Genomic DNA, 72,089 nt, shown 5'->3' on the forward strand with positions numbered 1-72,089 from the left:
ACAAAGTATCTGAAATCCAATAATATTACAACCCCTTCGCACAAGAAGATATTAGGCATATAATTTTAAGAGTGAAAAAGAAAAAAAATTCCAGGCCTGGAAGAGATCCCTGCCGAAATAATACAAGTCTTCTGTGACCAATTAGATATTGTGCTATTTGTACAATGAGTGTCTCTTGCAAGGACGGGTCCCTGCACCCTGGAGGAACGCCGAAGTGGTAATAATTAGGAAAGGGCAAGATGAGGATCAGTGATACCCAAGTCATACAGACCAATTTGTCTTTTGAATGTTCTCGGCAAGATACCTGAAAAACTATTATGCAAAAGATTACAAGATCACAGACTGCTACATTGAATGTGCCCTCACCAGTACGGGTTTATAAGAGGCTAATCCAAATTTTCAAATGTGTGTGAAATCTTATGGGACTTAACTGATAAGGTCATCAGTCCCTAAGCTTACACACTACTTAACCTAAATTACCTAAGGACAAACACACACACCCATGCCCGAGAGAGGGCTCGAACCTCCACCAGGACCAGCCGCACAGCCCAAGACTGCAGCGCCCTAGACCGCTCGACTAATCCCACGCGGCTAGAGGCTAATCAGCAGAAGACGCAGTGAATAAGGTGATTTCCACAGTGACAGATACTCATTCTGCGTACGCTCTAGCGACGATGATTGATATTGCTGCCGGTTTCGAAAGCCTATGGTGGCCGTCATTCATTTGTCGCCTTAGGGATTTGGAGTGTCAAGAAGCGCTGTATAATTGCCTGAGAGATTACTGCCACGGGCTACATGCTTCTTTAACATTCCCAGGAAAGAAAACGACGCAGACAATAACAAAATGCCGTCCGCAGAGATCAGTGTGTGGTTCCTGAGTTTTCGGATGCAGTACTGAAATCCATACTATACAGACGTAACATAAGCTGCCTGGTGGGTGGGATTTGCAGATGGCGTGCTGTTAATTGTAAGCGGTGGCTCAAGAAGAGATATAGAAGACAAATGTAATGCTGCCCTCCGCGAACTTGAGCACTGGTTTCGAAGTGTTACCCTGTCACTACCACCTCACAAAACAACGTACCTCCTGCTGAAAAGGAACCTAAGAAGAAACCCTAAAATAAAATTAAATGATGTAACGACTAAGAGAAGCATAGTAACGAAACATATAGGGATATTTCTGGACGAACGACGTAACTTTGCACATCATGTAGACGAAGCACGCAGAAAAGATAGCAACGTAATGAAGAAAATTATAAATATTGTAAATAGGACATTTTGACTTCCCTTGAAGACAATCAAAGTATACTATCAATCTCTATTAGCATCAGTCATAGGATATGGTGCGAGCGTCTGAGCTCATAGACTGCAACTCTTGAAGCCAGCCTCAGTCGTGAGTAGAGTTCAACGAGGCGTGGTACTAAGTTCATAGGGCGGCTACCGCACTACCCCGAATGATGCTCTGTTGGTATTTCTGGGAATATGCCCACTCTACCTGGAAATTAGGAAAATGGGAGACTTTTATTGGTTAAAGAAAGGAAATCAAATGGAAATACGAAGGATGCTTGAAACTGAGGCCAATTCGAAAAGGTACACTACTGGCCATTAAAATTGCTACACCACGACGATGACGTGCTACGTGCTACAGACGCGAAATTTAACCGACAGGAGGAAGATGCAGTGATATGCAAATGATTAGCTTTTCAGAGAATTCACACAAGGTTGGTGCCGGTAGCGACACCTACAACGTGCTGACATGAGGAAAGTTCCCAACCGATTTCTAATACACAAACAACAGTTGACGGGCGTTGCCTGGTGAAACGTTGTTGTGATGCCTCGTGTAAGGAGGAGAAATGCGTACCATCACGTTTCCGACTTTGATAACTGTCGGATCGTAGCCTATCGCGATTGCGGTTTATCGTATCGCGACATTGCTGCTCGCGTTGGTCGAGATCCAATGACTGTTAGCAGAATATGGAATCGGTGGTTTCAGGAGGGTAATACGGAACGCCGTGCTGAATCCCAACGGCCTCGTATCATTAGCAGTCGAAATGACAGGCATCTTATCCGCATGGCTGTATCGGATCGTGCAGCCACGTCTCGATCCCTGAGTCAACGTTTGCAAGACAACAACCATCTGCACAAACAGTTCGACGACGTTCGCAGCAGCATGGACTGTCAGCTCGGAGACCATGGCTGCGGTTATCCTTGACGATGCATCACAGACGGGAGTGCCTGAGATGGTGTAATCAACGACGAACCTGGGTGTACGAATGGCAAAACGTCGTTTTTTAGGATGAATCCAGGTTCTATTTACAGCATTATGATGGTCGCATCCGTGTTTGGTGACATCGACGTGAACGCACATTGGAAGCGTGTATTCGTCATCCCACACTGACGTATCACCCGGCGTAATGGTATGGGGTGCCATTGGTTACACGTCTCGGTCACCTCTTGTTCGTGGACGTTACATTTCAGATGTGTTACGACCCGTGGCTCTACCCTTCATCGATCCCTGCGAAACCCTACATTTCGGCAGGATAATGCACGGCCGCATGTTGCAGGTCCTGTACGGGCCTTTCTGGATACAGAAAATGTTCGACTGTTGCCCTGGCCAGCACATTCTCCAGATATCTCACCAATTGGAAATTTCTGATCAATGGTGGCCGAGCAACTGGCTCGTCACAATACGCCAGTCACTCCTCTTGATGAACTGTGGTATCGTGTTGAAGCTGCATGGGCAGCTGTACCTGTACACGCCATCCAAACTCTGTTTGACTCAACGCCCAGGCATATCAAGGCCGTTATTACGGCCAGAGGTGGTTGTTCTGGGTACTGATTTCTCTGGATTTATGCACCCAAATTGCGTGAAAATGTAATCACATGTCAGTTCTAGAATAATATAATTGTCCAATGAATTCCCGTTTATCATCCGCATTTCTTCTTGGTGTATCAATTTTAATGGCCAGTAGTGTAATAAAAGATTGCATGTTACAACTGTGGCAATACGTGTGGGACACTTTAGGCACTGGCAGGAGAACATACGAATTTCTCTGCAACTTCAGAGAGAGATAGAAAATGAGATTTCTTAACCCATCGAGTGGGCTGATACGTTACCTGACTGGCCTTGGCCCTTATGCCACGTATCTACACTCCTGGAAATGGAAAAAAGAACACATTGACACCGGTGTGTCAGACCCACCATACTTGCTCCGGACACTGCGAGAGGGCTGTACAAGCAATGATCACACGCACGGCACAGCGGACACACCAGGAACCGCGGTGTTGGCCGTCGAATGGCGCTAGCTGCGCAGCATTTGTGCACCGCCGCCGTCAGTGTCAGCCAGTTTGCCGTGGCATACGGAGCTCCATCGCAGTCTTTAACACTGGTAGCATGCCGCGACAGCGTGGACGTGAACCGTATGTGCAGTTGACGGACTTTGAGCGAGGGCGTATAGTGGGCATGCGGGAGGCCGGGTGGACGTACCGCCGAATTGCTCAACACGTGGGGCGTGAGGTCTCCACAGTACATCGATGTTGTCGCCAGTGGTCGGCGGAAGGTGCACGTGCCCGTCGACCTGGGACCGGACCGCAGCGACGCACGGATGCACGCCAAGACCGTAGGATCCTACGCAGTGCCGTAGGGGACCGCACCGCCACTTCCCAGCAAATTAGGGACACTGTTGCTCCTGGGGTATCGGCGAGGACCATTCGCAACCGTCTCCATGAAGCTGGGCTACGGTCCCGCACACCGTTAGGCCGTCTTCCGCTCACGCCCCAACATCGTGCAGCCCGCCTCCAGTGGTGTCGCGACAGGCGTAAATGGAGGGACGAATGGAGACATGTCGTCTTCAGCGATGAGAGTCGCTTCTGCCTTGGTGCCAATGATGGTCGTATGCGTGTTTGGCGCCGTGCAGGTGAGCGCCACAATCAGGACTGCATACGACCGAGGCACACAGGGCCAACACGCGGCATCATGGTGTGGGTAGCGATCTCCTACACTGGCCGTACACCACTGGTGATCGTCGATGGGACACTGAATAGTGCACGGTACATCCAAACCGTCGTCGAACCCATCGTTCTACCATTCCTAGACTGGCAAGGGAACTTGCTGTTCCAACAGTACAATGCACGTCCGCATGTATCCCGTGCCACCCAACGTGCTCTAGAAGGTGTAAGTCAACTACCCTGGCCAGCAAGATCTCCGGATCTGTCCCCCATTGAGCATGTTTGGGACTGGATGAAGCGTCGTCTCACGCGGTCCGCACGTCCAGCACGAACGCTGGTCCAACTGAGGTGCCAGGTGGAAATGGCATGGCAAGCTGTTCCACAGGACTACATCCAGCATCTCTACGATCGTCTCCATGGGAGAATAGCAGCCTGCATTGCTGCGAAAGGTGGATATACACTGTACTAGTGGCGACATTGTGCATGCTCTGTTGCCTGTGTCTATGTGCCTGTGGTTCTGTCAGTGTGATCATGTGATGTATCTGACCCCAGGAATGTGTCAATAAAGTTTCCCCTTCCTGGGACAATGAATTCACGGTGTTCTTATTTCAATTTCCAGGAGTGTATAAAAAATCAGGTCGATGATAGTTGCGCTTGGGCCAGTGTGGGCACGCCAGGACACACATTGCGGCACTGTGCGCTCTATGAAAATGCAAATGGACGTCAGGTATTTAGAATGTGGGATCCTAAAGCAGCACTAAGGAGCGAGTCGACCTGGCGCATCTTGGACAATACTGCAGCCACAGTATCCAGGAAGGCCAAGGAAGACTTCACGAGGCATTCAAGCATGAGTCATCATGCTTCCGCCCGGGCTAGACAACATAAACTGCAAATGGAGAGAAGATGACAGAGGTCGGCGACTACCAAATTAAATAGTTTTCTAAGTATCTATATTGCTTTGGTGCAAGTGATCATGGAAGTGTGGACTTCAAGATGTAACAGTGGTGGGTGGAACTACTCGCTACAGTGAGAACGCTGGTGACGTGCTGCCCGACGCCCAAGGAATCCAGCAGACTATGGCTGTTGACAGGGGTACCATGAGCGCGGGTCCGGTAGCGGAAACATCCACGTACAAGTTAAATGCACGAAAATAAATGAACGAGCAAAAAACAAAGTCTGTAGTCTTTCTAGTAGATTAGTAGCGGGGCAATTGGTTAAGGGTTTAAAGTAGCTTTGTAGTAGTAGAAGTAGTTGCAGTTTTTTTTTCAAATCTCTCTCTTAATTTTGAAAAACCTCTCTATTTTTTTTTTAAAGTATTAGAAATCAATACACAACTATCCAAGGAAATGTGATTTGTGTAGTCTATTTTAGCCTTTTACATAATAGGCTGTAATTATGAAGAATAAACAAATAAATAACTTACACACTTGATCACTGCAGGATGAGACAGATTTGTCTTCATATCTTCACGGAAATGCTGTGTCATTACATAAAAGAATAGAAACCGACATTTTTAGGAAAGAGGAAAAGCAGTATTTTCCGGAAGTAATCAATAGACAACAAAATACTGTTGCTGGGGAGGATGCTATCCGTTTTGCATAGCCAGACATTATAATAAAGCTATAGTGTGTATAATCGTATGGAAAGATTGTTTATTTTCATATCTCACTGGAGAAGCACTTTCTCGTCTCTAATATTGTGTTGTAGAACTGGACAGTACAGTGTTAAGTAATGAACAAACGTAATTCTCAGGATTCTAATATTTGCAATTTTTTTCCTACCTTCACGTATCTTGTAGCTCTACTGTATGATACTGTAGCTACCGCAAGCGTGCTGGACATCACAAAATTTCTGGCAAAGCAAATGTTTATAACGAAGTACGGAGACAAATCGATGTACAGTGAACGGGGTTATGTATTTTTCTCTGGAATTAATTTTGTAAAACCGTATCCAGTCGTTTGAAGCCGTTCTGTTGGCACCTTAGCCAGAAAATGACTTTGTTCGCTTGCCGGTTGAGAGTTGCGTGTCAGCTGCTACGTTTCGTCTCCATATTGCTGTCAAATGTAGGGTGCAATGCATCGCAATCTTCTCTCTCTGCACAGGTTGATGCATACAAAGGACTGAAAGCCTCATCTTTCTTTCATGTAGTCCACACCACAGAAAAGTAGAAGAAAGCAGACATGTGCTGATGAAATGCTGGTGCGACTTCGGCGCACCGTCACGCATATTCATTATATGTAAATACAAACTCTCACCGGCCGATTGGACCCAGCTTCTGAAACGCCCCCTGTTATTCATCTGAATAAAACAGTAATGAAAACGGAAGCGTTGCTGTTATTTTAAAGAAGAAATATTGATACTTCTTAGCTATAGAACGTAGCAAATCTTCCTTCAGTTCATGAAGAATCTACTTTTAATAACTTCCCCTCACTCTAGGTTTTTGAAGTAACAATATTTTTTATGAGACTGACATGTACTTCATTTAATTAGGGCTTGTGGATGACTTTTCGTTGTAGTTGTAGCTTCCAGTGTTTGCGAATGTCCATGATCACTCTGCAGTTCACAATTAAGTGCTTAGCAGAGGGTTCATCGAACCACCTTGAAGCTATTTCTCTACCGTTCCACTCTCGAACAGCACGCTGGAAAAACAAACACTTAAATCTTTCTGTGCGGGCTCTGATTTCTGTTATTTTGTTATGACGTTCATACATCCCTGTGTAGGTGGGCACCCACAAAATGTTTTGGCACTCTGAGGATAAAGCTGGTGATTGAAATTTCATAAGAAGACCCTGCCGCACCGAAAAACGTCTTTGTTTTAATGATTGCCACACCAATTCAATTACCATATCAGTGGCGCTCTCTTCCCTATTTCACGACACTACAAAACGAGCTGCGCTTCTTGAACTTTTTCGATGTCCTCTGTCGATCCTCTCTGATGCGGATCCCACGCCGCACGGCAATGCACCAGAAAAGGACGTAGGCCGTCTCTTTAGTAGGTGTGTTGCATTTTCTCAGTATTCTGCCAATACACCGTAGTCTCTGTTTTGCTTTACCCACAACATTATCTATGTGACGGTTCCAACTTACGTTATTCGTAAATGTAATCCCCAAGCATGTAGCTCAATTTACTGTCTTTAGATTTGTGTGATTTATTGTGTAACCGAAATTTATCGTATTCCTTTTCGTACTCATGTGGATGACCACATTTTTCATTATTTAGAATCATTTTCCATTTTTCGCACCATACAGGCATCATGTTTAAATCGTACTGCAGATTTTTTTATCATCTGATGACTTTATAAGGAGGTAAATGACAGCATCATCTGCAAGCAATCTAAGAGTGCTACTGTCCTAAGTCGTTTATGTATATTGGGAACAGCAGAGGGCCTATAATGCTTATTTGCGGAACGCCAGATACTACTTCCGTTTTATTCGATGACTTCCCATCAGTTACTACGAAGCGTGACCTTTCTTACAGAAAATCACAAATCCGGCCGCGCAACTGGGAATTTGATTAACAGTTGCTTGTTCAGTACGGGATCAAAAGTCTCGAAATCTAAAAATGTGGAGTCAATTTGACGCCCCCTGTCAGTAACACTCATTAGTTGGTGAGAATAAATCAGTGATCACAGTTTTCAGTACATGCTTCAAAATATGTGCATTTTCTCTTTGTCCTACACTGCAAATAACATTTTTTACACATTTTTTCCGCTACAAGATAGCTCACTCGGTTTCACTGGGATTTCAACGATCACCTATGAATTTTGCTATTGACGGAAAGATTTACTTACAGAAGGAGTCATTCGAGTGCACAATATTGCATCGTTTTTCCTTGCAGAAACGGTCTGCTGCGTGATGAAGCCAGGGAGTCAGTTTTACTTCTTTCAAGAAAATCCTAAAGTTCCTATTTCACTATGACAACAATCTAGGCATTATTATTTCGATATTCTTATCTCCGATCGAGTAGAAAGCTTCAGTTTATTATTTTATTTTATTTACACGTCTGGTAATAAGAGATAAAATAAAATGTTTATGAACCCAAGAAAATTCAAACCATAATTTTAATCTCAATCAACAATATAGCAAAGCAATCAGCTTAATTTTTCAAGGAATTCCTTAAAAGAGTAGAAGGTGTGAGCCATGAGGAAACTCTTCAGTTTCAATTTGAAAGCACGTGGATTACTGCTAAGATTTTTTAATTCTTTTGGTAGCTTATTGAAAGTCGATGTGATATATACTGCATACGTTTCTGAGCAAGAGTTAAAGAAGTGCGATCCGAATGGAGATCGGATTTCTGCTGAGTATTAAATGAGTGGATGCTGCCAATTCTTGGGAATAGGCTGATATTGTTAACAAGAAACGACAGTAAAGAGTATATACAGGGTGTCCCATTTATCTTGACCACCCTAAATAACTGTTTGTCCAGAAGCGAATTACAAAAGGTTTCAAGCAAATATTTTTTTAACCGTCAGGGGTACATCAATGAGCATGATTGCCTTAGCTTTGTTTTTACAAAGATATGAAGAGCGGTATGACTTTTTTAAATCGCACCTTGCATTTTTTACTCGGTAATTCATTTCCTCTCCTAAAGACCTATTCAAAGATGTAGCACACTGTACCACTCACTGAAACACAACGTTATTAATTACATTGACTTTGAACCCGGGATCACAAACTCGTCCACTTGCTGCAATTGCCATAAAACAAATGAAAACCAAGTAAAAACATGACACAAAATTGACTTTGATTCTCCTGTACCACTGCCAAGGAGTAGAACATTCAAAGGCGCTCAAAGCGGTGACGCTGGACACCGATACACTGGTGCACTCGTTCAATGAAAGAATTATTTACTGCTTCCAGTGTTGCCTGCTGAAGAGAATTACAAGCAAGCCCGATACGTTCCTGCATGTCCTCTGGTGTTGTTTGAATATCGAGACAGACAACGTCTTCAATGCATCCCCAAAGAAAAACGTCCAGAGGATTTAAATCAGGAGACCTAGCAGGCCAAGTAACTCTTCGTCATCGACCAATCCATCTGGCAGAATTCCTTAGGTTCAGAACAAGACGCGCAAGCAAGGCATTATGTGTTGGACATCCATCGTGTTGATATCACATAAGCACTCTGGTTCTTAGCAGCACTTCATCCAGAAGAGGAGGAAGAATTCGTCTGAGGAAGTTGGCATCCGCTGTGCCGTCTAGACTACCACTGATGAAATAACAGCCAATAGTTGTAGTACCAAGCATTCTACACCAGACGTTAACTCTCCATTAACGCTAATGTTCCACCTGTCTGAGCCATCGTGCGTTGTCGCTGGGCCAGTGATGCATGTTCCTTGTATTTACCTGTGCTTTGCTTGAGAAGGAACATTCATCGGTAAACAGAACATCGGAGAAGAAGTTCGGGTTGGCGAGGATTTGCTGCTGTGGCCAGTGACACGATTATGGAAATCATTCCCATACAATTCTTGATGTAGGTGTACATGGTAATGGTGGAACCAGTGACGTGTAAGAATACGATGTACACGGGTTTTAGGAATACCAATCTCGTGTTCAAGTTGACCTGTGCTCACATGTGGATTCATAGCAACGGAAGCGAGAACAGTAACTTCGGCAGCTTCGTCTGTGCAAGTGCTACGACAATTGTGTTGTCGTGGCTTGAAACTTCCCCTTTCCTGAAGCGTCGTAACAAGACAAGAAAACATCCGTCGGGAAGGTGCGTTCTTGTCAGGATATCGCTCTCTGTACAGTTCCGCTGCCTGCGTAGCATTTCGCCTACCTTCAACAAGAAAAATAAAAGAAACGTTACGTCGATGCAGTTAGTGGGAAGGACAGCCTTTTCTGTATACATGATCCACAAAAAATGTTTAAAAGGACTAAACTACTGTACTAAACGTACCCGTATATAAGAAAACAGTATTGCAATTACTGTTCTGCTAACTTACATTCCCCATAGACAGGTAGCATTTCTACCTTCCCTTCGTTGGCGTACATTCTACTCACACAACTCTTTAACTGACGATGGTTGATGGAATGACGTGTGTGCATTCTACTTATGTTTACATTTGTCCTCTATCGACGTCAGCACGTGGATGTGTTCCACTACCCCGAGTAAATGGACTAAGCTCTGAGAGCGTCAACGTCAACGTTGTGTTATGTAACTAATAAAGTTGTGTTTCAGTGAATGGTACACTGTGATAAATTTTTGAATAGGCCTTTAGGAGAGGAAATGAATTAACGAATAAGAAATACAGGGTGCCATTTAAAAAAGTCATACCCAGACTGCTGGACAGGGGTCGACAAGGAGTTCGCGAACTTACACCACTCACTGCCCGAACTGCCCGCTTCTGAGCTAAAAATATCATTTTAGAATGGAAAGAGTTACCTCAAATGATGATACCATACGACATAAGCGAATGAAAATAAGCAAAGTAGAGGTCAAGTCACCAATATTGACATATTGATACGTTGCTCCACTTCATTTTACAAGATCAGAGGATGCATTTAGTATCTTGCTACATAGATCTCATTACATTTAGAAGAAGACATCCTGAGGCAAGAATGAAGGACATACTGAAACAAGGCAGGAAATTGTCTAAACTTGCGTAGGAATTGGCAAAATTTGTTCACAAAATATCGTAGACTTGTAACTATGGATAAACTGCAATTGAAAGGGTAGGTAAATGCGACCCACACTTAGTCCCCCACCCTTTTCCCATAATGAAGCTAAAGACGCAGATAGAATCCAGTACTGAGCTTGGCAGCCCAATGGTTAGCACACTGGACTCGCATTCGGGAGGACGACGGTTCAAATCAGCGTCCAGCCAACCTGATTTAGATTTTCCGTGATTTGTCTTAATCGCTTAATGCAAATTCCGGGAGGATTCCTTCGAAAGGACACGACCGCTGCCCTTCTCCATCCTTCCCTATTCGAAGCTTGTCGACAGGATGCGAAACAATAATGTCATCATCTCAGAAAAAACTGCTTGCTGCATTAGAAAGACTGCAAACGCCTCAAAACAAATTTTTAGGAATATCTAACATTTTAGGTTAATACCTTTCAAAAATTAGATGATTGAGCAATATGCCAGGTGTTTATAATCACAGTGCAGCTACTCACAGGAGGTCCAGTGTGGACTGTAATTATCGTACGGCAGCGTAACGTGTTAGAGATGATAATGCGCAATTGCAGAACCGATTTGCACCCGAAAAAATTAGTTCCGGTTTTAGCCACAATGGTCAAATCTAGCGCTGTGCAGCATCTCGTCTACGTCTCCGGTGACCATAACTGCCCCTTACAATGTTTGCTCAACCGGCAGTTAATAATGAAATCAAAATTATGCCTTTCATAGTTTTTTGGCCTTTCCTTCCCATGACCCGTTCCTAATTCCTTACTTATGGAAGCATTTCTATTCGTCTTTCTTGTATTTACAGCGCCAGATTTGAACCTGGTACTCAAAATTAAAACTAAATTTTCCACCCTAAATTGATCCGTACCAGTGCATTAGAATATCTACAAAGTGTCGCTGCCATGGGATAATTACAGCTAACACTGGACCCCCGGGACCAGTTGCACTGAAATTGTAACCACCTGGTATGGTCAACAAAAAGAGTGTTACTATTGATAAATTGAAAATCCCACAGAGTAAAGTACTAAGTCTAATAAGAAGAAACTAACTTCGCCACCAAATAAAGTTTTCTTTGGTAAATGTTCAATAAACTGTATGTATTAATTATTAACTGCTAAGTACACCGAAGTGCCAGAGAAACTGCGTATTCAAATACAGAGATATGTAAACAGGGAGAGTACGGCGATGCCGTCGGCAACGCCTATATAAGACAACAAATGCTGGCGCATTTGTTAGATCGGTTGCTGCTGCTATAATAGCAGATTATCTAGTTTTAAGTAAGTTTGAACATGGTGTTATAGTTGGCGCACGAGCGATGGAACACAGCATCTCCGAGGTAGCGATGAAGTGGGGATTTTTCCATATGACCATTTCATGAGTGTACAGTGAATATCAGGAACCGATAAAACATCAAATCTCCGACGTCTCTGCGCCCGGAAAAAGATCCTGCAAGAACGGGACCAACGACGACTGAAGAGAATCATTCAATGTGACTGAAGTGAGACCCTTCCGCAAATTGCTCCAGGTTTCAATGCTCGGCCATCAACAGGTGTCAGCGTGCGAACAATTCAATGAAACATCATCGATATGGTCTTTCGGAGCCGAAGCACCACTCCTGTAGATGACCACACGACACAAGGCTTTACGCCTCGCCTGGGCCCGTGAACACCGACATTGGGCTGTTGATGTCTGGAAACATGTTGCCTGGTCGGACGAGTCTCGCTTCAAATTATATCGAGCCGATGGACGTGTATGGGTATGGAGACAACGTCATGAATCCATGGACACTTCGTGTCAGCAGAAGACTGTTCAACTTGGTGGACGCTCTTTAATGGTGTGGGGAGTGTGCAGTTGGAGTGATATGGTGACAGGTGACATGTACGTAAGCATCCTGTCTGATCCCCTGCATCCATTCATGTCCATTATGGATTCCGACTTGGTACAGCGGGCCAGTGCGACACCACACACGCTACAGGGTGTTCCCAGGAACACTCTTCTGGGTTTAAACGCTTCCGCTGTCCACCAAATTCCCGAGACAGGAACATTATTGGGGCATATCTGGGACGCCCTGCAACGTGCTGTTTAGAAGAGATCTCCACCCTCTCTTACTCTTATGGGTTTATGGACAGCCCTGCAGGATTCATGGTGTCAGTTCCCTCCAGCACTACTTCAGACATTAGTTGAGTCCATGCCACGTTGTGTTGCGGCCCTTCCGTGTGCTCGCTGGTGCCCTACACGGTATTAGGCAGGTGTACCTTTTCTTTAGCTCTTCACTGTACGTTTAGTTGAGCTAACTTAAGTAACACAGTGAAGCGAAGTAACCTATAGTATTCTGTTATAATCTGTTATATTTCGTTACGTACTTGACAAATATTCCGCCTGTCCCTCCTGCTAAGTTTCTCCCGCACTTGGAATATTGTACTTCCCTTTCATTTCGTGTCCTGGAATGGGCGCTGAAACAACACTCCACGACACAAAGGCGCTTAAATAATACAGAAAGCACCTGATATGCATTCAGTGATGGAGCAAAGGAGAGGTACTGGTGGCAGCATGGTTTCTCACGTACTCTGTATATTTAAGGAAACTGTTATAAAACTCTTAATCGTGTACGGTAATTAATTAACGTAATTTGATGATCGCCTTGGTAGCGGAGTGGCCAGCGGGACGAAATGTCGTACCTCATGGCCCGGGTTCGATTCCCGGCTGGGTCGGAGATTTTCTCCACTCAGGGACTGGGTGTTGTGTTGTCCTTATCATCATCATTTCATCCCCATCGACAGGCAAGTCGCCAAAGTGGCGTCAACTCCAAATACTTGCACCGGGCGAACGGTCTACCCGATGGGAGCCCCTTGCCACGCGGAATTTCCATTTTCAAACTGAAAATCCCACAGAGTGAAGTACTAAGTCTAATAAGAAGAAACTAACTTCACCACCAAATAAAGTTTTCTTTGATAAATGTTCAATAAAATGTATGTATTAATTGTTAACTGTTAAGTATACAGAAGTGCTAGAGAAACTGGTGTAGGTTTGCGTATTCAAATACAGAAATATGTAAACAGGCGGAGTACGGTGCTGCCGTCGGCAACGCCTATATGAGACAAAAGTGCTGCCGAATTTTTAGAGCGGTTGCTGCTGCTACAATGGTAGATTATCAAGTTTTAAGTAAGTTTGAACGTGGTGTTATAGTCGGCACAACGAGCGACGGGACGCAGCATCTCCAAGGTAGCCATGAAGTTGGGATTTTCCCATATGACCATTTCATTGTCTTTTAGATACAGGTGTAGTGTGTGGTAAGGACGGAGTTATACATTAGATATTCAGTCCAACGCCCAATAGCGAAAATGTTTGAGTTATATTGCACGTGTAAGTAATATCTGTTGCTTGAACCAAAACTTGTCACTCTGTTATTCTGAATCATTTGCTAAAACCACATAAACATCTTCTTTACACCGGAATAAAATTTCAGTGCAGTGCAGTCTTTATCCACAGCAAGAATATTTTCCTCCGTGTTTTTATAGCTTTTCACCACATTGTTTCACATTCTATAATCAGCTCGATAGCTATGAGCTTCTAGCTTCATGTGGTTTTCGCATGCTTTGATTAAGCTAAGATTAAAGTTACTTTGACCATGTGAAAGGAATAATTCAATACATCGATTGCATTTAACAGCCTTCGTCAATTTGCGAAGATGAATAACTGACGCTAGGCGCAATAAATTATGTTCCTTCCTTTTAATAGTAGTGTAAATCAGTGTCCACCTAGGAGCCGCGGCAAGCTGTTTCAATCGAGAAAGTTGTTGTTCAGCCTGAAGATCGCAGGTAGATGTTACGCATTGAACACAAAGAAAAAAGATAAAGAACTCAAAAACGTCACGAAGTGAAAAGAAATTGTTTTCAAGCATAGTTGTTAGTGTTTACGCCGACCGGTGAATCTGTGCGACTTCTCCCAGTATTTTGTGACACTTGATTCACCGAATTCAAACGGAATGCCGTGGGATTGGAGGGAGATTGATGGGATTGACGGGAGCAGTTTGGTGTGCCAAATAAATATGCAACGGGCGTACATCGACTAATGAACGCCAACCAATATTGCATTCTGCATACGGACTGCACGTGGACTACTTAACGCGAAAGCGACTGTGTACATGCGTAGACTCCCAACGAGGTTAGATGAACGAAGCACCATACATTCACCCTAAACTTCTACCGTTTTAGCCGGCCGTGGTAACCGAGCGGTTCTAGGCGCTTCAGTCCGGAACCGCGCGACTGCTACGGTCGCAGGTTCGAATCCTGCCTCGGGCATGGATGTGTGTGATCTCTGTAGGTTAGTTGTGTTTACGTAGTTCTAAGTTATAGCGGAGTGATGACCTCAGATGTTAAGTCCCATAGTGCTCAGAGCCATTTGAACCATTTTCTACCGTTGTGTGTTTTGCAGTGGGGAAATCACGAGTTTCGAGAAAAAAAGCATCATCAATGAGAATAAATGAGTAATATGCAAAAATGTTTTTAACCTTATGTCTGATACTACTGCGAAGTTTAAGTTCTTCCTACGAAGATCTCTTAACACAGACATAAGAGAACGGTCGTGGAGACTACAAATAAGCTGAGACATTTTTGTCAACGTAGAGCATAAACGTTGTTTGCGTCTGAATATTGGAAAAATGTAGGAAAGTCTTTCTTTGAAGCTATGAAAGGTTGTATAGAGTGCATAAAAATATTGTCCAACCGTTTACTCGTTTATTAGCTCTGCAAACACTTCATATTAAAATCACTGACGAGAAACCTCATTGAATAGGTGCAATTGAAACTGATATCCTTGACCACAAATAATTTACAACAAAGGTTACAGAAATACAGGGAGCACCTAAAATAATTAAAAAGAAGTACATTTGCAAGAAGCTACGTAAAGAGGCAGTTTTCTTCTATCTAAAAGAAGAATACAAAACATACACCAGTAGCATCAGCACATCGGGGAACTGTGGGGAAAGATTAAAAGACAGATATGTAGGTAGTAAAACAGTTCAAGATGGGAGGTCCACACTATGGAATATAATCACGGTAAAGACACTTCTAAGGAAACAAAGGATACGGCACAATATAGCTGTAATGAAAAGCATTGGGTTAAAGATAGAGCAGAGGTTCGCAATCTGGGGTAATTACTCCCTCAGGAGTAAAACGAAATTTTCTAAGGGGTAAAAACTAAACGATGAGATTCTGTTTCAGTCACGAAACTAAATTATTTTCAAAAGATAATTACTATTATCACTATTTTGTAAGACTCTAATATCATTAGCTAAGTTATCAATAATTACTTTTCCTTAATTAGTAGCATTAATGCGGTGGAGGTCCAGTTTCCTCACATAGTCAACCCAATACACACAAATGTTGTGCTTTCTCTCGTACGTTAGTGATGATAAAAGTGAGACATATACGCAACAAATGCTAAATATCTCAAGAAAATGTCTTCTCCAGGTTGTAGGTATCTTCATCTAAATGGATGTAGTTCTCTACAACCTACAGAAGACATTATAGCAGACAATACCTGTAGACAGTAGATGGTATAGGAAATAGTATCTGCAGAAGTCCAGAAACTGCTTCATTGCTTCAAAATAGATAAATAAGTTAACTGACAGCACGACACAGCAGTAACTACAGCCAGCCGGTGTGGCCGTGCGGTTCTAGGAGCTTCAGTCTGGAACCGCGTGACCGCTACGGTCGCAGGTTCGAATCCTGCCTCGGGCATGGATGTATGTGATGTCCACAGGTTAGTTAGGTCCCATAATGCTCAGAGCCATTTGAAGCAGTAACTACATATGGGCTACTACAGTGCTTTATACAGTTTTATCATTATTATTATTATTAGAGTGGGTAAACACAAAGTACTAACAGACTGAATGCATCCAACTTCTGCAGAACAGAAGTAAAGAGTGCTGCAGTGAAGTGATTTACAATCATTAAGTACAGTGTACAAATCCGAACTTGTTTGATTTTAAATGAGATTGCAGTGTGCAGGTCATGCAAGTGCTGTAGTGGAGAGGAATAATGCAGAGGAAGCACGTTCTGTAACAGGTGTGTACCTTCACTCTGGGTAGTTAGCTCTCTGTTCTGAGGAGCTGTGGGTAACACCTGCGATACACCACAAATTCCATTGTCATTTATTCTAAAGCACATGCACACACACAAACACACATACTAAATATCAATCATTTTTCACCATTTCAAAAACAAAAGGGCTCTGGGGAAAGTCTTTCATTCTACAATTCTGTTAGGTGCTAGTGTTGTCGGTAATATGGGGGAAGGGGACGGGGCAAGGGGAATAGATGGTGGAGGGGGGAGGGAGGGGTACTGGCTAATGTCTGATTGCACTCAGGGGTAATTGTGCTGATGTAAGCTGTCGCCAGCACGCCAGGCGGCAAAGAGGCTGTGAGAAGATCGATAGTCGGCATCTAAACAAGCGAGCCTATCGGGAGAGAGGCCAACGACAGACTCTCAAGAAACACCCCGCCAACGCCCTCTCGACCGCCAGTATTTAGATCGCCGCCGCGGCCCAGGGGCCACTCGGTCATCCAGTGAGTCAACGAGTCGACTCACTACCATTGACAGCCCAGTGGGAGCGACAGTCACAATTAGCTCAGCCTCTAGCTCAGAGTCAGTCAGTACCCAGCAACCAGAACAGTGTACATAGCGGAACTTTGTACTTCACCGGCAGTGAGGCTAACGTGGACTATTATGGAAGAGCTTGTACCACAACACCTGGATAATCTGACGTTAAGTAACCTCTTGTTCTTACAAATAAAGATCCCTGTTAATACGTATGACAGACGACCTGAATCTGAGGGTTGGAAAGCAAAAGCAGAAATGCTGAACGTCGTTTTCAAATGTTCCTTTACTAATGAAACAACTAAAACCAAACAATGCTCGAGGACCGACGGAACCTCTGTCACATTGTATACAGAGTTTAGAACAAAGTCAGATTCAATTATACCCAGAAAATACCTGTTACCAGTGACTCATAATAGAAAGCACAGGTCACAACCGTCTACAAGAAGAATAGCTGAAGTGATTCACAAACCATTGTCCATCGCTATCAACTTCCATTTGTTGTACTGTGATCACCCAAAACATAATGACCACTGCACAACGCGGGGTTTATCCCTCCTGGCGGTGCTGCAGGCATGTGACGCAGGAGGGGTAGAACATAAGCGGAACACAGACGGAAGAGTAGTCATTTTAGCGAAGACACCGGCGGCAAATTCAAGAATCCACTGATATAAGCGCTTTTGACAAAGGGCACATTGTTGTGACACTGCGGCTGGAAACCAGAATAACTGAAACGCCGGAGCTGGTCGGCTTTCCGCATAGTACCGTCTTCAACACCTATGCAATATGATTGAAGGATGGTGAAATAATGAGTAGGACCTATAGTATTGGACGTCGACGTCTCATCACAAAACGTAGAAGTCGGAAAATCGCCCACTGTGTAATCCAAAATCTGTGGCAGATCTGACACCAGAATACAATGCTGGTGCAAGCACAAGTGTTTTGGAGACCACAGTTGAGTGGCCGTTGGTGAATATGGAGCTCCAAAGCACACGATCCCTATATGTTCCCGTGCTGACTCAATGTCATAGTCAATTACGGATGCAGTGGGCAGAGCGTTACGAGTTCTCACAGTGGATCGATAGAAACTTGTCGCCTGTCGAATAAATCGCATTTCTTGTTACTCAAGGTCGATCGTTGTGTCTTTACACGCTGTCACCCACGCGTATGGCTCCTCGAAACGCGTACCGGCAGCTGAGGGCAAAATTATGCTATAGGGTACATTGAGTTGGGCTTCTATGGGACGTGTGGTACGACTCGAAGACGCCATGACAGCAGAGAACTACGTGAACATTATTGCGGAACACCTTCATCCTTTCATGGCTGAAGTCGTGTCTGATGGCAATGGCATCTTCCAGCAGGATAACTCTCCGCAACCCAAGGCCAGAGTCGTTTTCTCGTTTTCCAGTGTTTTCTGGAGAATGACAGTGAACTCAATGGTGTCTTAACCAGCAAATGCTGTACCCATGGGAACACTTATCGGGCGCTAGCTGCAGCCCACAAATCACTGACCTGTAGTTTACGGAAATTTTGTGACTTGTGAATAGATATCTGCTCCCACTTACTCCTGGAAAATATTAAGGAGTTGTAAAATCCATGACAAACAAAATAGGTGGCGCAGTGTTTGAAAAGTGGACCAACACGCCATTAAACAGGTGATCATTATGTTTCACCTCATCGACGTGAATCCGTTGAGTACCTGACATTGCCGGAGTATGTATTTGTCCAAATCTTCTGTTAATCCATCACCTCTGTCCCCTTCTCTCCGTCCATCTCCTCTTCCCCTCTTCTTGTCCATCTCCTCTTCCCCCCTTCATCTCCTCCTCTCCTTCTCTCTGTCCATCTCTCCCACCCCTATTTCCCCCACTCCCTTTTCATCTGCTCCTTCCTCTCTCTCTTTCTCTCTCTCTCTCTCTCTCTCTCTCTCTCTCTCTCTCTCTCTCTCTCTCTCTCTGTTTATGTGCTCTTATCCCACTTCTCTCTCCATCTCCTCCTCTTACCTTCCTCTGACCGTTTCCCCTTCCCCCTCTCTATCCATTTCCTCCTCTCCCCTATCTTTCTGTCCATCTCCTTCTTCCTTCTTTCTGTCTGTACATCTCCTCATTCCGCCGGCCGGTGTGACTGAGCGGTTCTAGGCGCTTCAGTCTGGAACCGTGCGACCGCTACGGTCGCAGGTTCGAATCTTGTCTCGGGCATGGATGTGTGTGATGTCGTTAGGTTAGTTAGGTTTAAGTAGTTCTAAGTTCTAGGGGACTTATGACCACAGCAGTTGAGTCCCATAGAGCTCAGAGCCATTTGAACCATTTCTCCTCATTCCTCCTTCTCTCTTCAAGTTATCACTCCCACCCTAGTAGGATGTTGCTGGTTCTTAGACCCACAGTATTCGCTTCAAAATATTGAGTAATACATGCACCACGTTTTGTTGCAATGGATCCGAGGGTTTAGGAGGAGCTTTTCACCATTGCCTTTGCCCACATACACATGTGACACATATGAAAAACCGATATGTTTAACATATTTCGCATATTTTTACACACATTTGCCATCTCTGTCTCCATCTAAATTTCCCCTGAAGTTTCGTCTTCACGCAGCTCAATACTTGTGACGTCATATTTCCTGAAACACACATTGTACAATGATATGAATTTGCAGGTATAACCAATGGTATATGTGATTAGTGTCTACGACATGTGTTGCAGATGGAGTAGTAGGAAGGAGTTAATACGTCATGTATGATGTGGCATTTGTTCACGCATCTAAGTGTTTATAAGTTCATACCTCCTGAACTACGTGTCGAAGATGCTATAATTTTGCTGTTACATTCAGCGGCATATGTAAATGCTGTCCCAGAAATGTGTGGCACATGCAGTTAGTGCTAAAAGAGTAATAAATTAAAAACTCTTGACTGTTGCGAACTTTTACTGCATGAGTAGCGAAAATGCAAAGTTGCGTAGATGCGTCATGTTGTTGAAACATAAGACTTCTGTTCCCTAAGTCCTCATACATTGTGATCATTTATGTCTCTAGCATCTCAGTGAACATGTTAGAGTTCATTCTAGTGTTCAGCCAAGCAATGTGTGATTTCTCTCTAGCGCAGATGGCTGCACAAATCATAACACTTCTACCACCACAATTTTTCTGCTCATTCTTACGTGCTGCCATTTTCTCAGATCAAGCCAATAATATCGAAATTCATCCGGCCCACCTGAATTAAACTACTTCACATTACTGAAGATCAGATCATCCCATTCTAAAATCCATAACATATATTTATCAGCAAACTCCGTTCTAATCTGTTTATGTTTGGGTGTTAGAGCAGTTTTCTACAGCTGTTACTCGAATGCAAGACGTTTGCAATTTGACAAAATTTGTTGTACACGTCTGGCAGTTACTGAGAACTGTAAATCAGCAACAAGTTGGAAAGAATAATGATTTGTACCATTAGCTTTCCAGAAAAGGAACCGTTTCGATGCCTCGAATAATTTTCTACTTAACCCATATCTTCCTTTCTTTCCATGTCGTTCTCCCAATCTAACGAAATTATCAATCACTGTACATGAGTGTTTCAACTTCTTGGCTATTTGACGATTAGAGGGTCGAGACTTTCTTGTGTGCACTGATTTTGGCTTTTTCATCTCATGAGAACTGTTTTCTACGTGGCATTGTCACAATCGTGGTTTACATACACAACGCGCACTGTTATAATGGCGTCAGTTTCCTGTATACGGTGGAAGCATATACGCGCACACTAACATCGCACAGAGCCAACTGCCTTTATAGGAAGTTCCAACTCTCTACCATCTGAATCGTTGGTGCATTGTTGTATACCGTAGTACTAACGACAAATGCGATACCATTTGACAGTATTTCCAATATACTGGATATGATACTATTGAATATACACTGTGCACAGTTATTCCAACTGACAATGTTAATTTTCCTACAAATATCCAGGCGCTTTATGCTGATTTCCACTACTATGCATACAGTCATTTTTATAATATGAATGGAGTCAACGCCTATAACAAAGTCTTTGATTTCCAGGATTAAGGTGTCTGCCTTACATTAATTCCTTCTCTTTACTAGTGGTACACAGGGTGTTTCCCAAAGTGTGTGCAAAAATGTAACAGGTCATAGAGATGCTCCACTGAACAATTTGAGGATGGGAACCGGGGTCGGAGAAGCCAGCTTAAGGAGAAAATGGGAATAAAAGAGCTGTACTGTGTACTTTTTTATTTGCATTAGTTACAGTTAACTGCAGATACAATCACTGATACAATGAACGTACTGTATCTTAGAAACTGCACTGAAACTTCGAACAGGATTATGAAGCACCCTGACAAATATCCCGGGTGTGTTTGGAATCACATCACAGGCAGCTACAATTCTGGCAAATAATTCCATCTCCGTATCCACTGTGTCTCATATGCAAGTGACTTTAGATTCCCCCATAGGAAATAATCAAGGGGACTCAGGTCAGGTGACCTCGCAGGCCATGGAACAGCACCTCCCCATCCAATTTAGCGACCAGGAAGTACAGTATTGAGATAGGTGCGGACATCGACACTGAAATTAGGTGGTGCACCGTCATCCTCTCAGGAACACCCAAGGGTACGGTCTGCAACAAGTCAGATAGAATTCTGTGCAGGAATCTCATGTACATGTGGCCAGTCAGACGGCCAGATAGAAAAAATGGTCAAATGAGATTGTTGCTTACAATGCCTGCCCAGATATTCAAACAAAACGTTCTTGATGGTGTGACTCTACTATAGCGTGAGGGTTTTCCCCATCCCACACATGGCTACTCGCGCTGCTCGAAATACCATCAGGATAAAATGGGGCCTCGTCAGTGGACAGCACAATTTGGAGGAAATCTTGTAGATGGTTCCATTGTTGGAGAAACCACTGACATAATGCGACCCTTGGTGCAAAGTCAGTCGCAAGCACTGCGTGAACTCGTCGTGGGTGATATGGGTGTAATTGTTGTTCTCGCCACACGCTAGTATTTCACGTATAGTACGACGAGTACTTATAGTGAGGTCCAGTGCAGCACGTTCCAGCACCTCCTCTTCAAAATCGGCTGTGCGAGTGTTCCTTATGCTGTCAGGTTCCTCGTTTCTTCTTTCCAACGAAGCAGTCTGCCTGCATTCGTCGATCAAGAGAAATAAACACTGTCGTGACAGATGATGCTTGTTCGTAAATCGTTCTCTGTATGGCCTTTCAGCAGCGAGAGCATTGCAAAGTACTTTCCATACAAAAGGTGCAAGTCAGTGAGTTCTGCGAAACTATACCGGTACTGCTCCATCGAATTGTAATGTACGTCTATTAATAACACTGAGTAATGAATGGGTCTGTCGTTGATTCGTAGCACGTTCCGCAAAGTACTATGCAACAGAGCCACCCTATTGACAAATAAAGTAAACAAAACCTGCATCATGAGTTAATACACTACTGGCCATTACAATTGCTACACTACAAAGATGACGTGCTACAGACGCGAAATTTAACCGACAGGAAGAAGATGCTGTGACATGCAAATGATTAGCTTTTCAGAGCATTCACACAAGGTTGGCGCCGGTGGCGACACCTACAACGTGCTGACATGAGGAAAGTTTCCAACCGATTTCTCATACACAAACAGCAGCTGACTGGCGTTGCCTGGTGAAACGTTGTTGTGATGCCTCGTGTAAGGAGGAGAAATGCGTACCATCACATTTCCGACTTTGATAAAGGTTGTAAGATGTCGTGGTCTCCTGACCTTCATTGTTTACATATTCCGCCCTCACAATCATATTCTGCACATCAAGACGCTTCATTCGAACACTAACTCGATAAGATAAAGTCTATGTTGTATGAATACATGTAAACGATATGCAAATAACAAGTGCGCACTGGGGTTGAAATTCTCGAGGCTGGCGTACACACATATATTCCAGACACGACGGTCACAGGAGCTTTTACTTCGAGAGAGGCAGACCACACACCGGGAGGCCGGTCCCTTCAGAGGATGAGTCAACCTTGGCCGCCTGTGGAGCAGACAGCGTGTGCCTGAGTGAAAGGGGGAACGACCCCGTGTTCGGCTTAAAAGCAAATTCCGCTACATTGTGTGGGAGCGTCCAAGCTACGCATTCTTTACACACAGCACGCAGTTTCAGAGATTTTCCCAGGGAGACAGCAAACGCCAAACGCCGATACTACAGATTTCCAGATTGGTCGCCTTAAACGAAACGCCATTCTCCCGTTTTAGAAGAGCAATGCTGATTGGCAGACGATATTTCTGATGCCTTGAGCTGAAAGAGTAATGGAAGAGACCGAAAGATATATACCCCTTCACGTCTGGCGTGGAGGGGCACCGTTCCGCTGTCGCTCTTGGAGTGAAGAACATGTCTCTCCTCAGTACTTTATGCGAGAGGACTTCTGTCCAGAGCGAATCGAAGTACGGCTCTATATTCGTGCGATTAGGCATTGTTCACTGTGTTGGCCGAGACACTTACTGTGCGGTGTGAACGGACAGAGTTATAGTTAAACGCCTGCGAGCGAATTTTTGAGTGGCATCGCGGTGGACTGGTTATCTGACCGGTGTACCACGCCAATAGTTAGACTAGGGGCGAACAGGAATCCTTGACTTCATCAAGGCATAGGGAGAGTTTGATTGGCGAAGGTCAATCCAGATACAACGAGAGTTATCTTATTTGTCAGCAACGAGCGGCGCAGACAGCAGTCATCGCAGCTTACGGTATTGTGCGCTACAGCTATTGCGAGCCCCATATTTCCTCCACAACAGTACACTTCACTGCATTTCACACGCGACAGCCTCGACCGTACCTAGCAACATTCTAAAGGATAATTATTCAAGTTGAATAGGCACGCCTCTCAGCCATTCTGCCAAGTCAACAACCATCTTAAACTTTATATAGAAATTTCATTAGCGAATCCTATCCTTGAGAGGTAACTTCACATTCCGAAAAGAACTAGGATATAACTTGTTCAATTCATAACTAAAAGTGCCATTATGATTTCTCACAATTTTTGCAAAATAAATAATAATTTCCGTTAGTTTCATGTTTTTCTAACATTAAGTAGCACTACTCCAGTACCCAAGTATCCCACTAGTTACATAAGAAATTTTGTGAATTTTTGTGTTATTTCCTTACAGCGGACAACTCCAGAAGGTATTTATTGCTGAAAGTTTTTCAGGCATTTCTCTTTAGAACGTTAGGAAGGTCTGTCTGACTTCTGTAGTAGTGTGGGGGTGGAAATTGCATCTTGCAGGAGCCACAGGGTAAAGGGTACATCTCAGATTAATCCGTTGTGCAGAATAACAGAATAGCAGATCAGATCAACCCCACGCTCACAAGGTCGGATTGTAGCCTATCGCGATTGCGGTTTATCGTATCGCGAAATAGTTGCTCGCGTTGGTTGAGATCCAATGACTGTTAGGAGAATATGGAAAGTGTGGGTTCAGGAGGGTAAAACGGAACGTCGTGTTGGATCCCAACGACCTCGAATCACTACCAGTCAAGATGACAGGCGTCTTGTCCGCATGGCTGTAACGGATCGTGCAGCCACGTCTCGATCCCTGAGTCAACAGATGGGGACGTTTGCAAGACAACATCCATCTGCACGAACAGTTCGACGACGTTTGCAGCAGCATGGACTATCAGCTCGGAGGCCATGGCTGCGGTTACCCTTGACGCTGCATCAAAGACAGGAGCGCCTGCGATGGTGTACTCAACAACAAACCTGGGTGCACGAATGGCAAAACGTCATTTTTTCGGATGAATCCAGGTTCTGTTTACATCATGATGGTCGCATACGTGTTTGGCGACATCGCAGTGAACGCACATTGGAAGCGTGTATTCGTCATCGCCATACTGGCGTATCACCCGGCGCGATGGTATGGGGTGCCATTGGTTACATGTCTCGGTCACCTCTTGTTCGCATTCCTGGTGGACGTTACATTTCAGATGTGTTACGACGCGTAGCTCTACCCTTCATTCGATCCCTGCGAAACCCTACGTGTCAGCCGGATAATGCACGAATGCAAATTGGGGGTCCTGTACGGGCCTTTCTGGATACAGAAATTGTTCGACTGCTGCCCTGGCCACCACATTCTCCAGATCTCTCACCAACTGGAAACGTCTGGTCAATGGTAGCCGAGCAACTGGCTCTTCACAATACGCCAGTCACTACTCTTGATGAACTGTGGTACCGTGTTAAGTTGCATGGGCAGCTGCACCTGTACACGCCATCCAAGCTCTGTTTGACTCAATGTCCAGGCGTATCAAGGCCGTTATTACGGCCAGAGGTGGTTGTTCTGGGTACTGATTTCTCAGGATCTATGCACCCAAATTGCGTGAAAATGTAATCACATGTCAGTTCTAGTATAATATATTTGTCCAATGAATACCCGTTTATCATCTGCATTTCTTCTTGGTGTAGCAGTTTTAATGGTCAGTAGTGTATACAGGTACTGCTCCATCGAATTGATGTCTATGAATAGCACTGAGTAATGAATGGGTCTGTTGTTGATTCATAGCAGGTTCTGCTAAAGACGATGCAACAGAGCCACGATATTGACAAATGAAGTAAACAAAACTTGCATCATGAGTTCGTAGTAATCAGGCTCGTCTTCTTCGTTTGCTTGCAGGAAATAAAAATTGTACATGCAAACAAACAGCACAGTATATGTAAAGTTGTATGCACATTACTTGTAAATAAACTGGAAAAAGAGTAATGCTAGACAAAGCGCTAGACAAGTTTACTTCCGCATCTCCTTCAGCTGGCTTCTCCGACCCAAGTTCCCTTCCTCAAATTATTCAGTGAAGCATTCTCTTTGTCCTGTTACATTATTGTACGCTTTTTAGGAAACTCCGTGTATGCGATGGTTCCTTAAGTTGACCTAGACCCCTGACGAGCCGTAATCAGGCGAGAGGCAGGAGACAGTGGCTTAGTGTTTGGTGGTGCCCCTCGGATGTTCGACTCAGCATTCGGAGGCGAAATGTTTGCTGGTGGACGGTACATGCCGCAACCCGAGCGCCTAGGTGCCACATACTCCAAGTTTCTCACATAACGTGCCCTGAGTGGTAGGAGGTCCAGGCCGATATTCACAGAAGGCTTATAACGAAGCGTGACGAGCACCTGTGCTTGCGCAGAATCTCAGTTTCTGCAAACAGTGCCATCTGGCCAACGCACATTTCAAAGGAAGTTAGTTTCGTGCCAACGGATCACCTTCAGAGAACACAGTGCAGGTGGGACTCAATAACAGAGACCTCTGCATTCCATAAGCAGCGACAGAGCTACATTGCTGTCACGAATTCTTTTCTCTTTGTAAAGCGATTGGCAGGTATTCTGTCACCGCCTTAAGTCGTGTAAGCAATATGTTGTCTAAAACGTTGTAAGTGGGCTCCTCATTGGATAATCTTCATAAAGTAGCCACAAAGTTATCGGAAACGTGGCTGTTGCTGGGTGAAGTGGAAAACTTGAAGAGTGAGAATGCAACTCAAAACCGTTGCGGAACTCCATACGTGAGAGTTAAACGATTCTTTAAAAAAGAATCATTCGACAGCATGTTGCAGAGCCTTTTTCTTTGGCGCATAGGAGTTGCATTAGCTTGTAGAGAGGAGAAAGAACTCTGTATCGGTAGAGTACATCTCAGCTGGAAACGCGGAATGATACATTTGATGAGGGGAAATGGTAGAGAGGACAGAAACAGGGGTTACAGAGAACGGCTGTGCTAGTAATCGGCAGCCTGAGCGTTTTAGCGTGCAGCGGATTACGGCACTCGCAATGTTCCGCTCTACTGAATTCAGAGTACGGTGGGAAATTCCGCACGACCGCTACGGTCGCAGGTTCGAATCCTGCCTCGGGCATGGATGTGTGTGATGTCCTTAGATTAGTTAGGTTTAAGTAGTTCTAAGTTCTAGGGGGCTTATGACCACAGCAGTTGAGTCCCATAGTGCTCAGAGCCATTTGAACCATTTTTGATGGGAAATTCCAGCTTGAGTGAGCAAGGTACGAAAATTACCGAATGTTGTTAGGTGTGTTGTTAGGTTTAGTTAGCTATGTACCGCGAATCTTATCCTTTGCTCGAGTGACTGAAGGCTCCTTCATGACTTGACCAGTGATGTCATTTGTATGTCGTAGTTTTTAATTTTTCTGGAATCAGGCAACCATTGTGTGTCCACCACGAATTTGTCTTCCCATAACTCATTCGTAGAGAACAAACTTACCCTGCTCACCAAAGATACGAGTATACAGTGTTTGCCAGGATATTCACGCTTTAGTTCACTATCGCCCCATGTCAATAATTATATATATACATTTTTTTGTACTGTGCATTTCTTGAGACTGAATAGACCCTGTAATAATTGCTTATTCATGCGCATGTTAGCAGGTATTTTATAACCAGCAGAAAATAGTTTGTACCATTGTTTGATTTCGTTGTTACATGATCAAGCTGTTTGTTATCTTTTATGAGATACGACAGCCATGTCTCAAGTTGGCTGCCGCCACCCCTGTGCTCTTAGTTATTCAGTGCGTGAAAGTTCTGTTAAATGCATTTGTGGCTACGGTTAGTGTTCTGACTATCGGCCAGTCCAACCAACGCCAATAATTCTGACACTGACAAACGTATGCTGAAAGATCAGCTTATAAATCACTTCTATGGCCCATCTTGTGATACTGCTTAAGCGTGTGGAACACATTCCAAATAGGACTAGCAGGGTATACGGAACATACACAAAGCATGTCAGTATCAGTGACCAGAGATACGTTTGATTCAGGGGACAGCGCCATGGCATTTGTGAGAAACCTGAATTGGTAGAAACCTGAACATGGATACCAGTTATCTTTCGAGAGCCTACTTATGAGCTATCGAGAACGAATATTAAGGCAAGAACTTAGGCGCTCTTACGTATCGCCCCACTGAGACCACAAAGACTAGTTTTTATAAAGTTCTCTAATTTTGTTGTTGTTAATGCACTTTGGCTGATATTAGATTTAATAACCCCTGAAGTATTAGGAAATGACTCTAATTATTCCAGCGAATAACTAAAATACTATACATCCTCACTGTGTAGCGCATAACGTATTCGTTATCACAGTAGGTAATACCATACCATCATAAGGATTTCACACATTCAGTTATTGTTTTTAATACATTATGGTGTAGCAGAAATAATTTCTAATGCACTGTTCCTTGGCTTCCCTCACCATAACATGAACCACCAAAATTGTCATGTTCGACAATATTCCCTCGTGCATGAGGTGCTCCCACATCTCGCCATAATAGCGTACGTTCCCTCGACTTAAATCTCATCGAGCACGTTTGGCATGTGTTGGGAAAACGTATTTCAGCACGTTTACACTGACCAGCGATCATCCGGCAGTTGGCAACCTCGTGGCTAGAGGAATGGAACGCCTTACCACAAAACCTCCTCATCAGCTATGTAGCCAGCATCGGAGCACGTTGCAGGACATGCACTGCTGTCGGTGTTGATCTATTAAGAACCACGACTCACCTTTTGTATCATCCAGGCGACCATCACAGCTCACTGTATCTTCAGCGTAATTACTGTCTTTGGATAAAAGAGTCATTTCTGTTCGTCTCATTGAGTATTTCCGCCAATTACGTTCTGTACTGTACTGCAGCAATTCTTTCTATGTGTGGTCGAATTTCCGTCGAGCCGTGTTACTGGGCAGTGACACATCAGACCAAAGTCACTTTCGTCTTTAAATGATGCAACCAAGCTTGTATTTCCTCTGTGCCGAAGGAGCGATGCGTGTTTTAATGTAGGCTTTAAGAGAACTACAAGTGGAGGAGAAAAATGGTTATTGTTTAACGGACTGCGGTTTCTTTATCTGAGCTGTTTTTGTGTCAGTAAACCAACAACATTACGAGTAATGCCAGGGGCAATTTGCTTCATGGTGTTGCCCAAAAGCTGTTCTTCACGAGTAACTTCTTTCCGAACATTGTCAAGTTCCTCATGCAAGCAGATTTTTCCAATCATTCTCTATCTTCTAGCTAGGTCTTAAATAAAAAAATTAACAAAATTGTTACAGGGTTCCTTTTAGCACACACACGTTTCAGTAGGAATAGGAAATACACTTTGAAACGTGCCCATAGAAAAATTAAGAAATGACTGTGCTGGTAAAAATCTACGTTTTTTGATACAAAGAAAGCTGAGAAAGACTGAACGTACTCAGACAGTTCTCTCTTTACTTATTCTGATCGACACTAAACTGACACACAATATTTTTTTTAGCGCAACGCAGTCTGATTTTCAATAATCCCTACAAAAGAATGGCACTGACTAACAATAACCCATACGTTTCATGAATCAATTACCTCACAAAAACCTTCGTTACTCGAACTACTGCAATACAGCGAGCGCCAATACTGCCAGCTAAATAAAATATTCTGACTACTGAAGGCACTAACTACTGATAGGCGTAGTTAGCAAATGAAACATTTTGATAGAGAAGAAACAGTATATTTACCTTAATAATGTTCAAAAGTCATCATATCAATTCATGACATCCATCTTTACAAATTTCATTATTCTGGCGGACACACGTTCAGATCGTCCGCTTATAGTAACCTCTCAAAACTCTGGCATCTCTCTCTCCACATCCACCACTGCTGGCGGCTCACCTCCAACTGCGCAACGCTACGCACTGTTCACATCAAACTGCCCAACACTACGCAAGCGAATATTCCAACAATGAGTCCAACCAGCCACAAACAGCACACAGCACAGCCAGTGATTTTCATACAGAGCGATACGTGACGTTATCAACACAAAAACCTAAACAGCCTACTTACAACTTTAAAAACTGCGAAGGAATCATACAAATGGGACAGAAATCGGTAGATGTAACGTACACGTGCAGATAAACAAATGATTACAATTTTAGAAAAATCGGATGATTTGTTCAAGAGACAGAGCTTCACAAACTGAATAAGTCTATAACGCACTGATCCATCTCTCGTCCTTATACAAGCAGTTATTCGGCTTGGCATTGATTGACAGAGTTGTTGGACGTCACACTGAGAGATATTGCGCCACATTCTGTACATGTGGCCCCTTAGATCGTCGAAATCCGAGTTGGTTGGAGAGCCCTACCCGTAACTTTCCAAACGCTCCAAATTGGGGAGAGAACCGGTGACCTCCCTGGCCAAGGCAAGGGTTGACAAACACGAAGACGAGCAGTAGAAACTCTTGCCGTGTGAAGGTTGACATTATCTTGCTGAAATGGAAGTCCAGGATTGTTTGCCACGAAGGGCAACAAAACGGGGCGTAGAATATCCTCGACGTACCGCCGAGCTGTAAGGGTGCCACGGCTGAAAACCGAAGGGGTCATGCTGTAAAAAGAAATGGCACCCTAGACCAGCACTCCTGGTCGTCCAGCCGTATGGCGGGTAACAGTCAGGTTGCTATCCGCCCACCGTCCGGACCTCCTCCAGACGTGTCTTCAGCCTAGATTCCCATTCACTGGAGTAGAACTGTCTTCAGTGATGAGCTCCGTTTTGAATCGAGCGTCGATGACCAGCAAAGACGTGTCTGGTAATCCTCGGACAGAGGTGGGAAAACAACCCGCCCACCGTACGGCACGAGAGCCAGAAGTGGTGGTCTGCCGTGCCATTTTACGTCACAGCAGGACCCCCTGGTTGGCACCAGCGGCACCCTGCCTGCACAGCAGACAGTGGCATATGCCTTGCTAGCGGTTTTTGTTTTCTTGTATGTCTTCCGCCCTTCCAGTCTACAGGAATATTTTTCTTGTACATACGGACTAACGAATTTAGCTCTCAGAGTTACATCGACTTTTTTTTTAAAATGTGACGGCCGATTTTTTTGGCAGTCTGAAGAAGATACGAACGAGCAAACAGAAAGGACAAGATAGGTAATATTACGTAACGTATAAGCAGTTAGGTGGGAATGGAAGGTCTTCCAGTTGTGCACAGTAAGCTGGGCACATTGCTTGCGATCAGAGAGTCCTTAGCGCCAAGTAAGACTGGTCCAGCAACACGATGCAGTTGAAGAAAGGCGTAAAAACACAGTGTGTCAGTCAGCAAGCAGTTGCAGGGCACTGTAGCTGTGTTCTGCAATATCAACCTAGCCCAGGGACAATCCGGTGTTGGAAGGCCCGGAAGTTGAATGCGCGTCAGAGGCTATGGACCTGGATAGCCACTAGGGGCCTCTGTGGTCCAGCGCACGCCTGCACTGCGAGCCTCACCGTGCGAGTCCATTCTATGTGAAGTCCGCGGCCAATCGCGTTTCCCGTGGTAACATATTTAGGCAGCTGCGTGGCGCTGCCCCAGCTAAGCCCCTGATCTGTCCCATCCTACGTTATGCCCACCCCACTTGGCTCTCTGCCCCCCCCCCCCCAACCAACTACAAATCCCTCCAAATCCTTGAGAGCCATGCACTCTGCCTCGCTTATCGCATCCGTCTCCCATCCCCGACGCTGATCCCTTATGATCTGATCCCATCCCCCACCTCTTCCTGTTCTTAAAATGAATACAACAGATCCTAAACGTCACCTGCAAACCGGATCACCCCATCCTTTGGTTTCCCCCATCCTCTCCCACCCTAGCCTGCTTCCGCACCTGTACCACAGTGTCCCACCTGGTCCCCATCCCCATACACTCCATACCTTCACCCAAGGTGGCTTCCGCCAACTCCCGCTCCCGGATGATGTTCTCGTGCCTTCCATCAACCCCTCCTAACAGATCTAATCCCTCCTCCTTGCCCCCACCCTCCTTAGGGCTCCCTCTCCCCCTTCCTTTCTTCCTCCTTTTCCCCTGCCGAACACCTTCTTCCTCCTCTTCACCCCCCCCCCCTCCAGGCTTCTAGCTCCTTTCCTTCTCCCCTCCACTGCCCCCCTACTACCCCCCTACTGGATTTCCCCTACCGTCTCTCCCCCCTCGCTTTTCTTACCCCCTTCTCCCTTCACCTGGTGGTAGGCCTCCTTTGGTGCAGTGATTCTTAACGTTTTCGTTGTGGTGTCAGTGTTACTCCGGTGCCATGTGCAAAGATACATTCCACCAGCACCAACAGTGTTGCCAGCATCATTCGTTTGTGTTCCCACTGGTGTTTCTTTGTTTTTTGTGTCGGCTCACAGTGTTTATTCTTTGCATGTGTGTGTGGCTCACGTCTATGTTGTTTGTAAATCTAGAGTTTATACTCATCTGCTTTTTGTTCTTGTTTCTTTTTTCTTTTTTTTTCATCACTTTATACCACTCTCTGTTATGTGTTCTTTTCTCATGTGACTATGTTGTTTCTGTACCTCTCTTGGCTGAAGAGCGGTGTATTGTGCCACTGGCAACCCACCCCATTTTTGGGAGTGAAATAACAATAAAGAAGGAAAAAAAACCAGCTACCCCAGCAGTCTGGTAGTCGCCGAAGTTTGCGTGTACATCTCGGCCGTACTGCGTTCCAGTTCCATTTTTTGGACTGTTCTGCGTTGTTGTTGTTTCGCCATGTGCCGATGTGCGGGTGTCAGTTCTTGCTTTGTTTGCCTCGTGTTACGTCCTGGTCGGTTGTACTGTCAGTCGCCCCCAACTTGTTCGTCTGTCCTGTCCATAGTAGCGATACCTCCAGCAGCTCTCCTGCCTAGCAGCTTCACGTCTCCATTCCCCGCCGTGCACAGCTCGCCGGTCGCTCGCGGCTATAACAGACAACGTCTGGATAACTTCACACGAGGAAGAAGCATCATGAAACCTGACAAATGACGAAGTGTGACGTGTGTATGGTACTGTGTGTGCGGTATTCCTCACAGCATTGTTCCACATGCTTCGGAGTTTCCGAACCGCAGGCACTGATGCGCGAAGGACCGCAACACGCGATTCGCCTTCAGACAACGGGTGCAGCTGCAACTACACATAACAGTACTTGAAGGCACGGCGAGTGAATGAGTGGGGTGTACTCTTTGCCCTACGAGCATTCCATCGTATTCCGTCAACACTCGCACATTAGTGGCACTGCCTGCGATCGTGGCGCTATGTGTGAAAACGTAATGCAGCCAGGAATATTCTCGATCATGGTCGTTTCGGTAGTCCAGGTGTTCATATGTGGGAAGCCGCAATGTTGTGAGGACGCACTGACCTCATCTACATCTGCCTCTACATGTAAATCACATTTACGTGCCCGGCAGAGGTTCCATCGAACCACCTTCACGATTCTCTATTATTCCAATCTCGTATAGCCCGCGGAAATAAGGAACACCTATAACTTTCCGTACGAGCTCTCATTTCCCTTATTTTATCACTGAGTCGTGGTGGTCTTTTTTGGCACAACAGCTCTTTGGCACGACTATCGATTACCCGGTTGTACTACGATCTTTGACCCTGTTGTGATCTGGCGGCGGCTTTTTGTAGTCGGCGAGTTGGTCGTCGGACTCGCTTTGAGGCGGAGGGACGTGCTCGCGGACACGAAGGAGGAAAACACGCGGGCTCGGTCACCAGCGGCGCGGCCGGTGTACCTTGCAAGACGGGCGCGAGTTTGTGGGGGACCTACCTGATGTCAGCTCCGGGCGTTGCTCGTCGCATTGTCATAGTGCCTGTTTTCTCGGAGAGACCCATCCCTCGAAACCATCTCGAACAACGCTGTCCATCGAAGTTGTAAGTGGTTTTGGTGCATTCGTTTCGCTGAACGATTTGCGTTCCAAGGAGTCTACTTGTTTGTTCGTTGCCGTAATGTACGTGTTTCTGAAGTAAGAGCAGCCGACAAGGTGTGTGACCACATGCAGACCAGCAGTCACTACCTCCTTTAAAATATCAGTGTTCCCAAAAAAGTAGTAACTGTAAAGAATTCAAGATAGTAGGTCATAGTCTAGTTGTACTTTTCTACATGCCAATCTTACACAATTGGCAGCTACATCGCAGACCTATCCAACGAAATTAAGGTGCACAAACCTAGTATCGTAGTGAAGTTGTGCATTTGAATAACGTGGTATTATCTTGAGATTATTTCCATTTCATCTTTGTACACATGGTCGGCCTTAATCATATGTGGAAATTTTGACAAATTAAGAGAGTGTAAAGGTCTGATACTATATTTTCAGCATTGTAATTGTGTACAGTTCTTAGTTTGAATGTTTTACAGCATTGATATTGCTGAAAAATGTAACTCAATTTTATTGAAACCATTTACTGGTCCTTAATTTATATTGTTTATTGATCTTTTAACTTATATTGATTGATGTTTGCTTGGTGTTTGCCGTGTTTTCTGCGGTCTGTTTGTGTTCCAGTTTTCTGCGAGTTGGGGTATGTGGGATCGGCGCCACGTTTCGCATCGGTGCACACAAGCTGTGACGTGCCGTCTAATTGGAAGTGACTCCCGGTTGGGCCCCGGCGTTTAGGTGTTGTTTTGGACAGCTGGTCTGCTGCTTCCGGCATTTTAAGTTAAGTCATCTTTTTCCCAGGGCAGCCTGGCGTCACTGCCAGTTTGGTAGTTACTGAATCCATTTTATGTATATTTAAAAAAAGGGGGTTTTAATTTGCTTGGGAATCAATTGTATTAATTAACTTGTTGTGCTCCTTGTGTTATTTGGGTACGTAACGAACTAGTGCGTGTTGTAAATCACTTTCATATTGTAGTTTATTGCCTTTAAAAAAAGGAAACTATTGTGCCACCTTTAAAATCACCTTCAGATTGTATTTTCTCTTTTAGGTCTTGAAATTTCAGTGGCTCATCTTTTAAGTAAGTTGTTGTAACTGTATTTTGATATTGTCTTAAGAACGGCCACGTCTTGATTGCCTCTAACCTGTTTTATCAAGCTTGTTTTGAATAAATTGTTAATAGTTGATTTGCTGTTTCTTGTGTTAAGGAGTGACCTAGTAGAGGCCTTGACCTTCCATGCTAAGCGTACCCCTCATCCCGACTTCCTAATTCACAATCATGGTCATTGTTTCTCCATATGTAGGTCGGCGTCAACAAAATATTTTTGCATTCGGAGGGGAAGTCGGTGATTGGAATTTCGTGAGAAGATTCCTCCGCAACGAAAGACGTGTTTGTTTTGATGATGTCCATCCCAAATCCTCTATCATTTCAGCGACACTCTATCCCCTGTTTCGCGATAATAGAAAACGTGCTGCCTTTCTCTGAACTTTTTCGTTGTACTCCGTCAGTACTATCTGGTATGGATCCGATACCGCACAGCAGTATTGTAAAAGAGGGCGGACAAGCGTAGTGTGGCCAGGCTCCTTAGTAGATCTGTTACATTTTCTAAGTGTCCCGCCAATAAAACGCAGTCCTTGGCTAGCATTCCCCACGACATTTTTTATGTGTTCCTTACAATTTAAGTTGTCCGTAATTGTAGATCCTAGGCATTTAATTGACTGGTTTATCGTTTAATCGGAGTTTAACGGATTCCTTTTAGCACTCAAGTGAATGACTTCACAGTTTCCGGTATTTTGGATCAATTGCCAATTTTCGCGCCATACATATTCGAACAACCTGAGACGGCGGCTCGGATTGTCTCCCAAATCGTTCACATAGATAAGGAACAGCAGAGGGCCTATAACACTACCTTGGGGAACGCCAGAAATCAGTTCTGTTTTACTCGATGACTTTCCGTCAATTACTACAAACTGTGTCCTCTCTGACAGGATATCACGAATCCAGTCACTTGACTGAGACGATATTCCATAAGCACGCAATTGCAATACAAGCCGCTTTTGTGGTACCGTGTCAAAAGCCTTCCAGAAATACGGAATCAATGTGAGATCGCTTATCAATAGCACTAAAGAGCTAGTTGTGATCCACAAGAACGATGTTTTCTAAATCCATGTTGACTGTGTGCCTATAGACCCTTCGAGATAACTCGTAATATTCGAACACAATATATGTTCCAAAATGCTGCTGCGTATCGACGTTGAAGATATGGGCCTGTGATTTAGTGGATTTCTTCTATTTTTCTTGAATATTGGTGTGACCTGTGCAACTTTCTAGCCTTTGGGTACGGATCTTTCCTCGAGCGAACGGTTGTATTTGATTGGTAATCTTCCAACACGCTACACTCACAGCTAAGTGTTATTCTGTCACTGTACTCCTTCAGCATGTGCGTCTTTTCATAAAAGCAGTCGGCCCTGACTTCCTTTTTACGGATTATAAGCGCATCGAACAGCGCAGGTGGAGAAGGTCTTGGGACAAGAGGATGTTCGGGAAACGTACTGGCGTGCCTGACCCCCCTCCCCCCCCCCGCCCCACAACGTAATCTCATCGTGTGGGATGCGTTGGGAAGCCATATTGCACCACGCTCGGAAGCACCAGCGACTATCCAGTGCTGATTGGGAAATGGAAATCCTTAGTACATGAACTCCTTACCAAATTCCTGACCAGCATGGGAGCACGATGCAGAGCATTAACTGCCGTCCTTGGCGGTCACACACCGTATTACGCACCACATCTAGAAGGTTTTTATATCGAGAGGACCATCTAAATCGCGGTGACTACCGTGTAGCTATTGTCTTAAAATAAAAATGTCATTTCCGTACGTCTTACTGCGTGTTTCTTTCAGTTACCTTCTGTACTGTACTGTAGCAGTTCTCTCGGTGTATGATGCAAGTTTCATCGAGTTATGTTACTTGGCAATGGGACTGTTTTTAAAAATATAGGTAATCGGATATTTGGGTAATTTTAAAAATGTGATTATATCCCCTCAGTATATCGAAAAAAGTATCGAATTATCGATACAGCGTCGGAAGAAGTATCGATGTATCTGCCTATAAAATCACAGGCTACACATTGTAAACACACTGCCAGATTTAGAGCTCCGTTTTTAATTACTGGTTCATTATTAGATATTCTGTATGACAATAAGCAACAGCCTGCCTATCCACATTAGAGCAACAATTGAAAGGAAAACGACGCATGTTCATGCTCGACGACAACAACTTTGCTGACAATGGTAACTGTTTGCAAGTGGCACACTAAAAGGTGTTCGCTGGATCCGTCGTTGCGTTAAGTCAAATAATGGACTTTTCCGGAACGCTTTATGTCGCCTTCCATATTTTTTTCATTTCTCCCAGCACCAGCGATCTAGCAATTGTAGTCTCAAAATTGCTTGATGAAGCTAAACGTTGCAGTTTCTGTTGGTAACGCTCCGCCTATTCGTCAGCATTTCCCCTCACGTGCCTCTGCCCACCGCAAAGACCAATCTTGTCCTTTAGATTTTTGTTCATCATTTTCAGAAACTGTTTTTGAAGAATGCCGATGTGAACAAATAGCAAATTAGTTGCGTTAGAAGCTGTTTTTTAACGCCGCCAGTATGCTTTTTCTCCACATCGGAAAGCTTGTTGTTCCACTCACACCGCAAACCCGCATCACAATCGGACTTCTTCTTTTGTGCCACATATACTTCCTTCAGACAGGCAAAGAGGAAGACTGCACGCGATGAAAGCTCAAAAACGTAGAAATACTCCTCCACGCGGGTGTTGTGTGATGTCCTTAGGTTAGTTAGGTTTAAGTAGTTCTAAGTTCTAGAGGACTGATAACCATAGATGTTAAGTCCCATAGTGCTCAGAGCCATTTTTTGAACTCCTCCACGCGGTGAAAATAAAATTGTTCCACCGCACTTTCAAAAGCACAGCTTCAAATATCTACAAAAATTGTGAAAATATATAGTATAAAATTAGAATATCGGCGTTCCGTATTGCCATTTTCATTTCGATAAATCGGGGGAAAAATTGCGCCGATATGTAACGGTATTTTTGGAAAGATATCATATGTCGATCTTTTATCGACAGCCCTTGCTTGGCAGTGACACATGGTAGGAAAGTGACGATCGTTTAAAGTTTTGCACACCAGCATATTTCTTGTAGCAGGAACAGGAATTTACTACGAGAGGTACGAATTGCGGAATGATAATAGGTGACATCTACTGTGGCATGCTTGTGGGACATCTTAGTAAGGAATTACCTTTCCGTTATAATGTAAGACTGCATACAGAGATCAATACAACGAATTACTGGCAAACAGCACAAAAAGTCTAGCAGCATCCCTGCTGATATTTCGGCACATTTAGAATGTGGTTTTGCGAGTAAATCCCATTGTCCCTACACGGTAGCTAAATTTAGTCGCTAGAGCTTCGACGTACGCATTGCAACACGTGGTGACGGAACTCCATGCCACCTGCCTTTAGGAAGTCCGCCCTGTCGCCACTGCGGCGAGAGCACAACAATGACGGCGGTTCAAGTGCGGCAGCCGCGCCGGCGGAGTCCATTAGGACAGAGCTGCAGTGGTCAGCTGTGGCAGCGTGTGGCTGCGCCGCGTGCCGCTGCCGGCTGCAGCGCTGAATATGCATGCCGCGTGGCGACACGTGTGCTGCGCAGATACACTGCCGCGCGCGTCCGTCAAGTGCATCGTGTCGACACTGGCGAGGCTGCGTTGTAATCACGTCCGAAGCTACCGCCTCATAACGGCGGAAAAATTGGGGGCGCTCTGTAGAGTAACGAAGCAATTGAAACACGAAATGCCTAAATACTTCCTGTATTATAAAAATGGTAACGCTCTTCACTGTCATTCTACGTTGAGAGTCAACATTGTGGTGTCACCGCCAGACACCACACTTGCTAGGTGGTAGCCTTTAAATCGGCCGCGGTCTGGTAGTATACGTCGGACCCGCGTGTCGCCACTATCAGTGATTGCAGACCGAGCGCCGCCACACAGCAGGTCTAGAGGGACTTCCTAGCACTCGCCCCAGTTGTACAGCCGACTTTGCTAGCGATGGTTCACTGACAAAATACGCTCTCATTTGCCGAGACGATAGTTAGCATAGCCTTCAGCTACGTCATTTGCTGCGACCTAGCACGGCGCCATTACCAGTTACTATTGATGCTGTACAACATGTACCGTCAATAGCGATGTTCACCAATTATGGATTAAAGTTAAGTATTCCAGCAGCTACGTACGTTTTTTGTTTGTCTCATTTCCTTGACCTGTTCCAGACCTCACGCCAGCCTGCGTGAGCTAAAACGCGTGCCTTTCGGCTTCCTCTCATAGTGGGTTGGCTGTCTTGCCAATCCACAACATTTTGGCGACGAGGTTTTCCGCTTTCTTATCGATATTGCCCTGATTTACTTGTGTAATGGCTTCGCCACCATCTCCAGATGTACTGTCCGAATTTTATCGCTTGCAGAATCAGCAGACGCAGGCCTTACTGGATGCCCTTGGACAGCTCGTCCAGGGTCAAAGAGCAATGCAAAACGATGCGGCAGCCGCCGCTCCACCGCTACTGCATGAACAACACGCTGTTGCACCAACTTTTCGTCCTTTTGATGCTGCACTGGAAAGCTGGACGGAGTGGTCATGACAATTTGGATTCCATCTCGCCGCCTACAGAATTCAAGGTAATGAGCGGCAGCCTTTTCTCCTTTCCTCCGTAGGCGTCCACGTACCGTGTGATAGTGAAATTATTTCCCCGACGCGACGTAGCAACTCCGTCCTACGAAGAAATTTTGTCTGCATTAGATGCATATTTCAAAGAATCAGTCAATGTAGTTGCGAAAAGGTATACCTTCTTTCGTGCAAAACGTACGGCAGGTCAGACTAATCGGGAGTAGGTTGCAACCTTGCAAGGCCTTACTAAGGATTGTGCTTTTGAGTGTCAATGTGGTCTCCCTTATTCAGATACTATGGTACGTGATGCAATTGCACAGAACGTTTGTGATGTTCGAATACGGGAACAAATTTTGAAACTAGTCAATCCCTCCCTTCAACAAGTGATGGGTATATTGGATCAGCAGGACACACTTGACTTTGCTCAGGAATCATTTGAAACTTCACCAGCTGTGTGTCACATTAACCGGCCCGCCAGGCACGCTGCATGGAACAGTAAACAGCCCTCCCGCCCGTCTGCGCAGCTGCCACCAGGCTCTCAGCCACGTGTGCCGCGTAGGCAAGCAAATGCAGTGCTAAAATCATGCCCGCGGTGTGCTACTAGACATTCGCGTGAGAATTGCCTGTCACGCCAGGCTATTTGCTTTTTCTGTAATAAAAAAGGACATGTTCAGAGTTTTTGCCTGGAAATGCTCAGATCGGACACTCACAACCATTCCAGGCCTTTTGCTTCGCACCAGAATCGGAATCGAACCAACGATACTCCGGCTCGTGAAACTTCGCCCTTGGAAATTCATGTAGGTCATTCCACTCCGCCCAGTGCCACTCTCGACATCGACCGAAATCCCGTCATGTCACAAGTGATTTTGTACCAGTGTCAGTTCACATTGCACGAGACAGTCGCTCTTGTCGTCAGCAGGACAATAAACTTTTTGTAGACTTGGACATTAACGGCAAAGTGATACCATTCCAGCTCGATACCGGAGCTGCAGTTTCACTGATCAATCAAGACACGTACAAACAGCTGGGAACACACCCGTTGCGTGCCACAAATGTTAAGCTAACTACATATTCAGGTCACGGGCTCCCTGTGTTAGGACAGTGCAGCCTTCTGGCAACATACAAGGAATAAACAAAACTTGTGTCATTTTACGTCCTTCGTTCTTCTTCTGCAGTGAACTTGTTTGGTTTCGATTTGTTTCAGTTGTTTAACTTGTCTATAGTCAATCAGGTCTTATCAGTGAACCAGACTCTGCCTTCAGACAGTGTTTCTCGTTTATGTGAAGAGTTTGCAGACATTTTTGCACCGGGTCTTGGTTGCGCTAAGAACTATAAAGCACATTTGGAACTGAAAGTAAACACGCAACCGAAATTTTTCAGAGTGCGCAATGTTCCCCACGCACTGTGTGATGAGGTCGCAAGAACATTAAACGATTTGGAATCACAAGGTGTAATTGAACGTGTGCAGGCTTCTCTCTGGGCATCACCCTTAATAATTTTGCCAAAACCTTCCGGAAAATTGAGACTTTGTGTGGACTACAACGCAACAGTGAATCCACAACTAGTGATTGCAACTTTTCCTTTACGCCGCCCAGAAGACCTTTTTGACAAACTGTGCCCGGGTAAATATTTTTCGAAGTTGGACCTAGCAGATGTGTACTTGCAAATACCAGTGGACGAAGAATCCCAGCGCGTTTTAGTGGTTAACACGCATCTTGGTTTGTATCGATTCAAACGACTGCCATTCGGGTGTGCATCCGCCCCTGCATTGTTTCAGCAATATCTGCAAACTGTTTGTGAGTCAGTCCCTACTGCAGCAAACTATCTGGACGATATTGTGATCTCCGGAAAGACGGAAGAAGAACATTCAGCCAATCTCAGAACATTATTTCAGGTCTTGCGACAAAATGGTCTTCGCTTGCGGAAGGACAAATGTGTGTTTTTTGCTCGTGACTTACCCTACCTGGGACATGTACTCAATGCCCAAGGCACACATCCTAGTCCCGAGCACCTCCGTGCCTTACAAGACTTGCCTTCGCCGCAGAATTTGAAGCAGCTACAGAGTGTGCTGGGAAAAATTAATTACTATCATCGCTATGTGAGCCACGCCTCTTCCATTTCAGCTCCGCTTCATCGCTTACGCCGTAAAGGTGTTCCGTTCGTCTGGACGACGGAATGCGAACGCGCCTTTCGTCAGTTGAAATTGGCGTTGCTTTCCAATACTTGCCTTACGCCATTCGATCCCCGAAACCCCTTTTGTTGATGGTGGATGCATCGGATTTCGGGATCGGTGCGGTGCTTGGCACAAAGATGGATTGCACGATCGCCCTATTGCCTTTGCGTTCAAATTGCTCTCGTCTGCGCAAAGAAATTATTCACAGATCGAGAAAGAAGCATTGGCTCTCGTATTTGGTGTTACTAAGTTTCATGATTTCTTGTATGGTCGTCACTTTACCATCATCACAGACCACAAACCTTTGACATCGCTTTTTCATCCGAACAAGCCTGTACCTCCACGTACAGCGCAGAAATTCATTCGCTGGCCTATTTTCCTCTCGTAGTACCGCTACGATATCTTGTATCGGTCCACTGCTAAGCACGGAAACGCCGATGCGTTGTCCCGTTTGCCTGTTGCTGAGGATAGAGCATGAGATTCTTCCGAACTTGCTTGCATGTTCATTGATGCGGAAACAGATGACGTGGTCGAATCGTTTCCGATTGATTTTCGTCGTGTAGCTACAGCCACAGCTGCTGACCCTGTCCTTGCTACCGTTTTGCGTTTTGTTGCCACGCAATGGCCCTTGTCAAAGTCACGGATCGGGGATCCGTTGGGTCGCCGATTTTTTGCTCACAAGGAGAGACTTTTTGTACGACGTGGTGTTTTGCTGTTGCGTTCTGATAATGATCAGTCCAGGGTCATGGACCCACGTTCGTTACAGTCCTCTATCTTACGGCTTCTCCACCAAGGACATTGGGGTATAGTGAGAACGAAACAACTTGCTCGTCAGCACTGTACTTGGTTCGGAATCGATGCTGCGATTACGCATATGTGCTCTTCTTGCATGGCGTGTGCCGAACAACAATCCGCACCACCGCGGAAATTCTTTGCATGGCCAAAAGACACTTCCACTTGGCAACGCTTACACATCGATTTTCCTGGTCCATTCTGTAATGCTCGATGGTTGGTTGTGGTAGATTCATTCAGTAATTTTCCTTTTGTTGTCCGGATGTGTTCCACGACGTCAGCTGCCGCCATCCAAGCGTTATCCGCTATCTTTTGCATTGAAGGGCTTCTACAGACTATTGTTTCCGACAATGGCCCACAATTCATGTCCGCAGAATCTCAGTCATTCTGCAAGGCCAATGGTATTCAACATCTAACGTCCGCGCCGTTTTCGCCACAGTCAAACGGTGCCGCTGAACGTTTGGTCAGGACTTTCAAGTCACAGATGTTGAAGCTGAAAGCGTCGCATTCTTGGGAGGACGCGTTATTGCTCTTTTTGTCCTCGTATCCCTCTCAGCCCCGAGATGGTCGCTCCCGGCTGAGTTGCTGCACAGTGGCCATCATCGCACCTTGATGTCTTTGCTACATCCGCCGCATCAGATTCCTGTGCAGCGGCAGACACCTGCTTTTGCTCCAGGCGACGTTGTCTGCTACCGCAACTATCGAGGTTCACGGCATTGGCTCGCAGGGCGCATTCTTCGCTGCCTCGGCAGCGCTATGTATCTGGTTTTGGGGGCCTCTGGTGAGGTGCGTCGGCATCTCAATCAGCTGCGCCTCTGTCGTCGCACGGGATCTGCCGCTCCCCGTCTGCTTACAGCGACGGTGCCGTCCAGTCAGCGCCCTGGGGACCCATCTACTGGCTCGCCTCATCCCCAGGTGTTACCGACGCTGCCTTCCATTTTGCCCCATGGCGACGCGGCGCCGCCACCGCCTGTTCTCCCGCAGGCGACGCCCGCAGTGGACGCGTCGCTGCAACCGCCGGGCGCCTCCTTGGGTCACGCGCCGCCGATCGCTTCCCGTGACCAGTTGTCCTCCGACATGGACCTCTTGCCCGCTCCGGACCATATGGCGTCTTCGCCCGTCGGGTGCCCCGGCCCGATGGAGGTCGACCCTTCGGCCCCTCCTGTCTCTATACGGGCGCATACACCGCACGTTGGCGTGCACCCTGGACTAGGTTTTCAGGCGTGTCCTAGCTCCCCTCGGACCGAATGGCTGGGTGTGGGTGGCACAGCATCGCCTGTTGTTAGGCTCCCCACCTCGTCGCATACGTCAACATGGGGTCCTCCCCACGGCGGGCGGAAGCCTTATAACACCATCGTACGCCGATTTGCGGGGGAGGAATGTGGTGCCACCGCCAGACACCACACTTGCTAGGTGGTAGCCTTTAAATCGGCCGCGGTCCGTTAGTAAACATCGGACCCGCGTGTCGCCACTATCAGTGATTGCAGACCGAGCGCCGCCACACGGCAGGTCTAGAGAGACTTCCTAGCACTCGCCCCAGTTGTACAGCCGACTTTGCTAGCGATGGTTCACAGACAAAAAACGCTCTCATTTGCCGAGACGATAGCATAGCCTTCAGCTACGTCATTTGCTACGACCTAGCAAGGCGTCGTTACCAGTTACTATTGATGCTGTAAAACATGTACCGTCAAGAGCGATGTTCACCAATTATGGATTAAAGTTAAGTATTCCAGCAGCTACGTACGTTATTTGTTGGTCTCATTTCCTTGACCTGTTCCAGACTTCACGCCAGCCTGCGTGAGTTAAACGCGTGCCTTTAGGCTTCCTCTCATAGTGGGTTGGCTGTCTTGCCAATCCACAACAAACATTACATTACATACTAAGATGGTAACCACTTAGGACCAAATTCAGGACATCAGGTATCGGTAAACATCGCAGCACAACATCTGTCTTAATAAAAGTAACAGATGACCTGCACCTTGCAGTGAGTTGATAAGAAGAGACTGTCATGTGCTTCTTAGCGTTGAGCAAAGTCTTGGACACAGTAGACTTCGATACTTTACTTGCCAATATTAGCAGTCTAAATTTCTCGCCAGCTGTAGTGCAACGGTTTCACTCATACCTGACATCTCGCCTGCAATGCTTCACGTCCGGCACCACGAAGTCACAATGAAGTCAGGCAGTATCGAGCTTCTCTCAGGGTTCTGTATCAGGTCCTATACTCTTTTCATTGAAGATTATTGAAGTGTCATCAGCAGGGTTAGGTTTTTAGCTGCAAATTCCAGATGGAAAAAGGGAGGGAAATGGTAAAAAAGGGACAAAAGGCGCTGGTTCATTCAACTAGCTCAACAGTTTCTCATTCCTCTATTCTAATTTATTGAATTACAAACAAGTACATTACATTATCACTCACCAAAAGAACGAAAAACCATTAAGCTGTTGTAATTCAAGACATTAATCATCTCTACATTTTTAAAAGTAAATGTGTTTACATTAGTAGATAGAATGTCTTTGGCCGGCCGGAGTGGCCGATCGGTTCTAGGCTCTACAGTCTGGAACCGCGCGACCGCTACGGTCGCAGGTTCGAATCCTGCCTCCGGCATGGATGTGTGTGATGTCCTTAGGTTATTTAGGTATACGTAGTTCTAAGTTCTAGGGGACTGATGACTTAAGAAGTTAAGTCCCATAGTGCTCAGAGCCATTTGAACCAATTGAGAATGTCTTTGTAGATGCTCAAGCTTCTTTCGACGTCACCAGAATGGCAGTTCTACAGATGTGGCGAATTCCTCAATGTCTGGATTCTTCTGAAGACTAGACTCAAGTTTCTCTCTGGCAAATCGGTCTAAGGGCTCCCTCACGAAAGTAAAAATATCTCATTGCATTCCCTTTTCCAGGCCTTGTTCTTCTAATCGTATAACAGCTGCAGTCAGGCGCTTGTAACTATGGACATAATGTAATTCTCTCTGCAAACTGCGTATTTTCTCCGGTAACAGAAGTTGCTGTGCCTTGGAAATTGCACATGCATCGGCTGGATGCAAAGAAAGCACAAACTCATTCATTTTGTCAGAATTCTCACACGACATAGCAGCACACTCAATCCAAGCACCCCAACGAGTAATGACCGGGAAATTTGGAAGTGGCGGGCCAGTGGCTTCCCTGTAGGCAACAACATGACTCTGAGCTTCCAGAAGAATCTTCTTATGGGCAGAGATGATTTGATTTGAAATGTCGTATTCGTTCCTTATGGATTCACAAATAAAGGTTTCAGATAGTTAAGAGCTGAACCCATGTATAGAGCCTGGTCCATAGCCACAATAAGAAGTTTTTCAAACCCAGTACCAGTGGGCCAGAGTTTCTGGCATAAGTCCATAATTGAATGCAGTACTGTACTAGCATTGGCTTTCTGCAGCTGATACATTTTTAACAACATGGGCGTAACTTTCTCCCCTGCAAAGGAAAAAACTAAGATGTTGGAAACGTATCGTTCCATTGAGTCTATGGTATCTTCCACAATGATTCCCACATCGCAGTCTAACACTCTCCCCTTGATACTTTGTATGACTTGTTGCTAAACAGGCGCCAAGTAGTTTTTTCTTAAAGTACTCTCATGGGGCATTGACTGAAATAACGTACAACTAAGTACACAAAGATTTGTGTATTTTTCAAGAAATCCCTTGAAGGCTGGTTGGTTCACCTTACTCAGTGGAATTCCTGCTTGTGTAAGAGCTGCACACAAATCAATGTTTGACTCCTTCAAATTTTGGCTTTTTGAAGAATTTCTTTGCTTGAGGAGTCTTATTCATTTGATGCTTACAGCTGCAAACGTGTTATTTGATATGATCTCGCTCGTGTTCTTTATCTAACAAAATTCCTGAATCGCAAAAGATTTTATAGACACTGCGATGATTGTTACAGTTCTATCAGTGTCTATAAAATCTTTTTTTGAATTCCTAAGCCAGGACAATAAATCGGTGGTAAAATCTAGTAGTATACTCGCTTAGTAATGTAGCACCAGTTCACTCAATGCGACTATCACGCAACACTCGTACGCCCACTCGCCAACTTGCTCTCCACACTATTTTATAACGTGGCGACAGCTAAGAGAGAGTACTCATTCATGCTGGAACTGCAGTCTCAGCGATTTCTAGTAGCTTCGAGCAGAACGCAGTCTCAGTTCCCGAAACTACGCGGATGCGGTTATTGCCGTCTCTTCGTGGCCAGTCTCCGCCTCCACGCGAACAGATGACGTCACTCACAGCAACAAACTTACACGAACAGCAGGCTACTGATTGTCGTGGTACAGAATCACTCACTGTCAACTGCATTACTGCTGGCTGCTGTATAACTTCAAAGCGAGAGAAAGAGGTTTTGTCGAACACACATTTATTTTGTGTTGTTGCAGGCGTGGTTTCAACTTCCGGGCGAATTGTACGGAAACAGGTAAGCTGAATATTCGCATGTCCCAAAAAGGAAAAAAAAAAGGTGCGTGAAAAAATGCATCTTTTCGTAGCTAGAAACAAAATTTCACACTGTGATATCTTTCCGAACAGCTTTAATTTACCCTTAGAAACGTGAACCTGAAAATCCTAACGTTGATCATCATTTCCGTCCTACTGCAGATACTAAAAATGGCTCTGAGCACTATGCGACTTAACTTCTGAGGTCATCAGTCGCCTAGAACTGAGAACTAATTAAACCTAACTAACCTAAGGACATCACACACATCCATGCCCGAGGCAGGATTCGAACCTGCGACCGTAGCGGCCGCTCGGTTCCGGACTGTAGCGCCCAGAACCGCACGGCCACTCCGGCCGGCTGCAGATACTACATGTACGCTGATGACCTCCCCTCCAGTTGCAACCAAGTGTAAAACCAATAAACCTGATGACAGTTATCGGGAATGTCAACACCAACCTGTGTGCACTCTCAAAATGGGAACAGGAACAGTTAAATCGCAGCTCAGCCAAAACGCAAGAAGTAATGGTAGGTCGTTCCAGACTCATTATCTCGAAACACGTTGAATCCCTACCTTATTTAACCCTAAATGGAACGAATATCAACTTCTCTCCCTCAGAAAAGAGTCTAGCGCTAATAGCAGATAAAAATCTAAACTGGACCTCACACGTATCTGCTACGTGCAAGAAAGCATCAGCATCTCTCAGTGCCGTCCAAAATGCAATAGTCTTCCCCCTTCACCTGAGAAAGTAACTCAACAAACATTTGTATTTCCAGTTGTTGATTATAGCGATGTCATACTGCAAGATCCTTCTCGGGAAAAGCCCCAGCCTCCTGAACTGGTTATGAAGGCCTGTGTTCGTTATATCTGTGATGATCGACTCTTTGATCAATTTCACAGTCATATTCACAGCTATCCTTGCTGCGTGCAGACAAATTTCCACACCCTCTGTCTGCCCTAATCTCTTATCAACGTACACTGTCCCTCATATCTTTCGTCGACCTGACGTTGTTACCTTAACACCATGGCAGAAACACCTGTTCCAGTCAGAGGAAAATTCTTTCTGTCCCACTCCATCGTTCAGCAACATTCTCCAAGTCCTTCCAGTAGCAGGAACCCGACGCTGGAATTACTTCCAGCGTTATATTAGAGAAGTAAGTAACACTTTTAACTTCAGAAGACAGTTATGGACATATGTACTAAGACAACAATAATGGTTGCCATTGTCCTTGTACGTTTTGTTACCTTTGTACATTCTTCTCTGCAACTAGATCTCCCTCATTTCCCAGTATTCGTAGCTAGTGCTCTCTCTTTAAATTCATTCAGAACTCCCTGTATCAGAAAACATCAGTTTTGTACACCTACAAATTCTTTTATGTCTGCCACTATGATTATTGCTATTTTCATTGTCATTATTACTGTTATTATTATTATTATTATTATTATTATCTTCTTTCCTTTCTCAGACCTTAGGTCTGGTTAAAAATGGAAAGTGACGCGGATCTTGATCAAGCGTGACTTCCTTTTAATCGTACGGTATATGTTACATTGCATTTAGGAACTTTCGGGTAATTGAACATGTATCAATAATTACAGATTTCTGTAGTTGTATATATAAGTTTGGATGTAGCTGTATTGCATTGATATACTGGTGGATATTGTGTGGCATGACTCCTGTAGTTGATAGTATAATTAGTATAATGTCAACTTTATGCTGATGCCACATGTCCTTGACTTCCTCAACCAGTTGGATGTATTTTTCAATTTTTTCTCCTGGTTTCTTCTGTATATTTGTTGTATTATTGTTATTACATTATTATTATTACTATTATTATTATTTTTAGTAGTAGCAGCAGCAATATCATAGCCAGTATTATTTCCTCATATTACCACTGTAGACAGATCATTGTAATACTATTTGTCACATTAAAATTGTAATTTCTTAGGTAACATGATGTAACAAAAGTACTGGATGTGTGAACCATGAGCCGATGTAAGGGCCTTGATCAGATCAGGGTTAATAAATAAATAAAAACTTTGCAACCATTTACGACCCAATTCACGCCACCTTCAAACAAAAAATGTAAAACAGAAATTTAAGTAAATCTCAGTGAAAACTTATTTAACATAAAATCATATACACATTAACTTCAACAACGAAGGGAGGAACTGAATAGAGCAACTGTAATATGAAAATAGATGTTAGTTACAACATGACTGAAATAACGTGTAACGAAATGATGGAAAATAAAACGGTACAAATTGTAAGTGATATCATGGAACCAATCTATCTGTTTCGCTATCTAGTGCAGTTAAAGACGAAGACAACAAGTACAGCTTAATAAAAAAAAAGAAAAAGAACACAAGAAAAAACCTTACCTGGAATGCTATTGATAAACTTGACAGGTTTTTTAAAATTAGGGTCCTGATATTGTATACAGACCTACTGCACTGAGACGTAGCATTAAACGCTGAGAGCCGCCCACGGAGCAAGGGATAGATTCTAGAGCAGACCGGACGGGGACCTCACAGCGGATGGCGTCATTCCCTTGATGTGTGCAGAGGTCAACGTAGCCGGTGTCCCTCCAAATAGTGTTAGAAGAGACGGGAAAACAAATACGTGAGCAGGGAAAATATTGGAGAAGAATTCTTAGTTACGACAGTAATAAAATTGCGACGGAGGTAAGCGAGACACTTATCAAAAGGAATAATTGCTTGTTGGTCGAGGGATTTTCCTTGCTGGATAGAGACTTCAGTAAGAAACTTTTTTTAAAAATTGAGGAGCATAGAAGTTAAAGCAAATTATGGCAGACTCAGTAATCTAATAAACAGACAATCAACGAATGCTAAAGAAGCATTGACTGAGGAGAAACAATGTACTTGAATTGAAGAAACTATGAAGAAGGTCATGTCATACGCAAAATTTCGACGCATGAGTCAAGCTCAATGCCGCAATACGACAAAACGAATGTTGTGTAAATTTACTCTGATAGGAGCGCTTCGGTTTATACTGGTCAATAAAAAGGAAGTTTAGCTTAAGTGAACATGAGCAATCTTACCCGTTACCTCATCAAATATAAAGAATGTAAACAACGGGTCTTATAGCCATTTTCAGTGCAACCCGAAGTTGTTACAATAACACTCATACTGTGTCGAAAATATACACTTGTATGGAAAGAAGTACAGTGTCTCTGCAACCGACATCAGCGTCAAGACCTACCATATCTGTTGAAAATCATGCAAAGAACAGGACGTACAACGTCCAAGTAGATTGATTTTAGTGCTAATGTGTATTGCAGGAAGAAATTGGTACATATATTACTAACTGCTGAAGGCACATGGTTCGTTTCGCATTTCGCGTTTAGCATATAACTGATTCAGATATGCAAGTAAAACATAGTAAAACACATACTGTTAGCGCACAAGAAGCACATGGCATGCAGAGTTTCACTACGTGAATAATTCAACCAAAGAAGGTTCAGTACAATTTGTAAGCCAGTTACAATGAGTCAGAGTGATGAATACTGACAGCAAGCAGATCCAGTACGAGCTTCGAAATGAACTCGCTTCATAAAGACACAAGAAACTGGTGCCCTCTTCTAGTTAAGCACGCGGTGCGTTGCGATGTTCCGCTCACCTCGTAGGGAATCTCATCTCACAAACGCACGCCTCCTTGAAGTTACTGAAATTCAATTCTCTGCGGAAAAAAGCTATAGAAAAAAAAACTGTCTTTAACTTCGTAACGACAAGTCGCAGTAAAAATTATTTTGTCGATGGAAGCAATAGTTAAATGAAACTATTGAATTGCGTAGAATTTCACTTTTTTGCGGCAAGCGTGCATAGGCCAGTCACTACGGAGACTTACTCTAAGCTGCACACAGTATGTAAAGTCCAGACGCACACATCCTTCATAAACGTAGCCAGTGCATGGTAATAATTAATTATGCTGCACCAAATATTACAAAGTGATTGTTTCTCGTAGAATAGCTCGCTCAAATATTGCTATATTCATTCCCACGTAATAAAATGTTTACGTTCGCGAGTAAGCAGTACGCCACAAGGAAACTAGTTTAAACTGTCACCAAAAGTTTCGAAATTCACACTGTGCATTAAACTGAAAGCTCATCCACACTTTACGTCACTTCCTCAAATATTTTGGTACCGAAATATCAAAATATTAATAATTTTTTTCGGACCACCTAATCAATAGGTCTCATCACAAAGCCATCGAAGCCATGGCTCTACTCATATCTCTACGCACAGGAAGTTCCTAGTTTCCAAAGTACGCGCGAATATGCTTATTTCTGATTGGCAGAGAAACTTTATACCCAATCGAAAAGCAGCCTCAAACCCGCTCAATCCTGTGCATATATACAGAACCAATCAAAATTTGTCTCTAAATCAGAACAGTAAACTAACATAAATAAATTCTGAAAACCCACAAATATGTAACAAAACGACTTTACCGAAATCATAATCTCATTTCCCCCGTATCATAAACTGACGCAATAGTTCATACCAAACTCCTCGGTACGAGTGACACGTGATTCTATAATAATCCTCAAGGGACCAGTTATTCCAATGTATAGTATAAAAACTTTACTTAAAACATTATTTCACATTTACACCTTCATTCACGTTTAACTAAGCACAATTATAGTGGTAATTAATAAACAATTAGAAAATTAAACAAACAGCACTGCAAATAAAAATGACAGCTCAAACAGTGTCCGTCAGCTAGTGACCTCTATCAGATCGGTTAGAAACTACATACACACCGGCATTTGACGCCACCCGTCCGGTGCGCGACTAGTACACTCATGCTCATAAATTAAGGAGAATTGCAGAATGTGGTGCCACAAACGTGTCACTACACAGAATTCGCGCTAATAGCATAGCCACATAGGGAACACACACGACACAGATCTGTAAGTCCAGGGTATTGGTGATAAGTTGAGAAAACCGTCCCGAAACACATGTGCTACAAAACGCCACTGTTTCCTGGGAATGTACCCCGACACCAATATGGAATGTGATCACCAGCACACGTACACAGGCTGCACAACAGGTTGGCATACTCTGGATCAGGTGGTCGAGCAGTGGCTGGGGTACAGCCTCCCTTCTTGCACCAGTGTCTGTCGGAGCTCCTGAAGGGTTATAGGGGTTTGAAGACGTGCAGCGATACGTCGACCGAGAGCATCCCAGACGCCCTCGATGGGGTTTAGGTCTGGAGAACAGGCAGGCCACTCCAATCAGTTTCAAGGCACTCATCCACGATGGCAGCTCGGTGAGGCCGTGCGTTATCATCCATCAGAAGGAAGGTGGGACCCACTGAACCCCTGAAAAGGCGGACATACTGGTGCAAAATGAGGTCCCGATACACCTGACCTGTTACAGTTCCTCTGTCAAAGACATGCAGAGGTGTACGTGTACCAATCATAATCCCACTCCACACCATCAAACCACAACCTCCATACAGGTCCCTTTCAAGGACATTAAGGGGTTGGTATGTGGTTCCTGGTTCACGCCAGACGAAATCACAGTTCAGACTATACCTGGACTCGACCGTGAAAATAACCTGGGACCACTCTTCCAATGATGATGTACTTTTTTCTTGACACCAGGCTTTATGGGCTCTCCTGTGACCAGCGGTCAGTGGAATGCGGCTTGCAGGTCTCCGAGCATGTCTGTTCAGTAGTCTGTAGACTGTGTGTGGGGAGACAACTGTTGCAGTGGCTGTGGTAAGGTCCCGAGCAAGGCTACATGCAGTACTCCGTGGCCGTCTGCGGGCACTGATGGTGAGATATCGGTCTCCGTGTGGTGTTGTACACTGTGGACGTCCCGTACTGTAGCGCCTGGACACGTTTCCTGTCTGCTGGAATCGTTGCCATAATCTTGAGACTACACTTTGTGGCACACGGAGGGCCCGTGCTACGACCTGCTGTGTTTGACCAGCTTCCAGTCGCCCTAGTATTCTACCCCTCATAACGTCATCTTTGAGTCATTTTCAACACACAGTCACCATTAGCATATCTGAAAACGTCTGCACACTTACTCGCTGCACCGCACTCTGACATGTACCAACACACTTCTGCGTAAGTGAACTGCCGCCAGCGCCACCGTGCGACAACCGCAGGTCAAATGCACCGCATGGTCATACCCCGAAGAGATGTACGCAAACCGCCCATCAGAGCGTTGTTTCACCATATATCAGCATTATCCTTAATTTATGAGCATGAGTGTACTTCACGCCGGTTTACTGCAGTTGCGATCTCAAGTTACAGCAACTTCGCGGTGCTGGCCAAGTAATTAGTGAAGCGTGAACCAGGAGTTCGTCATAAAGGTTCAAGAAAGTCGTGCAACAAGTATGCATTACCCGCTCGCAAGTTAGTAAAATCTCGCCACATCATAAACCAGCAAACAGCAACCTGCGGTATTCTACAGCACCACATTTTTTCCTTACACGATGGAAGACAAGAGTCTTCTCAAACTTGAGACGGTCGGGAAACGATTCCATAGACTGTTTTCCTTCCCCCGCACTATCGATCGCTCGTTGCCAGGTGACGGGCGTCGAACGCCGAAAACATGCAAGGATGAAGGACAGAGCACTCGGAGTAGTGCACTTTTGGATGGGGAAGCGAACGTCACAGTTGGGAGACAAGGGGATTGCCGTGCTCAGCTTGGTTTATCGTCGGGCACTACAATGAAGTGACAGAAGTCATATCTTCCAATATTGTGTGGAAGCTCCTTTCGCCCAGCATAGTGCAGCAACGCGACGTGGCGTGGACTCAACAAGTCGTTGGAAATTCCCTGCAGAAATATTGAGGTGTGCTGCCTATGTGGCCGTCCGTAACTGCGCAAGTGCTGCCGGTGCAGGATTTTGTGCACCAACTGACCTCTCACTAATGTCCCAAAAACGTTCGATGGGATTCATGTCGGCCGATCTGGGTGGCCTCATCATTCTCTCAAATTCTCGAGAACGTTGTTCAAACCAATCGCGAACAACTGTAGCCTAGTGACACGGCGCATAGCCATCCCTAAAACTTCCATCGTTGTTTGCTTGCAAATGATCTCCAAGTAGCCGAACATAACCATTTCCAGTGAATGATCGGTTCATTTATACCCAAGGACGCAGTCCATTCCCTGTAAGCACAGCCTAAACCACTATGTGGCCACCACAAGTGTGCAATGTGCCTTGTTGACTACTTGGGTCCATGCCTTCATGGGGGTTTGCATCACACTCGAACTGCACCTTCGTGGCACCAGGCCACCGTTTCCAGTCGTCTGTGGCCAAACGACATGGTCATGGTCCCAGGAGAGACGCTACATGCGATGTCGCACTGTTAGCGAAGGCATTCGGTCGTCTTCTACCACAGACATTAACACAAAATATCTGAAGATTAGAACAAATGCTAAAGATTAGATGGGTAGATCACATAACTAATGAGGAGGTATTGAACAGAACTGGAGAGGAGAGAAATTTGTGGCACGACTAGAAGAATGAATCGGTCGGTAGGGCATATTCTGAGGCATCAAGGGATCACCAACTTAGTATTGGAGGGCGGCGTGGAGGGTAAAAATCGCAGAGGGAGGCCAAGAGATGAATACACTAAACAGATTCAGAAGGATGTAGGTTGCAGTAGGTACTGGGAGATGAAGAAGCTTACACAGGATAGAGTATCATGGAGAGCTGCATCAAACCATCTCTGGACTGAAGACCACAACAACAATGTCACACTGTCCTAGCGGATACGTTCCTCGTATGTCCCTCATTGATTTCTTTGGTTGTTTCGTGCAGTGTGGCTTGTTTGTTAACACTGACAACTCTACGCAAATGCCGCTGCTCTGGGTCATTAAGTGAAGGCAGTTGGCCACTGCGTCGTCCCAGATCAGAGGTAATCCTGAAGCGTGGTGTTCACGGTTCACTCTTGACCTTATGGACCTCGGAACACTGAATTCCCTAACGATTTCCGAAATGAAACGTCTGGCTCAAACAACCATTCCGCGTTCAGAGTCTGTTAATTAGCGTCGTGCGGCAGTAATCACGCCACAAATCTTGTCACTTGAAGCACCTGAGCACAAATGACAGCTCCTCCAATGCACTGCCGTTTCGTACCTTGTGTACTCGAAGCCGTCGACATCTGTATATGCGCATATCGCTCTCCCATGACTTTCGCCTCAGTGTGAGTGGTGTAGGGCTCAAGTGTGCCTAACTATCGTGGCAGACAGCAGTCGAGGCCAATGTGGTTGGTTGGTTGGTTTGAGGGATTGAAGGGACCGGACTACTAGGGCCATCGGTCCCTTTTTCCACGAACTTGAAACACCAACAAAAAATAAAGACAAACGGTGGAGATGACAAGAGACGATACAGGACAAAAAAGACACAGACAAAGACCAGAAAAAAGGAATTAAAATCACACCGAGTGTGACAGTGGTTGGCCGACCATAGAAATAGAAAAGGAAAAGCCAATCACCAAGAAACGCAAGAAAAACCCGAGTCTAAAATCGTAAGCCAAAGGCCAGACTCAAGAAAGGGACAAACACTTAGATCAGGCGATAAAAAATCCCTGCATGTGTGACGATAGTTTTCTTGGAAATCTAATATCTGGAATATGTGTCAGCGAAAGTGTACTTTTCTGTGTGGAGTGTTATTCAGCAGTCTTGCACTGACTTGTGTTGGAATTACGGCGTCCCACACGGAAGTAAGACCCACACTGCATCGAACTGAGTCAGCTGTTGTTACTGCACTGGACGGGGGCATTGTCTGGCTCGCGAAACTTGGTGTACTGTCGATGCTGTACACCCTAAGTTGGTTTCACGCTGTTTGTCTTGTAGAAAATTAGTGTGTGAGGACAGATAAAGGCAAACTTCACTGCGCAATTATAAGGCTCAGCAACTGCAAGTATATGAAATAAACCCTGCTCCTTGCCCATGATTTGATTTTTTGAGTGTGTTCTCGACCCCTGTCCAACTGCAATGACCTTCATTAGTTCAACGTTAATATCAATATTTACATCAACATACATGCTCCGCAAGACACCGTACTGTACGTGGTGGAATCTAACCTGTACGACAACTAGTAATTACTTATCCCGTTCCATACCCGAATAGAGCGAGGGGAAAGTGACTGTTTATACATGAGCCCAAATTCTCTTATCTTATCGTCGAGGTCCTTACGCGGAATGTATGTTTGCTGCAGTAGAATCGTTCTGCAGTCAGCTTCAAATGCCGGTTCTCTAAATTTTCTCAGTAGTGTTCCTCGAAAACAATGTCGCCTTCCCTTCAGAGATTCTCATTTGAGTTCCCGAAGCATCACAGTAAGACTTGCGTGTTGTTGGAACCTACCGGTAACAAATCTAGGAGCCCGCCACTGAATAGACCGCACCTGCGTCCTATACGCGGTCTTCTTTCCAGATTAACCACTTCTTCCCAAAATTCCCCGAACAAACCGAAGTTGACCATTCACCATCCCTTCCACAATTTTCACAGGCTCGTCCCATTTCATATCGCCCTGCAACGTTGCGCTTAGATATTTAAACGAGGTGACTACTGATGATGCATTCGAATATGAGGGGTTTGTTTTACCTAGACATCCGCATTAACTTATATGTTTCTACATTTAGAGCGAGATGCCATTCCTTCATCTACAAACTTTGTATAAGTCATCTTGTATCCTCCTACAGTCACTCAGCTTCGACACCTTACTCCACACTATAGCATCATTAGCAAATAACCGGGGATTGCTGGTCTGTCCGCCAGATCGTAGTGTATGTAGAAAATAACGGTGGTCCTGTCACCCTTCCTGGGGCACTTCTGTCTCTAATGAATAACGCAATCGAAAACCACATACCAGTTTCTATTACTCAAGACATCACCGAGCCACTCACATATGTGGGAACCTATTATATATGCTCGTGCCTTTGTTAAAAGTTCGCAGTTGAGCACCATATCAAATTTTTTCAGAAATCTACAGACATGGAATCTGTCTGTCGGCCTTCATCCATAATTCGCGATATATCATGAGGGAAAAGGGAAACCTGGGCTTTGCACCCTCTCTAAAAGTGTACTGATTCGTAGACATAAGCTTCTCGGTCTCATGAAAATTTTATATTTTGAAATGAGAACATGGCCAAGGTCACTGCAGCAAACCGATGATGGACATGTAAGTCTGCAGGCTTTCGTGGCCGTTGTAAGTGAAGGTAACATCTTCTGAGTTATTGGACCGCGTCATATTTCCTCTAAAGTTATCGAAGTTTCGACCCCTCTGCTGGGATCTTCCTCACGATCTTCCGATGTCTACTATTGCTAGAACATTGTCAGAGACGAGTGTCGCGTCCTCTTATAAAGGGAAGTTTTCCTGCGTTGGTGCTGGAGAAATGGTAGTATTGGTTAAAATTCTTATGCCTACCATTGGTGGGCCATAGTCATAGGCTAATATTCCCGCAGTGATGCAGAAGTGGCGTTGTTGGCTGAACTCCTGTGGACACTATTGATAGCGCATCGTCATTGTATAGAATGGCCCTATTGCACACTTACGCTGGAGAAGGATTGTTGGTAGAAATTCCTCCTTCTGCTATCGGTTGGCCGTCATCATTGACGGAAGATCCTGAGGAAGATCATAGCAGAAGGGTCCAAACGTCGATCGTTTCAGAGGAAATATGACGCGGCCTAATAACCCAGAAGATTTTAACTTCGATGCTAGGCATTTTACTCTGCAATTTTCGAGTCCTTTCTTTTTTTACCCTTCTTATACAGAGGAGTCACCTGCACATTTTTCCAGTCACTTACGACTTGGCGATTGTCGATCTTTACTTGTATGATATGTCTGTTAAGTGATGTGCTGGCTACACTTATAAACTGATTATTGTTTCTGCATGTTGCTTCTAAAGTCCGTTTAAATTGAAATTTAGCGGTTTGGAATCCAGAAAGTGATTTATACAGAGTCGTGGTTTATTTAAAAATGTCTGAATCATCCACTCCTCAACTGACGGAAGTGATCGTGCGTACACTGTTTTGATAAGGACTGTTAACTTTAGTTTATTAAAAGCAAATTAAATATTGATTCGTAAATGACAAACTATTTAGCAGACGCCGCGTATTTTACACTGATAGCCAGAACATTGTCACCACCAACCTGCTATCGTTATAAATCCGTCAAGGCGATTGCAGCGTCACCTGGAGAGGAAAGACTGCTAGTCAGACACAATATGGTGCAAATGGCTCTGAGCACTATGAGACTTAACTTCTGAGGTCATCAGTCCTCTAGAACTTAGAAATACTTAAACCTAACTAAACTAAGGACATCACACACATCCATGCCCGAGGCAGGATTCGAATCTGCGACCGTAGCGGTCGCATGGTTCCAGACCGTAGCGCACAGAACCGCTCGTCCAGTGCGGCCGGCAAGTCGGACACACGCACGGTGCATGTAGTATCAGTGGGCGTGCTGTCCGTGTGTACAATGGGGAAGACGCAATCTGTCTGAGTTTGATACAGGGCAGATTCTAATGGCCCAGAGGCTCGGCATGAGCATCTCGGAAACTGCACCACTTGTCGGGTGTTCGAGGAGTGCTGCGGTGAGTGGCTTCAACACGTGACGAAGCCAAGGTGAAACAATGTCCAGACGTCGTGGGGTTGGTTGGCCACACCTCATTACAGATGTCGGACGTCGTAGGCTGGACTGACATTTCAAAATAGGATAGGTGGCGAACTGTGGGGAAATTACATAAGACTTTAATTCTGGGCAGAGTACAAGTGTGTCTGAACACACAGTGCATCTAACGCTCTCAACGATGGGCCTCCGCAGCCTACAACCCATGCATGTCCCAATATTAACACCTCGACTTCGTCAGCTACGACTGAAATCGGCATGTGACCATTGCACTGGCGGTTGGCGCAGTGGTAGAGCGGTGCATGGTCTGATGAATGCCGATAGCTTCTTCATCACGCTGGTGGGAAGCCACGAATCCGTCGTCCTCCATGGAAACAGGTCCTCGACACCAATACTACAGGACGGAGGGAAGCTAGTGATGACTCCACTTTACTCTGGGGAACATTCACGTGGGCATCCATGGGTCCAGTGGAGCTCATGCAAGGCAACCTGACGGCAAAGGAGTATCGTACACAGGTTGCAGACCACGTACACCCCTTCATGGCGATCATGTATCCTGACTGGAGTGGCATTATTCAACAAGATAACGTGCTATGTCACAAAGCCTGGAGTTTGAAGGAGTGATTAGAGGAACACAGTGGCAAACTTCATTTGGCGTTCTAACCCCCCCCCCCCCCCTACTCGCCAGATTTGAACACGACCTAACACACTGACACATCCCCTCAGAAAAATTTGTGAATTACTGTGCTGATAAACCTCTTACATTATTTGATTTTCAAACAGCTGAGCAGAACTGAACGTGCTCAGACATTTCTCTCTTTACTTATTCTGGCCATCACTAAACTGACACACAATATTTTTTTAGCGCAACGCAATCTGACTTTCAATAGTCCCTACAAAAGGATGGCCCTGACTTACAATAACCTATACCTTTCATGAATCACTTACCTCACAAAAATATGCGTTACTCAAACTACTGCAATACAGCGTGCGCCAATACTGCCAGCTGAATAAAAGATTCTAACTACTGAAGGCACTAACTACTGATAGGCATAGTTAGCAAATGAAAGATTTTGATAGAGAACAAACAATGTATTTACCTTAATAATGTTCAAAACTCATTATATATATATATATATATATATATATATATATATATAGGGTTTTACAAGAAGGTACGGCCAAACTTTCAGGAAACATTCCTCACACACAAACAAAGAAAAGATGTTATGTGGACATGTGTCCGGAAACGCTTAATTTCCATGTTAGAGCTCATTTCAGTTTCGTCAGTACGTACTGTACGTCCTCGATTCACCACCAGTTGGCCCAATTGCAGGAAGGTAATTTTGACTTCGGTGCTTGTGTTGACATGCGACTCATTGCTCTACAGTACTAGCATCAAGCACATCAGTACGTAACATCAACAGGTTAGTGTTCATCACGAACGTGGTTTTACAGTCAGTGCAATGTTTACAAATGCGGAGTTGGCAGATGCCCATTTGATGTATGGATTAGCACGGGGCAACACCAGTGGCGCGGTACGTTTGTATCGAGACAGATTTCCAGAACGAAGGTGTCCCGACAGGAAGACGTTCGAAGCAATTGATCGGCGTCTTAGGGAGCACGGGACATTCCAGCCTATGACTCGCGATTGGGGAAGACCTAGAACGACGAGGACACCTGCAATGGACGAGGCAATTCTTCGTGCAGTTGACGATAACCCTAATGTCAGCGTCAGAGAAGCTGCTGCTGTACAAGGTAACGTTGATCACTTCACTGTACGGAGAGTGCTACGGGAAAACAGTTGTTTCCGTACCATGTACAGCGTGTACAGGCACTATCAGCAACTGGTTGGCCTCCACTGGTACACTTCTGCGAATGATTCATCCAAGAATGTGTCAATCCTCATTTCAGTGCAAATGTTCTATTTACAGATGAGGCTTTATTCCAACGTGATCAAATTGTAAATTTTCACAATCAACATGTGTTGGCTGACGAGAATCCGCACGCAATTGTGCAATCACGTCATCAACACAGATTTTCTGTGAACGTTTGGGCAGGCATTGTTGGTGATGTCTTGATTGGGCCCCATGTTCTTCCACCTACGCTCAATGGAGCACGTTATCATGATTTCATACGGGATACTCTACCTGTGCTGCTAGAACATGTGCCTGTAGAAGTATGACTCACCATGTGGTTCATGCACGATGGAGCTCCTGCACATTTCAGTCGAAGTGTTCGTACGCTTCTTAACAACAGATTCGGTGACCGATGGATTGGTAGAGGCGGACCAATTCCATGGCCTCCACGCTCTCCTGACCTCAACCCTCTTGACTTTCATTTATGGGGCCATTTGAAAGCTCTTGTCTACGCAACCCCGGTACCAAATGTAGAGACTCTTCGTGCTCATATTGTGGACGGCTGTGATACAATACGCCATTCTCCAGGGCTGTATCAGCGCATCAGGGAGGGTGGATGCATGTATCCTCGCTAACGGAGGACACTTTGAAGATTTCCTGTAACAAAGTGTTTGAAATCACGCTGGTACGTTCTGTTGCTGTGTGTTTCCATTCCATGATTAATGTGATTTGAAGAGAAGTAATAAAATGAGCTCTAACATGGAAAGTAAGCGTTTCCGGACACATGTCCACATAATATATTTTCTTTCTTTGTATGTGAGGAATGTTTCCTGAAATTTTGGCCGTACCTTTAGGTAACACCCTGTATATAGCAGTTCATGATATCGAATATTACAAAATTACATTTTCTGATGGACACACGTCCAGATCGTCCGCTCTCAAAATTCTGCCATCTCTCTCCCCACATCCACCACTGCTGGCGGCTCACCTCCAACTGTCCAACGCTACGCGCTGTTGACATCCTACTGCACAACTCTACAATAGCAAATATTCCAACAATGCAAACCAGCCACAGACTGCACACAGCACAGTCAGTGATTTTCATACACAGCGCTACGTAGCGTTACCAACATAAAAACCTAAACAGCCTACTTACAATATGTCGGATGTGACTGAATGTGGCGTCAGAGCTCATGGCCTCTCTCCCTGGAATTTACGGTAACTAGATGATATGTGTACAGATATGGTGTCAACTCCCTTCGGCGACCTACCGAGGCCGAATTGGCTCCATGCCACGACAGGTCACCGGTGTTATCCGTGCCAAAGGTGGACACACTGGCTATTAGATGGGTGGTCATAATGTTCTGGCTGATCGGTGTAGTTGTAAAGCTTCATTTTAAAGAAATGTAAAGCTTCGGTTGTGCACAGAACTGCCAGAGTTTTTGTCCATAACGTACTCATTGCGATTCCCGAGCTATAGGCGGATTTTAATCCAGGATAATTGTGCTTTAGTTGTTATATGTACATTCGTTTGTTGTTTTAGAAGTCACCAATACCATGGCGTAACCAGGCTGTTCATGTTACTGCAGGCGGTCGCTGTCGGCATAGTATGGGGCCTGAGGGCGTGTTGTGCCTTTCTATTGTAACAGATGGTTCCATAGTCTTTTAATTAATGCTGTTTCAGTTATTTCTGTTTAGGTAATGTAAAACCTATGTCATAACATTCTGTGAATTGCATAATTTATTGCCTTTGGGTTATGTTGCTAGCTCTCCCGATGTTGAACGTAGCTTGTTCTTTCTCTTCTGTTTATGATTGCCCTTATGCTTTGTTTTATTAGTTGGGAGTTTGTTGCTAAATTGATAGAGGTATACAGGAGAGGGGGGGAAGTGAGACAGTGGAGGTTCAAACTGAAGAACCTTCGAAACTTCCTGGCGGATTAAAACTGTGTGCCGGACCGAGACTCGAACTCGGGACCATTGCCTTCCGAGGCCAAGTGGTCTACCAGCTGAGCTACCCAAGCATGACTCACGCCCTGTCTTCACAGCTTTACTTCTGCCAGTACCTCGTTTCCTACCTTCCAAACTTTACAGAAACTCTCCTGCGAACCATGCAGAATTAGCACTCCTGAAAGAAAGGATATTGTGGATACATGGCTTAGCCACAGCCTGGGGGATGTTTCCAGAATGAGATTTTCACTCTGCAGCGGAGTGTGCGCTGATATGAAACTTCCTGGCAGATTAAAACTGTGTGCCGGACCGAGACCCGAACCCGGGACCTTTGCCTTCCGCGGGCAAGTGCTCTACCAGGAGAGCTTCTGTAAAGTTTGGAAGGTAGGAGACGAGGTACTGGCAGAAGTAAAGCTGTGAGGACGGGGCGTGAGTCGTGCTTGGGTAGCTCAGATGGTAGAGCACTTGCACGCGGAAGGCAAAGGTCCCGAGTTCGAGTCTCGGTCCGGCACACAGTTTTAATCTGCCAGGAAGTTTCATATCAGCGCACACTCCGCAGAAGAGTCAAAAACTCATTCTGAAGAACCATCATTTCTGGCGATGTGACTGGTTCACTCAATAGGAAACCAAAAGCCTGCTTCCCGCATTCTTCAAAGTATATCGGAAACCATTCAAGCTGTTCATGGATACTAGGTCACAGAGTCACTTCTGTTTTATTCGGAAGGAGTTCGTAATCAGACAAACTGATTTGTCGCGTATGACTATACGTAAATTGAAGGGGGATCACTGCTGTAAGCTGCAGCGGATCATTAAACGGAATCAAGGACGAAGAGTGAAAATGTATAGCGGACCGGGCTTCGCACCCAGTTTCTCCTGCTTACCACGCAGGTGATGTAAGCACTGCGCCATCAGGGACGCAGCGTTATCGTAACGGCACGAACTATCTCGACACGCCTCACGGCCGATCCACACTGCCACAGAGCGCCACCTACCCGCAGTCCCTGTCCATTGTGCTCCCATTCGCTACTCAGAGATTCCCTCAGGAGATCGGACGTATTTGTGTATCCGCACTGAAGAAGACGGATCCATTGCCTAGCTAGGCTTATGAGTTATATGAACTTGTAGTGTCTTTTCTTTCAGAGATGACCGAAAGAACGGACACCACATAGAATCCTCAGTTGTGAAACATTGTCTGAAAATTGGAGATCTCTGCTGTCAGGTGCAGCAGTAGATTAAGCGGATTCTCTGAGTAGCGAACTATAATGGGCAGGGACTGTAGGTAGGTGGCTGTCGGTGGGAGTGTGGATCGGCCGTGAGCCGCGCCTAGATTGTCCATGCAGTTGCGACAGCACTGTGTCGCGAATGGCGCTCTGGTTACCACAGCTGCCTAGTAAGTGGGACATCACAGGTTCGAATCTCGGTGCAGTATACACATTCGCTCGTCGCCGCTGATTCCGCTCCATGTCCTTCTGCAGCTGACAGCACTGATCCGCCTTCAATTTACAGCTGCGGATTCTGTGTGGTGTCTGTTCGTTCCAACACGGAGGAGGCATGCGACAGTTCATCAAGGTGCTCGCAAAACTAGTCCTGCACGACGCGAGAAGTGTGATCAGGGATCCTATCGTTTTGGAACGCAGCACTTGGAAACAAACATTATACCATGGGATATACCTAATCATCCAAAATGGCTACATAATCCTTGGAAGTAGTTTATCATGGGGCTCATCGAACATCATGCCAAATAATCACAAAACCTCATGCATTTTTCCTTCTTGGGAATGAAACATGGCCTGAAGTTGGAAGCAGTGTGAGACAATATTCATCCTATCAAATGACTTTTCTTCCACTGACTCATAATCCACGTTTTATGGCCGCGGCAACACGATTTGCAGTTGAGGGCAATTCCATCACTGGCGATTGGTTTTGGAGTTCTAGTCCGCCCTGCAATTCCCAGATTCGGAGAATACCCTCGGATCGTATGGTGCAGACAAGGTTCGCGAGTGGGAGATTCAGTTCTGCAGTGACTTTTGCAGTGTCGTCCTCTTATTTTTCGTTACAATCCTTGAAAGACGTGCGCTTCATTCACCATTCAGTTCTCGTATTTCATATTTCTAATCCCAGCATTCTGGTACTCGGTAAAATAATAATTCAGGCAATATTAATAATTGATATGGCTTGCCAAATTTATTTGACGATGTTTACAGTTTGTCTCATACTGATCTGTGAGAGGAGCTTGGCGCTAGGAATTTTCTTTATTTATGGGCGGGGGCAGCAGTCTTCCTAGCAGCCATTATGGCTCCCCGTTTCCCATCCTTTTTCCGATCGCCAGGGTAGCACGTGGTGTCGTTTGAACGTTCAGTAGTGGCCAAAGTTTCTCCTGTTCTCGGTTCCCCAACCTGCTTTACCAACCTTGTAACTGCTATTTCTGCTCGATTTTAACGTCGCGGGGTCGCCTCCCTGTGAGATTTCGGCCCTCTGATTGGCCAGTTCAGGTGCGCGCCCGTTTTCCGCAGGTGGGCCCCAACCGCCCTCAGAGGGTGGATAGTGGACAAAGGGGCAGTAAGGGCAGTTCTAGTGTGACCGTGCCTGAGGCCGGAGGTGCTGCTTCCAGAAGATGAAGTTCGGTAAGCATGACCGCCGACGTGCACTGTAGCTTCGCGCCCTGCGGCCCAGAGGGAACCTTATAGGTCATTTTACTGATGTCCGTTCCTTAAATTACAGTCTACGCAGTTTTTCAGTGTTATAAGACTGTATATTTTCTTCAACAGTTGGGCATAATGTGCGAGATGTGTTGGTTAGTCATAGTAGCTTGCAGTACGGCAGTAAAGTGTATACTTTCATGCTCACATTTCCGCTTCGTCTGGCAGTAGCTCTTTCAGTTCTCCCCTGCAAAATTCGACTCAGAATTTAGATCTTCCTAGCTTGAAAACTTGTGCCCTTTGTCCTACGTGGTGAGTGTCTGGCACCCCTTCACGTATCGTTTACGTAGTCGGACTGCGAGCCAAAGTTATCTAGTATCGCCTCTACGAATAGTTTAGCGTCTTGCCAGTTTTATCCATTTATTACATGAGGCTACCTAGCGATTACCCCCAGTAGCATCATTCATAGTCTTTGGCTGATTCATGGTGTTGGTCGTTGCATGCCTGCAACCCCTTCCTTTAGTAAATTGGACTCCATTTGAGAATACGGCTATCGTTCCTAAAATTCCTCTTTCCTGCTATCGTGGCTTATTGTGAACGAGCGTTGGGGCAGGCTCCTGAACGCAATTCTTTCTTCCCCCACCCCCATTTGATTGTGTAATTGTTGAGTATTCACCTGTTAAATAAATGAGTCCTTTAATCTTTATATTCTCCCTTTCATTACGTAAAATCACCCTTACTGTCACAATAGAATAATGCAGAACTATAACGGCTGCTATAAGGTCGTGCAGGTCTCGCGCCATTAATGATAGGATAAAGATTCAATATCGCACGCCTGGCATGACCATTGCACGCATGGCACCGATGATAGTAATAATAATTTTCAATTTTCCCCAATGATAAACTGGGAAGTGTTCACGGCTCAGTGTGAGTACATGAGCACTAAATCCACTTGATGTGGTGAAAATAGTGCTCTTTGTTTTATCTTGCTGGTTTAGAAAAATATCAAAAATGACAGCCCCTACAGCAAGGGATAGTAACGTGAAAAACACGAGCCACCGCTTTCATCGTTTTCAACGGCCGTTTGTCACCATCACTCAACTTCTAAACACGTTTCTGGCTGGTAATAAGTGAGTGCTTTGTTCGCAGTGTGTGCACGATTCCACTTAGCCCGCATAACGCAGTTTGAAGAAGAATAGCTGCCATTAATGTTCCTAAAATTTTCGAATGAGGTAGGAAGCGGACCTCTGTCTTAGAATAGAGAACAACTATTCCCTGTAATTGTATTAATCGTAATGACTTTTGCACATGTTGGGCCATTACGGTGCACAACAGCAATCTCAGGTGTCGCCTGTTCAGACAAGGGGATCCTCGTATTAAATTTCTCAAATAATGTAAAATATAAAAGATCAATAATATCACAAAATTCAGGATGGTTAATTATTGTAACTGAGAGAAAGACTCTCTGGTGGAAGACTATCCTAATATCGAGCTGAACAATGTTACTGGCTCTAGTAAATTTTATTATTTCCCCACAAATGTTAACCAAACGTGGCCATCGAGCACACAAGGAAAATACGTTAATTTCGGGAAACACTACAAGGAGGACTGGTCTTCTTACTTCGATCTTCGTATCACGAAGCGACATTTACATTTAATGGCGTGCTGTGACCTTTACCTTGTGTTGCACAGCGTCGTCGGCTTGGCTCCTGCCGCCAGTCGTCGGATCTGTAAATCCATCAAAATCGTATACTGAGCCTGGAGGATTCTGTAGGAGCCTACGTTGCCGTACGTTTTCGTGAAGCGCAAAAAATTAACTTCACCCAAGTCGGCCTTTAATCGCTGAGCACACGCGCAAGGCTGCCGCGCCCTCTGTTACTCTGCCCTCGCTGCTCTCGCAAGAATTTAACTATACTGGCTCTCTCCGTTCTAAGCTCAGGAGATTTGCGAAAAGAATTCAGCCAGCTCTTGACTGAATTTTGGAGCTTTGTTCAAAGTGTTTACACCAGTATATCTCCTTTCCCCGTCCTCACGTCAGAGAGGGATGCCCTCTGACCGCACTCAACGTCTGCTCAGTCTAGTTTCCCTTCCCTCTGCAGTGGGGTTGCACACTTAATGGAACAGCCAATGGCACTCACTCTTTCAAGTAGCCCTGCCTGTCCAGCCAGCAAACTGCTTAATAAGTACAGTGTCGTATAACTGGCTGGCTTTCAAGTGAACAGCCAGGTCTGTTACCGCCGTTATTAGTACTCCATCAACCACAAGAGTGGTAAGTTACGTCCTCACGCGCCTCTCACGTGATATACTGTTTTTCCCCCAGTTCTCTCCCGCGCCCGTCACCCGCGCTTGACCTTGACTAGGCTTAGGCTCTGCAAGCCATTATATCACAGAGTGGCTAAATACACTACTGGCCATTAAAATTGCTACACCAAGAAGAAATGCAGATGATAAACGGGTATTCATTGGACAAATGTAGTATACTAGAACTGACATGTGATTACATTTCCACGCAATTTGGGTGCATAGATCCTGAGAAATCAGTACCCAGAACAACCACCTCTGACCGTAATAATGGCCTTGATACTCCTGGACATTGAGTCAAACAGAGCTTGGATGGAGTGTACAGGTACAACTGCCCATGCAGCTTCAACACGATACGACAGTTCATCAAGAGTAGTGACTGATATATTATGACAAGCCAGTTGCTCGGCCACTATTGAACAGACGTTTCCAATTGGTGAGAGATCTGGAGAATGTGCTGAACAGGGCAGAAGTCAAACATTTTCTGTATCCAGAAAAGCCCGTACAGGACCTGCAAGATGCGGTCGTGCATTATCCTGCTGAAATGTAGGGATTCGCAGGGATCGAATGAAGGGTACAGCTACGGGTCGTAACACATTTGAAATGTAGCGTCCACGAACATGAGGTGACCGAGACGTGTAACCAATGGCACCCCATACCATCATGCCGCGTGATACGACAGTATGGCGATGGGGAATACACGCTTCCAATGTGCGTTCACCGCGATGTCGCCAAACACGGATGCGAAAATCGTGATGCTGTAAACAGAACCTGGGTTCATCCGAAAAAATGACGTTTTGCAATTCGTGCACCCGGGTTCGTCGTTGAGTACACCATCGCAGGCGCTCCTGTCTGTGATGCAGCGTCAAAGGTAACTGCAGCCATGGTCTCCGAGCTGATAGTCCATGCTACTGCAAACGTCGTCGAACTGTTCGTGCAGATGGTTGTTGACTTGCGAACGTCCCCATCTGTTGACTAAGGGCCGAGACGTGGCTGCACGATCCGTCACAGCCATACGGATAAGATTCCTGTCATCTCGACTGCTAGTGATACGAGATCGTTGCAATGCAGCACGGCGTTCCGTATTACCCTCCTGAACCCACCGATTCCATATTCTGCTAACAGTCATTGGATCTCATCAAACGCTAACAGAAATGTCGCCATATGATAAACCGCAATCGCGATAGGCTACAATCCGACCTTTATCAAAGTCGGAAACGTACGGTACTCATTTCTCCTCCTTACATGAGGCATCACAACAACGTTTCACCAGGCAACGCCGGTCAACTGCTGTTTGTGTATGAGAAATCGGTTGGAAACTTTCCACAATCAACACGTTGTAGGTGTCGCCACCGGCGCTAACCTTGTGTGAATGCTCTGAAAAGCTAATCATTTGCATATCACAGCATCTTCTTCCTGTCCGTTAAATTTCGCGTCTGTAACACGTCATCTTCGTGGTATAGCAATTTTAATGGCCAGTAGTGGAAAACTGGCTTCCCCTCCAGTGATGCTTACCAACCCGTTTCTACCTAACTTAAACATGTATATTTACGTAAGGGAGTTATTCTCGTCTCTCTCGATGCCAAGTGTATTAATCCTCAAACAAGTGAAATATGCACACAAAAACCCGTCCCATGGTGCAAAACCAGTGTCTTGCAACATTATAAACGCCACCTAAAACTGAGCACCCAACATGTAAGGTGCCCAAAATCCCTACGCTTTACAAAGTTATACTTTCGTTCACATTGTGGCTTAGAGGATGATCTTTCCTCGGTTTCGCGGTACGTGGGATATATCTTCCATACGGTATCTCTCAAAACACTAAACACTGAAGCATCTACCATACGAACACCAATATTTGCCCACGTTCTAAATCAGTTAGTTCCGGCATAATGCGCTCACAACTACACAGAATATAGTTCTGACCGCGACTTGTAACGTATTGAGGACATTACTCTTGTGTTGTTCATAATAGCGCAACATGCAAGCTCCGATAGCGTCTTCATTGATGCTCAAGCACGTATTTATTGCGGTGTTCTCATACTTTTGGCCAACCACTGTATGCGTTCTTTGACTGATAAGCTCTGTGCTCTTTTTCTAATTCGGCTCCTTCTCTCGAATCAAAGCCCGACATTTTCTGTGGAGCGTAATATATGAAAAAAGTAAACGTGAACCACCATGTACTAATGAAACTGTAGACAATGAAAAGAATAATTAGTATTCGTTGGTTACCGTTGTTTTTCACTTTTTGAAAAAAATAAGGTGCATCTTTCAACAATCAATAGTCACCACGTCAATTTTCGACGAAATGCCAGTGTTACAATTCCTGTAACATATAAGTTATCTGAAACCAAAAGACAGTTCACAGATTAGAAGTAAATTACTGGAGTCATGGAACTTCAACTACACTTCGAGTGTCCTCTTCGGAATAGTGTTCCCCAAAGTGTAGCCAGACGTGGCTTCTCGACAGCGCTAGCGTGAGAAATGTAAGGGCGCTCATATTTATCTGTTGCTAAGATTCATTAATCTTACTCACAGCCTTACACACACCGACCTGAAATGGTTTGTGCTTAGAATCGGCTCAGCACGAGGTGCGCACAAAGGGCGGGTATTAAGAGAGATTCCTGTAGGGAGTGAAATTCATTGAAAAATGTACATCACAAGCCTTTATCGCTTTTGTGTATTGTTATGGCTGCAGGCGGTGTGAACTTTTGCTCGGTAAACTTCGTTTCTTGTTGTGTAATTACGGAGGAAACCCCGTGTTATCTCTCTTAACAAGAGGTATCAACTTCTCTTTCTTTATGACCTTACTTTCATCGTCGAAAGAGCACTTTGCTTCTTTCTCAGGCACCAGAATTTCGTGGCCTTAAAACTTTAGCAGATAAAAATAATAAACGGCTATCTGAAATTTTTGCGCCATCTGTTTTTGCGTAATTTTGTCTTATTTAATTAAGCTTTTTCCCTAATTAGACGCCAGCTTTTCAAACAATATGACCGAGATGAGGAGAATTCGCCATTACTTCCTTCAGAAACACAATTCTATTCTTACTGATAAGGGTTACGCAAAGTTCAGCAAAGAAACCAAAAGCGTATTAATGTTAACAGCACAAGTCCTGGGCGTGCGAATTCTGGAAAATTTATTGGAATATACACATTGTGCTATAATTGAACTGGCTGAGGTGAGAATATGTTTGAATTAATTTTTTGTTAGTAACATAATGCATTGCGTGATTGTATACTTGCTACTAACGTTCCACTCACGTATGATAGCGTGAAGCTTAAATTGTTTACAAAAGCCGCGTTTATTTGGATTTTAAATATTACGTCACCATTCGTCGAAAGTTCATATTCTGGGCTACATTAAAGTGCATTACCCAAAGATCGATTATATGGTGCCAGTCAGTAGCTGCGCTCTCAAGGAATGAACTACAGCTAGAGTGCTGTGGAGTTACATAATATTAACAAACGTAATATGAAGTTTATATGTATCTAGTTATGAATAGCTAGATAGCACTCCATTAAAAACTGGCTTGCGCAAAATGTTCATAGAAATTTGTTATTGTGCTTTGAATGGGTTGCCGGCCGAAGTGGCCGTGCGGTTAAAGGCGCTGCAGTCTGGAACCGCAAGACCGCTACGGTCGCAGGTTCGAATCCTGCCTCGGGCTTGGATGTTTGTGATGTCCTTAGGTTAGTTAGGTTTAACTAGTTCTAAGTTCTAGGGGACTAATGACCTCTGCAGTTGAGTCCCATAGTGCTCAGAGCCATTTTTTTGAATGGGTTAACTGTACAGAAGTGACTGAAAATGGCACTTAGCAAGGGTTGAATGACCCCAAAATTATGATGTAGTATGCAAACAGCTGCTCTTCATTACTACCGTAACTGATACGTCTGCAATGTTAATACTGTAATCATTCTGAGTCTCACCTAGGTCGCGAATTTCTCATCGAGAAGTGATTTTCTTTTGGAAAATATGCTTATTTTCTGGCTGCAGATCGCTCTTTTTATTGTTTCAAACTGACTGGTTCGGGCAGTGTCGCCCATCTTCAGGGCTTTTTTCGCAGTTGCAGAGAAACCAATTTTAACGGAACTATGTGTTTCACTGTCATACAGGATTGTAAAAATATGAGGGTAGTGGGTAACTCATTGTGACAAACATGTCCCGTTTTGATAAATTTATCTTTTAATTTGGAGACGATCTGTTTTGTAGATTTAGCGTTCTCCAAATAACAACGTTGTTGCGTAGATGCAAAGGCAGGAGGTACGTACCAGTCTCACTGAAGCGACGTTTGGCATACAAATTGAAATTACTGCGGTGTAAATATTTACTTTTTTCTCTTCCTTTACTATACCTGACGACAATCACTGGTTTTATTTTTTCAGTGATAGGTTTCAGCTGTGATCAGCTAAAACCAGTGACTGCATAAACAAAATCAGTGACTGTCCTCAGTTAGGGCAAGGAAAATGAAACACTTCTCACAATGACACACTGTCGAAACTAACAGTTAAGTCATGTTTCAGTAAATATGAACTGCGAATTTAAGTAGCTCAAGTAGATGTTTTTAAATATCATCGACGCTTGTGAAAGCTATAATCTTTTAATCCAGTCTTTGTGCGTACATAGTTCAAATAATGTAAGAGGTTTATCAGCACAGTCATTCATAAATTTTTCTAAGGGGACGTTTCAAAGTAACACCGGTTCGTTGGAGGTAAGTCTACAAGAGACCCTTCTGCAGGAATAATCTATTCCGAATCTTAATACTGATGATAATTTTGAAATGGGTGAAATATGGTGCAATCG

Source organism: Schistocerca americana, chromosome 4 (assembly GCF_021461395.2).
Source record: "Schistocerca americana isolate TAMUIC-IGC-003095 chromosome 4, iqSchAmer2.1, whole genome shotgun sequence".
Taxonomy (NCBI): Eukaryota; Metazoa; Arthropoda; class Insecta; order Orthoptera; family Acrididae; genus Schistocerca; species Schistocerca americana.